General features: G+C 38.3%; 1 protein-coding gene across 5 annotated transcripts; it reads right to left on the bottom strand.

The window, feature by feature from the left end:
• Positions 1 to 21,877: 21,877 nt before the first annotated feature.
• On the bottom strand, positions 21,878 to 59,721 carry CEP120 (centrosomal protein 120). Of its 5 annotated transcripts, none has more exons than XM_040090623.1 (21): positions 59,544 to 59,721; positions 58,197 to 58,353; positions 57,140 to 57,254; positions 56,107 to 56,248; positions 53,845 to 53,993; positions 52,556 to 52,753; positions 50,195 to 50,422; positions 49,733 to 49,901; positions 48,585 to 48,698; positions 47,795 to 47,972; positions 45,806 to 45,955; positions 44,786 to 44,968; positions 42,440 to 42,536; positions 42,199 to 42,351; positions 41,455 to 41,544; positions 40,954 to 41,046; positions 39,647 to 39,808; positions 36,009 to 36,131; positions 34,707 to 34,805; positions 24,768 to 24,913; positions 21,878 to 24,096 (listed from the first exon to the last, which is right to left on the bottom strand). In XM_040090623.1, the coding sequence occupies exons 1-21, from the start codon at positions 59,593 to 59,595 to the stop codon at positions 23,856 to 23,858; spliced, it is 3,039 nt and encodes a 1,012-aa protein (XP_039946557.1). In that variant the 5' UTR covers positions 59,596 to 59,721; the 3' UTR covers positions 21,878 to 23,855. The 5 variants fall into 5 exon arrangements, with proteins under 5 accessions (XP_039946557.1, XP_039946556.1, XP_039946555.1 ...); XM_040090622.1 differs by having other exon boundaries at positions 45,806 to 45,931; positions 49,733 to 49,940; positions 59,544 to 59,717; XM_040090621.1 differs by having other exon boundaries at positions 21,879 to 24,096; positions 49,733 to 49,940.
• Between the last annotated feature and the right edge of the window lie 12,368 nt (positions 59,722 to 72,089).

The following is a 72,089-nucleotide window of genomic DNA, read 5'->3' as shown; positions in this document are numbered from 1 at the left end:
ACTGATTTCATTGTAAATCAGTACAAACAGATTCAAAAACTGCTGTACTTGGATCAAGGGTGTATCTAACTCATAGTCAACCCAACAGTTTAATTTTCAAAAGTTGGCTTTTAACAGTGGAGGCATGAGATCAAGCCAAGATACACTGCCAATAAAAGGTTGGAGCTCAAAGCCAGTGTTGAATTACAGAGCCCAGAAGGTTTACGGAAGTGTTTAGTGAAAATTGTTTGCAAATGGGTTTAGAAAAATTTTCTCCCTCTGGCTGGCTGCTTCAGGATCTGGCCCTGTCAGACTTACTGAAGAGTTCTCCTCCCATCAGCCTGGCAGGGATACATAGGATTTGCATGTGAGCAGGCAGGATGCTTAGTGCCTAAACCCATGTCCTCAAATTAAACTTGAGAATGTTTCTGGGAGATATGGTTAAGTCAAAGCAAGTGTTCTCCAGCCAAAGGGACCGCCGGGCCCTATCCAAGTATAGCTAGATTAAATAGAAAGCCCCCTGATAAACAAAAATTAGGCTGCATGATCTAATGGTCCCTTCTGAACTGAAATATTCCACCAAAACCGGAGTATTTAGGACTTTTCCTCCCATTTATCAGATCCATTGTTAATTGGAATAGTTTTACAAGGCATAGGAATAAACTATGAACACAGAATTTTGCCCTGTGCAAAGCAGATTCATATGTGATTTCACAGCTTTGTTCTTGTACCTTATATCCATGAAAAAAAAAAAAAAAAATCACGGGGGCTGAAGGAATTGTGGTAATCAGTGGACAGGTGTGGCGTGGACAAGTGTGGCTGTGTCCTTCCACGCCTGGCAGGCGCTGACCACTGGCTGGCTCAGATCTGCACAGCGGCCAAAGCGTTTTGGTCGGGGTTGCAAGCAGGCGAGCAACTTCTTCCTGTGGGACTCGGCTCCCCACCGGTGGCTGGCCCAAATTGCGTCGTGACCGCGGCGGTGGACAAAAGGTGACTCTCTACTAGGCAGGATTAATGATGGTTTATTACAGTCAGAGTGGCGGGAGCTCTGCCACTCTTCCAAGTGCCCAGAGAGAGCCCCTTCGAATTTCCCTCCCCGAACTTATAAACGGGGGAGGATTCAGGGGTGGCAACAGCAGGTCAGCAAATCAGGGAATTCGGGGGATCACAGGGGGTGTCCACTTGTAAATATAGAACCACTCACAAGGGGGGAAAAGGGGATTTCCCAGGCACCACCCTATCACTCGACACCTCTCCTGGGAATTTCCTGAGCCCAGGGAGGGGTCCCGAAGTGACAGACAGGATGCTCCAGAGCCGGGGGGAGAGGGGATTGACAAGGATAGGTGGGGGGTGGGATGATTGACATAAAACAACTTGCTATGCAGCAAACTCATAGGGGAGGAACCGTTACAGAAAATGTGGGCACAGTGGAATGAACCATAACATAAAACTTCTTATAAAACTTACAAAATTACTTAAGAACTTGATAAAACTATTCTTGCACCACCACAGACCGGAAATTTATACTTTTAAACAGCTTTGTTGTCCCTGTACCCACTGCAGTCATTGCATACATCAAGACTTACTCAGAAATGCTTTTGACAGTACCTCTGCTCCAGAAGAGCCATGGAATGAGGTTGCAGTTGTTAAATATAGAGTCCCAGGTCTTTTTAGGGCATATGAGAATGCAGATACACAGGAAGAAAAGCATCTCCTAGGGGTCACAGGGAAACATATTTTCATCTCACTGAAATGCACTGCTTTCTATTCCTTTGCTCAGTAGTTCAGAAAGGTGCCTTTTTAGTAAAATTAAATACATTTGGCTTGTGAAAGCATCTACGGATTCATGATTGCTGCCCTCAGGTTTCTAGTGAGTTTTTTGTTCTGTTTTGTGATTGTTCTGTTGGTTATTTTGATGATGTGGGTTTTTTTTTTCACTTGGGATTTTGTTTTTGAGATTTCTTGCTCTCTTTATACTTACTGAGCTCATATACTTATTTTATACTTGGAGAAATACACAAAAAAACCCCCAACTCCTGCTCCTGCCCTCTAATGAAAGCCCCAAGTTCGGAGCTGTGTCTAACATTCATAAGAGCCCATTCACTCTGCTGTGAAGATAGAGACCTTATTAACCATGGATGAGGTACCTTCTGCCAAGAGTCCTTAGGAAATCTCTCAGAAGTGCTGACATAGCTCAGATCAAGGGTTGTCCATGAGAATTTCTTAAAATAACTCTGGGTACTCTCTGAAACATTCAGCTGATTGAGGAGGAGTTATTGCTTACTGTTTATTTCTCTGTATTTGTTCTGCTACGACTGTTAAGCTCCCATTTGTTTCTCAACATGAATTCCCTAGGATCCAAATTAGTACAGTAGGATGTTGCTGTACTTTTAATGCAATAGGATTTCTAGCTTTCTCCTATTAAAGCATGGCTGGTCCCAGACATGCAAAATTCATTCTTACTTGTATCTTTAGAAAAGTATAAGGAGATGTGTTTCAAGCAGTCTGCCAGTATGAGTTGTAAGGGTCTGATCTGATCTGATTCTTTCCTCATTTTTTCCTGAAATTCTCCACTTGGCAAATCAGCAAGGAGTATCTAAGTTACACATATTTGTACTTCTTAAACCTGGCAAAGTTCTACCGAGGCTGGTGGCACTGAGCAATCAGCCTGGGATCTGTCATCAGCCCAGTCTGCATTACTTTGAGGGATGGGAATCACTGAACATCTTGTTTCACTCTTAGCCAAGTGTGCAAAACAGGTTCTGTAAATTTTGTGGTTTTCACCCAAGGTGTCATCAAAGTATTTTGGGCTTTTCACACTGATCACAATCTAGAGGGTCTTCCTAGGAACTCAAGCAAGAATTTGGAGGGGAGAGGTGAGCACTGGAGCTGCAGACTTCTGCTGCAGTCCAAGAAAAGCCGTACAACCACTAAATCTCACTGTTATGTCACAAAAACTTTACCCTCTTAGACCCTGGATTGGATGAAAAATATGTCAGGGAGGAATTGTGCACTACTGGGACCAAGCAACAGTAGTAGGCTTTGAAAAACAAACCTCACCTGGAGCCACACTGCTTAAATACATCCTGGTGATCACTGTGTGGTAGCACAGATCTTGACACATCCTTCACCTTGCCTGTGTGACACTCAAATCACCTTGGCAGCAGGCTGAGCCTTTGCACTGAGGTTTTATGAAGATACAAAGAACTAAAAATTATTCACCTCCCTCTCCAGGAAACCAATCCTAACTGAAAAGGAAAAACCCAAGTCAAGAACACGCTTCCAAGTGAGTAATCAACGCTGAGCTGTGCTGGGCAATCTCTCAAGCTGAAACTTTTTAGTCTAACAAAGAATAAATGAGACTGTCCCAGCAACACTCCATCTGTTTAAAGCCAGCTGTGCACTGAAGTATTTTCCTAAATAACAGACCTTAAGAAGGCTGATAATGGTTGAAAGACCCACAGACTGATAACAAGCATGTTCTGCTAACACAGTATGCTGGCTTGAAGGCAAAACCAGTGAGAGACTCCAAGTTAGAAAAAACAATTTAATAAGAGAGAAAAAAAAGTAAGATAAAATAAAATAAAACACATGCAATAGTACAAAAGATCACTGACAGAGTCAGAATACAACCTGACACCGTGGTGGGAGCAGTCCAGATGAAGTCGTCTTGTTGAAGCAATGTTCCCACAGAAAGGTCTGGTAGCTCTTGTCCTCTGGAAATCCAGTGGGTAAGGCTGCCTGTGCTGTCCCAAATCCCAGATTATATCCAGGTGGGAATGCTTGGCTGCTCCCCCTGGACGGAGCACCTCACAATGGGCTGATAGCATTTTATCAGTTTTGCAATGGGTCCTTGATTGCCCATTAAACAGAGATAGCTCCTGGAGGGAGTTATCTATGAGTCATGCAGCAGGGCATTGATGGGCCTTTAACAGAAGATAGTCTGGAGGGAGGGGACATGGGAAACACTGCCCAACTTAGTTTCAACAGCTCATGGAGATGGTGATAGAATACATACTTTGGGCACATCTTACATTGTAATCTAGGACATCATCCACCCCTTATTCTATGACAAACTACCCAAATTAATACATACCCAAATTATACATTCTTACAGCTAGATAAATAAATATACACATGCTTATACATACACAAATACAGAATGGAATCTTACACCCCATTCTCACTTAAAATTAGGTCTCCCTGTGGTACACAACGGGTTTCCCCATCTTTCTGCATTACCCACCAAGTGGAACCAGGTCCTTGAGCAAAAACAATCCCATGGATGGGTCTGCCTTTGCCTGAGGTGGGATTAATCCAAACAGTTTTTCCTAAAATGCCTTTCATGTGTACCACAGGGACTTTATCTCCATCCACTGTGTGCAAGGGTTCAGACTGGGCAGGACCAGCTCGATTGATTGAACCTCGAGTGTTGACCATCCAGGTGGCCTTTGCTAAGTTCACTTCCCAATTTTTGAAAGTCACCCAACCAAGTGCCTTCAGGGTAGTCTTAGGTAACTCATTGCACCGTTCAACTTTCCCGGCAGCCGGTGCATGATAAGGGATGTGATATATCCATTCAATGCCATGTTCTCTAGCCCAGGTGTTTATAAGGCTGTTCTTGAAATGGGTCCCATTGTCTGACTTGACTCTCTCAGGGGTGCCATGTCTCCACAGGACCTGCTTTTCAAGGCCTAAGATAGTATTCCGAGCAGAAGCATGAGGCACAGGGTAGGTCTCCAACTGTTCAGTGGTGGCTTCCGCCATGGTCAGCACATAGCGCTTGCCTTGGCGGGTTTGGGGAAGGGTGATGTAGTCAATCTGCCAGGCTTCCCCGTACCTGTACTTCAACCATTGTCCACTGTACCACAGAGGCTTTACCCGCTTGGCCTGTTTGATTGCAGCACAGGTCTCACAGTTGTGGATGACCTGTGAGATGTTGTCCATAGTAAGGTCCACCCCTCGGTCACGGGCCCATCGGTATGTTGCATCTCTCCCCTGATGACCAGATGCATCATGGGCCCAACGGGCTCGGAATACTTCTCCCTTGTGCTGCCAGTCTAGATCCACCTGTGATACTTTCACTTTGGCAGCTTTGTCCACCTGCTCATTGTTGTGATGCTTTTCATTAGCCTGACTCTTGGACACATGTGTGTCCACGTGTCGAACCTTCACGGTCAGCTTCTCTACTCGGGCGGCGATGTCTTGCCAAATCTCAGCAGCCCAGATGGGTTTCCCTCTGCGCTGCCAGTTGGCCTTTTTCCAGCAGTTCAGCCATCCCCACAGAGCATTAGCTACCATCCACGAGTCGGTGTAGAGATAGAGTCTTGGCCACTTCTCTCGTTCGGCAATATCTAAAGCCAGCTGGATGGCTTTAAGTTCTGCAACCTGACTTGATCCACCTTGTCCCTCAGTAGCTTGTGCAACTCGTCGTGTGGGGCTCCATACTGCAGCCTTCCATTTCCGGTTAGCGCCTACAATTCGGCAGGAACCATCAGTGAAAAGGGCATATTGTCTTTCAGTCTCCGGTAGCTCATTATACAGTGGGGCTTCATCGGCACGTGTCACTTGTTCCTCCTCTTCTTCAGAAGGTTATCCAAAAGTCTCACCTTCAGGCCAGTTAGTTATAATTTCTAGAATCCCAGGGCGATTCGGGTTTCCAATACGGGCGCGCTGTGTGATGAGGGCAATCCATTTGCTCCATGTGGTGTCAGTGGCGTGATGCATGGAAGGAACCTTTCCCTTGAACATCCATCCCAGCACTGGTAGTCGAGGTGCCAAAAGCAGCTGCGTTTCAGTGCCAATTACTTCCAAGGCAGCTCGAACTCCTTCATAGGCGGCCAAGATTTCCTTCTCTGTTGGAGTGTAGTTGGCTTCGGACCCTCTGTATCTTCGGCTCCAGAATCCCAGTGGTTGGCCCCGAGTCTCCCCAGGCACCTTCTGCCAAAGGCTCCAGGACAGGCCATTGTTCCCGGCTGCTGAGTAGAGCACGTTCTTCACCTCTGGTCCCATCCTGAGTGGGCCAAGGGCTACCGCATGAGCGATCTCCTGCTTGATCTGGGCAAAGGCTTGTTGCTGCTCAGGGCCCCAGTGGAAATCATTCTTCTTGTGGGTGACCAGATAGAAAGGGCTCACAATCTGGCTGTACTCGGGAATGTGCATTCTCCAAAAGCCTATGGCACCTAGGAAGGCTTGTGTCTCCTTGTTGGTAGGTGGACATGTTGCGGTGATCTTGTTGATTACCTCTGTGGGGATCTGGCGACATTCATCTTGCCACTTTACTCGCAGGAACTGGATTTCTTGAGATGGTCCCTTAACCTTACTTTGCTTAATGGTAAAACCAGCTTTCAGCAGAATCTGGATGATCTTCCCTCCTTTCTCGAAGACTTCCCCTGCTGTATTCCCCCATACAATGATGTCATCAATGTACTGTAGATGTTCAGGAGCCTCATCCTTTTCCAGTGCAGTCTGGATCAGTCCATGGTAGATGGTGGGGCTGTGTTTCCACCCCCGGGGCAGTTGGTTCCAGGTGTACTGTACGCCCTTCCAGGTGAAGGCAAACTGGGCCCTGCACTCTGCTGCCAAAGGAATGGAGAAGAAGGTGTTGGCAATATCAGTGGTCGCATACCACTTTGCTGCCTTGGACTCCAGCTCGTACTGAAGCTCCAACATGTCTGGCACAGCAGCACTTAGTGGTGGGGTGACTTCATTCAGAGCATGGTAATCCATCATCAGTCTCCATTCTCCACTGGACTTACACACTGGCCATATAGGGCTGCTGAAAGGTGAACGAGCCTTGCTGACCACCCCTTGGCTCTCCAGTTTCCGAATCATCTCATGGATAGGAATCACAGAGTCTCTGTCAGTGTGGTATTGCCAACGGTGTACTGTTCTTGTGGCGATTGGTACCTGTTGTTCTTCAACTCTCAGCAGTCCCACAGCACAGGAGTCATCTGAGAGACCAGGCAAGGTATTCAGTTGTCTGATGTCTTCTGTCTCTACAGCAGCTATCCCAAAAGCCCAGCGATATCCTTTTGGGTCTTTGAAATACCCATTTCTGAGACAGTCTATGCCGAGGATGCATGGGGCCTCTGGGCCAGTCACGATGGGGTGTTTTTGCCACCCATTCCCGGTTAAACTCACTTCGGCCTCCAATACAGTCAGCTGCTGGGACCCTCCTGTCACCCCAGAAACAGAAATGGATTCTATTCCTACATACTTTCATGGCATCAGGGTACATTGGGCACCAGTGTCAACCAAAGCCGTATATTTTTGTGGGTCAGATGTGCCAGGCCATCGGATCCACACAGTCCAATAGATCTGATTGTCCCTTTCCTCTACCTGGCTAGAGGCAGGGCCCCCCTATTCCTGGTCATGGCACACATTGCTCTCTTCCTGTAAATATGTTCCTGAGGTCCCTTCAAGAGGATCAGTTCCTGTACCATCTGGAGTTCTGTGCCTGAGAGACTGGAGCAGCATTGACTCTAGATGAGCTCTTTGTGGTAGGTGTCTCTCTCTTCAGTTCACGTACCCGAGCTGCTAAGGAGGAGGTGGGTTTTCCATCCCACTTCCTCATGTCTTCTCCATGCTCCCAAAGAAAAGACCAGAGGTTACCCCGTGGAGTGTATTCTCTCTCCCTGGCTGGTGGGTACATGCTCCTAATGGCAGAGACTCTTGTTGGCTCTGGCGAGATGTGGTAAATTTCTTCCTTAAGTTCCTTTTTCAGTTTCTGATGGCCCTCTTCAATCAAACTCCAGACTTGCTCAGCCAGCCTTGTTTCCACGGATGAGACATGGGTACGAAATGGGGCAGTGACAGTGTCCTCGTAAATTCTTAGTTTATTGACCAAGACGCCCACCTTGTCCTCACCTTCCCTCCATTGCAGCATTGCCAGGTAATGGGAGTACATCTCTGGTCCAAGCCATGCGAATCTCAACCACATCTGCGATGTGCACTGGACATCATCTGGGCTTTTAGGAAATCTCTCGCCTTCTGAGAAAATGATCTCCAGCACAGCCAATTCCCTCAGGCATCGGGTACCTTGTTCCATTGTGCTCCATTTTCCTTGGTGCACCTGGAGGTCTTCTTTACAAAGGTATCTGTCCCTCACACTTGTTAGCAGTCGCCGCCAGAGGCTGAGAGTTTGTTGGATTCTCCCGATCCCCTGGTCAATGACCACATCCCGAGACAGCGATCCCAGTTGCCTGGCCTCACTTCCATCCAGAATGGTGTCATTGGCTGCGGCGTCCCAGATGCGGAGCAGCCAGGTCAGGATGGACTCGTTTGTCCGGCAGGTGAATTCCCTCCGCAGGTCACGCAGTTCACCCAGGGATAGAGAGCGGGTGATGATCTCTGGCTCCATCTCTTCTGCTGGGTGCGAAGGTCCTGCCACATCCTCATCAGTCACTATGCGGACTGATTTGCTCTTTGATTTCTTCTTCTGAACAGGGGCAACTGCCACTGGTTTAAGTTGTTCTGCTTCAGTGACGGTTTGTGTGGAGATACTGATGGCACCTTTGGTTTCTTTCTCCTCTGTGACAGCTTGTGTAGACACTGACACTGTTGCTTTGGTTTTGGTTCCTTTCTCCTCTGTGATGGTCTGAGTAGATGCAGAAACTGTTGCTTTGTTTTTGGTTCCTTTCTCCTCTGTGACAGTCTGAGTAGATGCAATTCCTGTTTTCTCTGTGACAGTTTGTGTAGACACGGATGCCGTTGTTTTGCATTTGTTTCTTTTTCCCTCTTCCTCAAGGAGACGCTGCACCACCCCATGTAGTGTTTGATTTCTAAGCATGGTGCAGGCCGTGCAGAGAAGACAAAGCAGAACTAACAACAATATTATGCTGCCCTTGGCACCTAGAGAGAACTCAATACTTTTGAATACTGCTGCGCCATACCTAAAAGACTGGAAAAAATCATTCTTTACCCCTCCCCACAGGGGCTGGGTGCGATTGTTGAAAGCCCAGATGTAGCATTCTGGACCAGGACAAGAAAACAAAATAGAGTATATATTCCAAATGATGCTCATTGCCTCAGAGGTTATCAAATAATAAACATAATAGACCAATAAAGAAATTTTGGTACCATACCCTGGTCTACACATGGGCATTAAGACCGGCAGATACTGTCCCATGTGTGGGAAAATGTAGAGAGCTAGGTATAAGATATATGAAAGCATGTTGAGCATCATAGCGGACAGCTGTTTATTTGTTTTGTTTTGTTTTGTTTTTCCTCACTATAAAATTGTATTTCTGACTTCTCTCAGTACCTCATGTGGCACCAAAAAATCTGTGCTGGCTTGAAGGCAAAACCAGTGAGAGACTCCAAGTTAGAAAAAACAATTTAATAAGAGAGAAAAAAAAGTAAGATAAAATAAAATAAAACAAAACACATGCAATAGTACAAAAGATCACTGACAGAGTCAGAATACAACCTGACACCGTGGTGGGAGCAGTCCAGATGAAGTCGTCTTGTTGAAGTAGTGTTCCCACAGAAAGGTCTGGTAGCTCTTGTCCTCTGGGAATCCAATGGGTAAAGCTGCCTGTGCTGTCCCAAATCCCAGATTATATCCAGGTGGGAATGCTTGGCTCCTCCCCCTGGGTGGAGCATCTTACAATGGACTGATACCATTTTATCAGTCTTGCAATGGGTCCTTGATTGCCCATTAAACAGAGATAGCTCCTGGAGGGAGTTATCTGTGAGTCATGCAGCAGGGCATTGACGGGCCATTAACAGAAGATGGTCTGGAGGGAGGGGACATGGGAAACACTGCCCAACTTAGTTTCAACAGCTCATGGAGATGGTGATAGAATACATACTTTGGGCACATCTTACATTGTAACCTAGGACACACAGTGTTTCTTCCCTCCTTGAATAAAGGAATGTTTGTCATTATATGAAAATTATGTTTAAACTTCAGTGATGAGCTGAGCAGCTGCCTGTTGTTTTACACTGGAAAACACATTGCAGGCTTACCTGCAGTACTGTCCTCTGTAATTGATTCTTTCCTAAAGGTATTTCCCACTACTCCACCTCCTTCCTTTGCTCTGATTAACAATCGTAGCATGATGTCATCAGGCCTGGACAAGTATTGATGGGCCACAGTATCATGAGGCTAATAAAGTGCGTCACCCAGTATTTTTTGGTGACACAGAAAAACTCCCTTATGAAGGGCACAGAAGACAGAATATAAGTGTTTTTTTAATAACAGCAGAGTACTGGGGACTGAGCAGCACTAGGCACAAACATGTTTTTTAATAGAGCTCTCTGGGGCAGCACTGCCCAATCATGTGATGGGGGGAGGTAGGGGCGAGGGTAATAGGGACCCCACTTTGATGCAGCCAAGGCAGAGGGGATGAGTTCTGGCAGGGTTTTGTGGGAAAGCAAAACCCCCAAGTAGCCTCCCTGAATGCTGCCCCCACACCTGAGCAGAGCCCTCTGAGGACAGAAGACCTCTATGATGTCATGTGCACTACCTCCACTTGATGTTCCTGTTTTCTTTCTTGTGTTGTTGTGTTTTCTTTTTATCCACATTGCCCTATTAATATAAGAACATCATTAGAGCACAGTATTAAACATTTGTCGTGCAAAACCATTCCTTTAAAAAGGATGGGTGGAAGCATACCTCAGCGATTTTGTTTCTCCTCTTATTTACAATTATTCCTTAAGCATCTGTCAAACATTAAACAATAAGAGTAAAAAGGGTAAATTATTTACTTCTCTACCATGTCATGACATAGGAGTCAAGCCCAACAAAGCCACATGAGATGAGCACAACTTTGCCAGTTCAAGGCCAAAGTCAAGACTTGTTATTGTCTCTCCCCTCACCTGCTCACCGCTCTGGACTCTCAGCTGCACTGGGGCTGGTGGATGTTTGTTCCCACCATGGGGAAGGATGATGAGACAACCCTCCCTAGGACTGGATGAGTACCTGGCATCTCTACAGACACCCTGTTTGCTCCAGCCTCCCTGGGGCACTGTGCTTGCCAGTGGAGTACTCATGGAATCCTGAGGGAAACTGGGCTGAGCCACTCTCCCCATGCTCCCAGTTCAGGAGGAGCCTCACAGACACATTTTGCAGGTAACCCCCAGATTCAATCTCCTCTCTCTTCATTTGCCAGTGAAATGGTGGCCTCTTATTTTTAAAAAAGGGTAGATTCTGAAAATTGCCATTGTTGAGTGTAAGGCAGAGGAAGGTTAGCGAATCCAGGGCTTGCCCTGGCCATTCTTTTAATGGAAGAAAAGAGAAAGAAAAAAGTCCAGCAAGTGGTGCAGCAACAAAGAAAATCCCTTTTTGATCTATCAAGCCTTTTCTCCAACCTCTGTGAATGCCTCACCTCCTGCACAGTCTCTGAATATAAACTTTGCCCAGCACACTCAGGGTAATCTTTTCACATCATAAAACTTATAATCCTCTTAAAGTGGTTTCGCAGGGTTTGAGGTATGATGCACTTATCAAATAACTGAAACAAATAAATCAGCTTATTTAGGCTGTGGTCAGAGTGTGTGGAGCTCTGTGTGCACAGGGAGGAAGTCAGTGCCATGCCGGCATTTGTATACATTAGAAACAAAGCTGTCTGTGACAAGCTGTCCTCTGCACAACTAAATATTTAGTTGCATATCATAAGTAACTTCTTAAGTGATTAAAGAGAGAGGGTGCTCTCCGTCCGTGCTGGCGCGGGGCAGGCAGCCGGCAGGCTGGGGAGCGGAGCCCTCGGTGCTGCAGCGTGGCTCTGGGAAGGGAGGGTGGCCGGGCACGCCAGGTTCGCCATGTGGGGACAATCCTGGCTCCGGTCAGGGGTGCATGGCCTCAGACACGCTCTTCTGTCACCCTTCTCTACCCCGAAACTGGCTCTAAACAGGCTCCAAGTGGGTTTCTTGCATATTTGTACAGAGTTCAAGTTTTCAAATATTTGTTGCTAGCTTTTATTTGTGTTAGGGCAAGGTTTATTTTTAACATGACTCTATTTATGGATTCCCGTGCTTGCATATTTCTCCCCCATGCAAAATTAAATTAACAAAACAATTTCATGTTGAAGTATAGAATAGATGTGTCCTGTTTGATATAAAGACATTGTGGAAAATACATTAGTAAATTCAAAACCTGTTCGTTTGTACCATTTAACTTCAAACAACAAGTTAGAAAAGCCACCCTAAACTTGGTCCCAGTATGTTTTCTTACATGTACAAAAAATGCTTTCTTCAGATGGCTCAAGCACCATCACAGCAGCTCTCACTTAAAATGTTGTGGTTGTTGGGTACAGACACATGGTTAAGAGAATGTCTTGAATTTGATGTTTCACCTAGGGAAAAAGAGAAGGAAGTCAGCCTGCCATAGGGACAAGAGCTGAGTTTTTCTATGTGGGAGTCCCTTCTCTTCCAGCTGCTTCCTGCCCCTTCTCTGCTTCTCATCTCCAGAAGATATTTCAGCTTTTACTTACTCTGAAGAGGAAAACTCCAGACGCAATTTAAACAGTTTTTAGGATTTTGATGCCTTTTCTTTTTCAGCATGTGCCATGTGAAAGCAAAAGGCAGACAAGATCAGGCCATTATCCCATGCGGATGAAGTTTGGAGGGGTCTGATGTTGGCAATGTATCCCTTAGGATGTGGGAGTGCCTGATGTGCCTGACACATTATCTTGTCTCCAAACTCCCCCTTGCCTTCCCATCCCTCACTCAGATGCCTTGGCCACAAAGGATGCTCCAGCTCTGCCAGGGCCATCCTGGGCACTTAGGCATTGTGCAAGAGTTGTTTTAGTGTTTGGGAACAACTCTCATGGGGAGAGCAGTGGTGCAGCCCTCCCTATTTCTTGTAGAGTTGTTTGTTTACATTCAGATGCTGGAAGTACAAAACAGTTTTAGCTACCAAAAAACCCCAAACAAAAACAAAAACACAAAACCAAACAAACAAACAACCCCCCAAAACAAAAAATCCACAAACAACAACAACAACAAATCACCAAACAAACAGCAAAAAAACCCAAACCCCAAACAAACAAACAAACAAAACCAACCAAAAAAACCCAAAACAAAACCAAAAAGAAACCAACAACCAAAAAACCCCCAAACAAAAAAAAAGAAAAAAACTACAAGCGTTTGCTCTACTGTTGATGGCAAGGAAGAATTTTTAAGACCTTGCTTTCACAAAAAACTTCTCAGAGATTTTGTTACTGGCATCTGGGAGATCAGCGCAAGAAAGACAATAGCACCATCATCCTTTTTTCAAGTACATATTGGGTTAATAAGAAAATTAAAACTCAAGTAAATATTCACCAGAAAGTAATTTTAGTCTGTCATGAAAATAATCTACATTAATAAGTTATCTAAAGTAAAGTGAGCCATATTAGCCTCCAGCAGCTCTGAAACCATTATGAATTATTGAATAAGTAATCTTTTTTTTTTACAGTTATTGACATAAAAAATATATTTGCTTGAAAACATCCAGAGCTGCATAGGCATAGAAGTATTTATGAGCATATGCTCTTTACAGCACTGTTTTACAGGGTGTTGTCAACGGTGGAGGGGAAGCAGGATGAATAAGGTTTCACCTCTGATGTTCTTGTCAGGAGATACAATGCTCCAGTCAGCTCCATCACTGCAGGCACTCTTCATCACGGACCACAAAATAAATAAAAATATTTAGGTGAAAATGTTGTGACTTGATTTACTTTTTTTTTTTTTTTTTTTTTTAAATGGTTAATTCTCTAGTGACTAACAAATAGACCTGTAGTCCTGCAATACTGCTAGAGTAACACAGAGCAGATTAATTAACATTAATTTAGTAGCAGAGAGCTTAAATGAACATTAATTTGGTAACAGAGAGCAGGCTTAAATTGCCACCAGATCATCTTGGAGGAAATGAAAAATTTATAGGGCTTCAGGCCCAAATGCTAAACTGTCAGAATGCTAGGAGATTGGTCAGGCAGAGTTGAAAATCTTTGCATACAGCACCTAGGGAGAGGGACAGTGCCTGCAGTCGCATCAGAAGCTGCCACTGCCATAAACAATTTGCCAAGTGTTAGACCTACTGTGCCACAGAACACAGAATCTTCTCCGCTGAGGAAGATCTACTGAAATGACACTGAAATGAGATGCAAAGTAAAAGGTGCTGTGTTGGGAATTGCAGTGTGCCAGAGAGTGCCCACACACCATGGGAAGTGCACCAGTCCTGCCAGGGATGTCATGGTTAAACCCTGTCCTCATGGCTGCTTGAACACTCCCTGGGCTGAACACCAGCATCTTCTGGGACATCACAGGCCCTCCTCTGGAATACTCCAGGGTGCAAAGCACTTGCGGGAAAAATCTCCTTCTGCAATAAAAGCTGGATTATATTTTTTGCCTGTCTCCTTTAGGCAGTAAATGTATCATCAATGGCTCTTAAATTTCCCAAAGTAAGAAAATTAACAATTACTAGCCATGAAATCACAGAAGTGCCTGCTCCTCTGAGAAAAAACGAAACAAAACCACACACACAAAAAACAAAAAAACCCCACCCAACAAAGCCCACCAAAAAAAACACTAAAAAAACCACAAAAAAACCAACCAACCAACCAACCAACCAACCAACCAACCAACCAACCACAACAACAACAACAACCACAACAACAACAGCAACAAAAAGAAAAGTCCATAACAACTCAGAAGCACATTTTAAAGAGTGCTTGTCCCTGGAATGCAAGGCCAGACAAAGATTTAGCCTCATTTTTTAAATTTAAGTCTGGTGGAACATCATGTCAACCTCAGACACTCACAACAAATCAGTCTTTATTCAAATGTGAAAATTTAGGCATAAATTGCTGGCTGCTTAGCTCTCAAAACAATGTCACATTACAAGAAATGTGATGTTTTGAAGAGAAACAGGAAAAAGTTTATCAAAGTTTTTGTTATTATTGCATTATCCTCTCGCTTGATCTACTAGCTATAGATACTCGGTGTCTGCTTAAGTGCTTTCCATTCTTCCCATAAGCAAATTCTAGTTGAAGACTATATATCATTTCACTCTTGATCACTGCTAGTCTCAGTACCTCATTACAGCAGACCACTTTTTGAAACTGAGCTATAGCCTAGATAAATGATTGTATAAAGTTTTAAATAAACATACAACATTTATGTTATGTTGTTTCTCAGGGATGATTTATAGTCATTTTCTTCATCCAGTCCTGAGCTCTGGACATAAAAGACACTGAGCTCTCTGCTGTTTATCCAAGCTAAATCCTCTGTTTGTTCTGCATAAGCGTTCTTGATTCTATAATATATTGCAGGCTTTAGCTTCAGGTTTATTCCCTCTGGGATGGTGGAATTAGATACATTAACTGACAAAGATAAGGTAGGGACATTGTAGCTTAATACCCGTTAAAATAGATACTGTGATAATAAAAATAGAGATAGAAAAGGGAGTCAAGGTTGTGATATTTTAAAAATATGTATTGATAAGATTTACATGAATAAATGCAAGATTTGAGAAATCTCTATAAGGAAACCCCCAAATGATGGCTGGATTTGGCTTAGTTGGGATTTTTTTTCATAAGAAGAGAACTGAAAATGGAAGATATCGTGAATCAGATTACATGTTGCCTCCTGTGTCTCCAAAGAGAATTTTGTTTCTTACTAAAATGGCTCTGTGTAGTCTGGCTGCTGACACATACTTCTCTGTGCTATAGAAGAAAATCAAGAAAGCGCCATGAGATAAAGCAAGTTTCTCTACCTTAAAAAAAAGAAACACAAACCAACAAACTCACAACAAATCTGTGTGGATTTTTTTTCCTTCTTTTATCAGCATATTTAAACACACACACACACACACATATATATATACACATGTGTGTGTGTGTATATATATATATATATATATATACACACACCTTTGACTAAGCCATTTCCTTCATACTGCTATTCTTCATTGCAGTCTTTGTTCCTCTGTTAAAAAAAGCAGACACCACTAAATGCCTGCTTTCTCCTCTTGTGAGCATAGAACAAAATTTGAGCTAAACTCACTAAAAGTTGCTTTGTATTTTATCTCACTATTAATTCTTACATTTTTGTATTAAAAAAAAAAAAGTTAGCATTTAAGGACATAATGCCTACAAGAGTGGGAAGATTTTAAGAATTACAGTCTTTATTGTGACATACTCTAAATCATCTCTTAGTTCAGTATAAAAATTAGCTAAGGTTTTAAAGGCCCTAGATGGACTTTTATTTTTTTCTAAATCAGGATTAACTGGAGTATAAGTAACAGACTAGGTGCTTTCACTGCCAAAAACTATCTAAATAAAGTTTGAATCTGGCAGTACAAGCAGCAGCCCTGCCTGCACTCATAGAACTTGTTATTTTGTGGTACACAAGTTAGCATGCTGTCCGTGCTCTGAAAAAATTGAATTCCACAAAGCATGAAATGCCTTTTTATCTGAAACTTGAGTGGAAAAATAAGCAGCAATCAAATGAAACACACGGGAAGGCTTTTCTCTCTTTGTTGTTTATTCTACAAGCATTTATTTTAGCAAAGTTATTCTACTTTTAGAGTGGTGAGATACTTTCAGGAATAATGGTGCAGATGATGTGAAGAACTTACTCAATGAGTGTAAAAAGAAGGGCAAAAAAGAAAACTCATGAAAACCCTCCAATCTTTGTAAAAGATTGTGTGAATAAGCATAAAAATTATCTTTAAAAAGCAAACAAACTTATTTTATGTAGATACTGCTCTTCAAAAATAATTATTTGATCAAGGTTGCTTGATCAAATACAGTAATAATGTAGCACATCATTTCTCTGCATGTTTAATTATGGAACTTTTCCATTATTCACTGTAAAGAAACAGTTAATTTGTTTCTTAGTGAAATCTATTCTCATCATCATGTGTACATTTGATAACAGGAAAAGGAGAGAAAAAATGGGGCTGTGTGTGAAAGTCCACTCTGGCAAAGAAATGGGAATTTCTTGCCATACTGGGTATGGTTAGGGTTTTGTGAGTGGCAGTAAAAGTATCTTTTCCATGTGATGGAAAGTGTAATGATGCAAAGCCACCTCCTCTTCTCACTGTGGCCTAATCTGTGGGCCGGCAGCTCCTGAGTTTTTGTACTGAGCTCCAGATCAGGAGAGAGAGTTTGTGACCATTGCACAGGCTCAGTGATGTTTGGCATGTGGGCAGTGGCTGGTTGGTTTCACAGCATTTGAGTTACTCAGATAAGAGTTGGCCACCCCCCACCTTCAAGATTAATTTCCAGAAGTATTTGTCACATTTGTTAGGATAATAGGTATTTGATTTTATTTGTATTTCAATACCAATAAGTCATGAAATGATTTTCCTATAAAAGTTTTCACTAAAATCCTTGCAATTACTTATTTACTCAATAGATGGGATATGGCAAGAAATGCTTGACCTTTTCTTTTTCAAATAGCTTTAACAACCAAGCATTAACTAGCTATTCATCAAAGCATCAGTATAATGAGGAATCACCTTCAGCTCACCAAGAGAGAAACAAAAGTAGTACTACCCCACAGCAGGAAAAAAATCTTTTTTTGAGCAACCCAAAACTTCAGATATTTTGTCCTTTTTCCTGCCCTCATCAAATCATTTTGTTTAATAAATGTCTTAACAAAAAGATTAGCCTAGCCTTGCATGGAAGGCTGCAGCCTTATGTTCCCTTAACTTCCCTAGAAATTAGAGTTATACAGAAGGATTGAAGTAATTTTTGCTTTTTTCTAAAGGTTTCAGGTGAATTGGTAATTAGCAAGAAGAATGAAAGGATGCACTGATTTCTCTGCTATAAAAGAGCAAAGTAAATAGCTCGTACTCATTCGCTGAAGAAGCATCTCAGTAGAAGCCAGTATCTACCCCTTTAAAGGCATTAAGACAAATGCAAAGAACACAAATAGCTGGAGTTTAAAGCAGTTTGTGAACCACTTACACAGAAAAGCTTTTCCCACATTATTCTCATTTTGCTGATAGGGAGTGAAAGCCTAGAGCCCTGTTTAAGATCACTCAACACCCCTATAACTAAGATGGGCAGAGAGACCACAGACTTGGCGTCCAACCCTCCGGCTACCAGTGGGATCACCTTCAGGAGCAGCTCAGGAGAGATTTTGCTATGTTGCACAAAGTACTGCAACACTAGCTCATGGTTAGGATGGCAAAGAATTGTTAGCCCATTACACAGTGTTTGAGAGACAATGGCTTTTGAGACACCCTCCAGCTAAGTCTACCTATTTCTAATTAGGCAGTTATACGCCGTTTGCATTGATGATAAGTAAATTAAATAGGATCAGTAGCATGAAAATCTGTATCCTCAGGTAGAACTTTAGGACCATTTTAATGATTTGCTCTATATATGCAGCAAGATGATAGTCAGGGAGCCAAGAAAAAAAAAAAAAGCCCTGTGTTCTGCAAGGAGTATTAGGGTATTAGGGTGGGACATCAGGTAAAACTCTCTTTAGAGATATACAATCATGTTGCTGAGGTGTGCAACTTTTTCCACAAATAGTGGTGCCCTCTTATAGAGATGTACCTACCAATTCCCTAGGGTAACTGGTGTGTCCTTGCTTCGAATAGTCTGTGCTTGGGGTTTTCATTTTCCTTTTACTTTGGGTTATTAGCCCCATTTATTCAGTACAATTTTTTATTATCAGAGAGTCAGCACAAACCAGTAAATTAGAGTATTTGAATCATTGCATCTGCATCTGAGAAAGTGGCAGTAAAGAACATCATTGCTGTGGAAACATCAAAAATGTTATCTAGACCAAACATGCCCAATACCTTGCCTGAAGGGCTCCTGGAGCAGCAGGTAGGCTCTGTCATTGGCATTCATGAGAGCATATCCACAGTGCCAGCTCTAACAAACTCCTGTGTTATTCATTTGGATGAGAAGCATCACATCCACTTCGTATCTGACATGAATAGGATGCAACTTTGGCTGTATACATGCTTAATTACAAAGCAAACAGCATCTCATTGTGCCCTCCGGCCCTGATCTGGATGACCAAATGTAATATAGTATTAATCTCGTTGTAAAAAATAGTCTTTTCAGGCAAATATACTGATGGTCTGGTGTCTGTACAATGAACATCTCTTAACATGAGATCAATAAAATTATTTTCCGTAACTCCAGATCAAAAAAAACAAACAACAAAAACCCCACCCTCACTTATGCTATCAAGCAAATACACAAATGCTGCAGATTTACCATTACCTCTTCAGCTTAAAGAAAAAAATTGTCAGCTTGATTGCCTGCTCTCAAACTCTGGTGATTTGATTTTGCTGCTCTATTGACATTTACCTTTGTAAACAAAAATTTATGATATTCACCATACATAACAATTTTCAAATTTTATCAGTTTTCTTCATAGTACCTTTAAAGCTATGAGCAATGTACAGTAACTGCTGAAAGAGTATTAGGCTGTGGCTCGTTCTCCTAGGCTCCATCCGCCCCAGTAAACCCACTCTAAATTTTGATGGCATATGATTTTGTCAATGCAGTTATGTCTCAGTAACTGCATTAAAACATTTTGCGCAAACACTCTGACACTACACTTCCATAACTACCTACTTGCTATGCATGTTGTTAGAACAAAACTTTTTTTAGTAATACATAAATCGTTTAAAATGCGGCCAAGTTAGCACAAAATTTTCACTTGGAATAAAGAAGACTGGACTACAAACCAAGGGACATCACTTTTCTAGCAGCATTATTAATGGGAACAATTTTAGTCTTCAGTGATGGGGAAAGACAGGCTGTAGCATTTTTTCAAGTTCAGAACAGAAAATAACCATACTTGCAAGAATTCAATTATTCTGCGTTAAAGCTGCCATGGGATTACTGTACATTTATACATTAGAAAGTCAGTAAATTATTTTTTTATAAATTAGTCTCTCAAAGATGATTTTTTTTTCCTCTCTGTTCTGAATGCCAAACTCCTGACTGCTTCTGCACTACAGGGACTTCATATCTGGATAGCCGACATCTGTAAAAACATTTCTAATGAAAACACTACTAATACAACCCCCTGGAGAAACAAATGAAATGAGATCTAAGTATGCAGCCGCCTTTCTACAGCTCTGTCTTTAACAATAGCGATGCTAGTGCTTCCCATACAAGGCTTGACACAGGTCATGATCATTTAGGCACAGTAGTAGCAAAATAAATAATTGTGTAAATATGTAATAACTGGTATAAATACTCCAGTAGCACTTAGAAGATATGATAAAGGACTTCTGTTTTTAGCTGTGCATTAAGGTTTATCTCAGTGGATGGAAGGGAGAAGCATTTAAACTGCAATGAGAGAGAACTGCAGATTGAATACTTGAAAGCTCAGTGGTAGATATAACAACGCCTCTTCTCTGCAACAGCAATTTAGAAAGTGTATAAGTGCTAAAAGTGTTGGATAACTGCTCAAATATTATAAAAACAGTGGTTAGAGATCCACTTAAAAAATTATAAAGATCAGTAATGTAACTATATACTTAATCAATTCAGATTCAAAGCAAAACGACACTATCTTATTTCTGAAATAATTGATCCTATTTTTTAATAGATATATGTATAAGCATTCCACTGCTTTAATATGTAAATAAGAATTCAGACAAATTTTCTGTTAGTCTAAAAACTATCAGGGGAAAAAGGTCTATTTCTTCATAAAATTTCTCAAATCTTAGGAAATCATCCATACCATTCAAACACTACATTCAGGTTTCCTGCCCTTAGTACATTTAAACATGTACTAAGTAATTTGAGGCAATAGGAAGTCCTCACCACTAGAAAAAAAAATTGCCACATAAAGACACAGGGAGGAATCCTCTGCCTGAATTTCATAATGAACAAAACATAGTGAAGAAAAAATTTAGTGTTTCTAAATGCCCTAATTTCAAATTGGACTAGTGCTTTTGCTAAACTAGACTGTACAACTACAGGCTATAAGCAAAGTTTCTTTACTCAAAGTGAACTGCAAGTCCTGGGCCCAAAATCAAAGGCAGATGAAGCTGAAGATGGAAATGGTTTGACATGGAACTGACAGCTCTGTCACCTGCGTTCACAGAAATGTATCAGCAAGAGTACTTGTTTTGAAATAATTCCATCAGCTTTCCTACTGAAATCTGGGTGCAATAAAATCAATAGCACTTTGCCAGAATTCCAGGAGGGTCTAGCAGTTGTTCCTCTTCCCACCATATTTTTCCTGGCCTATAGAACCAGGCCTGAACCTGTAAACACAGGTCTCACTTCCAGCAGACTTTTTATGCTGTGTAAATTAAAACGGGCTTCTTATCCCATGCATCTGTTCAAAATGGCATTTCTTGTGCAATGAAGAGAGATTGAGATAAAAATTTTGAGATGTTTTTGATTAAAAAATGTTATTTGGTCTTTCCACTGAATGACAAAGCTCTAAAATGGCTTTGAGATAATAAAAAGGCAAATGGAATCCAACACAAAAATTTTCTTTGAAAGACAGAAATATTGAGCTCATGTCTGCTATATATATCTACTACAAACATATTTTGCTTCTGGAATACTTCAGACTGAAGCAGAGGCAAATTGTGCTGGAAAAATTAAATTGAAACATACATCTTAGATTATCATTAATTTCCTCATTCTGAAACAATGAACACTAAGAGTAATGATTATAAAAAATAAATCTTCTATGTAAGTTACTTTAATAATCACAAAATGTATGCTTTGCACCCTGTAAGCTGTAATCTTTCAAATAGCTACATGGAACCAAATAGCTTAAATTATGAAGTTTATAGATTTTTTTAAAAACACAAACATTCTATGCTTCATCTTACCCAGTACTTTGATTTGCTAGAAAGAAAACTCAAGTTTCTTTATAAAATATATAGCAACATGATTGTAATTTTTTACATGCCACAGAAGAGACTCAATTAAAAAATTAATAGAAAAAATAAAAAAGTGAAATTAACTTTGTTTAACAAGTTTATTCTTTTATAGATTCAAGCACTAAAGACTGTCATATGACTGGAAATAGTACACAAAATTATTTGCTCAATTACATACTTAAAAAATAAATGCAAAGTCCTTAATATTTATTTGAAAATCAAATTTTACTTCATGAAATGATATACCTGAAAAGTTATAAAATACTAGTCCAAAAACCAACCAGTTATGAAAATTTAGTCAACACCGTCTTTGCTATATTTAAGTCTCAGGCACCCTCCAGTGTCTAGAGAAGAAACTACACAAGTGAGCAAGCATTTGAAGAAAAAATGCCATGAACAAGTTTTCCTGTCAAGATAGAAGCTCCCTGCATAATTTACAATAATTGCATGTAACCCTGTATCAGTGATATGACACAGTGTGATGTAAAAAGTATTGAAAAATTGCATTTCCTGGATTTCTATGGGATTTCAGAGGGTGATATTTTGTGGAGAGGGATCTTTAAGCACACTACATAGAAAAATACATTTACAAATGCATTTCTTACAAGTATGGCATTGACAAGTATTCAAGTATTTCTCAGGGAATATGATCTCAATGTTTATACAGCTTATTTATAACTTTTCTAAGAAGTCTAAATGAACAGTTTGTTAGCAGAACCTATACTCATGGTAAGGAGAACAAACAATGCATGGAGAGGTAAAACCAGATATAAATACCTCTCCTCCCATTTTATAATTAATGCCACTCAAAACAGGAAGGTCGCATTTTTACAACCCTCTCTATGAAAGTTCACTGATTTTATGCAAAAAACCCAAACCACTATTTTTTCCATTGGTACCTTTGTTCATTTTAAAAGCAATAAATCCCATGATGACTTTTGTACTTGGCATTCAAATGTCAATTTGAAGACAGGACAGACAAGAATGCCTTTTGAACAGACAGTGTTGTAAGTTAATGTTATTAGGTGAATCCACACAAATCTAACAGAAATGGAATGAAAGCTGGAAACCAAAACTTTTTCAGCTATGATTATGCACGAACTAACACTAACTGTGGATTTCTCCCTTGCATGCTGTTTGTACTTCCACAATCAAACGCAACTTTACATACAACTTAAGCGGTAATGAGATAACAGGTTTTGAAATACATGTTAAGTAACTTGGAAGTGGTTTACATCTGGTTAAAGAAAACATCTTGACTTAGAAAAGCTCTTGTTTTATGTTTGTGTTCAGAATTATGGCTTTAAGTATCTTTCCTCATTAGCGATTGATATAAGAATGCATGTATACTTCTGAAGAAGTTCTTCACTGTCCTGGGTATACCCTTACCAGGACACGTGCAAAACTGCTAGGGCAACCCTAGCAATCAGGTTAGTTAATAACTGATTCGGCTTCAGTTTCATAACGTTTGATTTTTTTTTCCCCCTCACACTCCAAATCTTGTCTCTAATTTACTAAATAACTTAGTTATGTTAGCTGCAGTCAGAAGCAAAAATTTATTACTTGTCATTTAGTGAAAAACAAACATTGGGTGAGTGCTTCAGTTCAGAATTAAGAATTTTGTAAGAGAAAAAAGCTGATGTCATTTTGCCCTGGTATAGCTGAAGAGATATTTTTAAAAATTGAATGAAATCATAACAATATTGACTAAAAGCCTCTTAGAATCAACATTAAAAATATTACAAATAAACCTCATCAGGGTGAAGCAAAAAGAGGTAGGAAACATTTTGGAAGAGTGTACAGAAGATAAATATATTTACACACACGCAATTTATATATATACATATGAGTATAGAAACATTAAAAACCAGTCATTGCCCCCATAAAACTTAAAACTGTGCTTAACTTGACATATTCCAAATATTTACATTGACTTCAAAGAGAGCTGACCATAATGTGCAAAACAAAGCATGATGTTACATATTTCACAAAGTACTGTAGGCTCATAAAAGTCACTCTATTCAGAATTTAGCTCTTTCTAAAAACTTTTTTCATGCTTTTAAATAGTAATGTTCCTTTTTGCAATAGCTTCTCTGATTTGACGATCAAGTTCACTTACAATATAGTCTTCATGATTATAGACTCCTGTTCTCAACAGGGTATCCCTCTCTTCTATCAGACGAGAGAGGTAATCATCCGTATTCTCATTTAGTTTTCTACAATAAAGACTATCCACTCCACCAGCAGAATTATCTCTAACATCCTGTGGTTTCTTTTTCTCTTCTTCATGTTGTTTTAGTCTGATATTGACAAAATAGAAAGAGTTAGAGAATATTAATCCCCACTCTGATTATCTTTGTTTAAGTCTTTAGTTTGTCTACTGAACTACTAAATAAAATAAAGCAATCTGTAAAAGGTAAAAAAATTATTCTGTCTCTGGGGAAGACAACAACAACAAAAAATACTAATATAATACTTAAATATTAACAAAACCTTTTTTATGTGCATATGTATCTATGATACTCCCTAACAAGGCTTCTGCTTGGTCATGTAAACTGTACTCAAATTAAAAGGGTTCAACATACAGAACACTGGTGCAGACAGCTTTTGGAGGATAGCATTAGATAAATCTTAAATTTTAATGTATTCAAAATAAGAATAAAATGTGCCTCATTCTTTTCTCAACATAGCAGCTATGCTTATAACAGAAGGTTTAAAATAGAAAAAAAAGCTTGGTGCTGTACATCTATGACCTTAACAAAAAATAAATCAGGTGGTGTTAAACATGAATTTTTCTATACTGCTGTACTGTTGCATTTTACAAATGTGCAATCTTTACCTAAGGGACACTAAACTGTGTTTTTTCTGACAGCCAATTATAATCTTGATTTAATTGAATATTCTCCTGTTTTGAGACTGACAGGAAGGAAAGTGGGCAGCTGAGGAAGAGTCTTACAAATACTTTTTATACCTGTTAAGTTCATTTTTGATATGGTCCAGCTCTTGTCGGTCTGTTTTCCCCAGCTCTTTCTCTTCTGCTGCCAAATAGCGCAACCTCATGTGCTCGAGCTCTTGTTGCTGCTTTTTAAGGTGAGCCATTGCATTTTCTTGTTCTCGCTGTGTGGGAAAGGGTGAAGACATAGCTCAGTTGACTATGTGATTACATGTAAAAGTGCTAATTATAGCAACAGAACAGAACTTTAGGAATGAAGTCATGACAATTACATCTCCAGGAGTATTAGAAATGTAGGAGTTAACAGAATGTCTTAGCCACTGATATCTACAATGCAGTAAGACCAGTGACTGTCACCATCACAGTAAACCTCTCCAGGCTGGATCAACTGCAGCCCAATTACAGATGTATTCCAATTAACAAAATAGCAAAATTATTAACAAACCCTCTCACTAACTCTGGCTTTAAGTTGGTAGACATAAAACTTACCCTTCTGGAACTGCTCAAGCAGTGGTATATGAAATAAATTTTTCTGAGAAAATAAAAGGTAAATAGCTGCAGGAAAAGTTATATCATCAACCCCATAGTGCCTAGTACCAAAGCTTCAAGAACTGCTTTTTGAAATTACAATTTGTAGTTAAAAAATAAGTCTTGGAAACAAAATTCTGGCAAGGTGTTCTTTTGCTTTTGCAGCACTATGTAAAATTTTAGATAACTTACTTTGTGAATTTAGTGAAATCAGTCTATCCATTCCAAAAGTTGCTTGGCTCTAATTTTTTAAACCTATACAGATACTAAAAAAACTAAGGTTTGAATCCGCTACTACTCCATGACATTAAAGTGATATAATACACATGGTCCTCTCTCCACTTGTTTTCCCCCCAGTTATTTTCCATATGACGTAGTGCACTATCTGAATACAGTCAGTCTTACACAGAATAAGACAGAAGACCTCAGGTAGTTAAAAAATAAGACAGGAGATTACTCAAACATCCTGGATCTAGGCATATCACGAAGTGCAAGTTCATCTTTGCAATTCTGACACTGCTTTCAACTGGAGTGTTTGGTTATTAATACAATCAGTATTATATTTATTATGCGGGTTAAAAAAAAGGTAATTTTTTGTTTGATATGTGTGGGCATACTATATATACAAAATCAACCTCATAATATTTGAAAGACTTTAATCAGGTTGTTTCCTGAATTCCAGCTGCCAGCATTTTAAGCACTCCCTGTTGATGATCAATAATGGGCAAGAAAATTTGAATTTCAGAAGGAATTGGTACTGAAAAAAAGACCTTAACTGTTAATGTGAACAGACAACGCAATAGAGAAGTACTCAACAAGAAGTCAACCCTAAAGACTCTAAAAACTTTGTTTTCATACTAAATTCAATACACCAGACAGCCAAATTAAATGTTAGAACATCAGTGAGACAGGTTATAAATCTCAAAGGTTATAAATCTTGCTAAAGAGATACATACTAATAAAAAAACAGAAGCAGGAATCCTGCCAAAGAGACTACAGCTGATAGATGACTGAAGCATAGAAAAAGCACTTGGTGAAGATAAGGCCACAGTCCTTCCTTCCCCATCAAGAATTAATTACAGAAGGACATTCCGATGTGAGAGAAACCCTTTTTTTATGTGGGAAAGAGTTGAAGAATACTATAATAAAACCTATACTGTTTCAGTCTGAGAATAATCTAAAAAAACATACAGCAAATATTAAAACAAGTTACTACAGACTGCTGATGTTTAGAATTTTCAAGAGTTATAACAAAAAGTTGTGACATTGACTGGAGGTTTGTCTTAATCCATCACTAAAACTGGTGTTGACACCACAGGAATAACTTTTTTTTTTTTTTTTTTTTAATTACTCTTTCTTTAAACAGAGGCCTTAGAAATACCCAGGAAGTACCAGCAGAACTTAACTTTCATAGTGGCCAAACTGGTTGAAACCATAACTAAACCCAAACCCAACACAGTGTATGGGTACACCAGGAAGAATAAATCTAGCTTTCTTAGAAAAGTCACTCTTCCCACCAGTCTTAAAAAACCCAAACAAACACCACACTAAAGAAACCTCCTACCAAACACACAACTAAGCAGTCACAGGGAAAAGTACTCTCAGCTGATTCAGGATTTAGAACACCACAGAAAGGATAGCAATTGATCATCTCCACAAGAGCAAGAAGTTAACAGTGGAATTCCACTAGAATTTACTCTTCAACATATTCATAGAAGAGGAAATCACTATGAAAGTTTGCTGCTGATACAGTGTAATTCAGTGGGGGAAAAGGCAGATGTGTAAAGAGTAGGAAGTTATGGAGACAAAAATGAAAAGGAAACAGTTTGAAAAGGAAACAGATAATAAAGAATACATTCACATATGTCCATTAAAGACAATAGCCTGAATGCAACTGCCGGCTCACGATATACTTAATTGACTGACTGAGAGCTGCTGGAGGCTATTCAAAGATATCCAACTTGTGTTTATAGATCTTGTGCATCTACTGCTGATCTCTGTATTGACTAGACTGATATTTCACATCAGTTCACTAGCTGGGTCTTTCCAACCCAATGAAAAACATGGCTGAAACTCAAAACTACATAATATTCCAACTAGTGAAATGATTCACGTTATTAAAATATGTTGTTAAGCAATATACTTGAGCATGCACAACAAGCTTCTTGATCACAGAAAGTTTTGAATGAAGATAGACACTTATGCTTAATTAAAAAATACTACATATAAAGCAGTACTGTTGAAGTATTTGAAAGAAGAGGCAGAGAGTGGGTTTTTTCAGGTTTTTCTTCCCTAAAGATCCAGCTAATATCACAATGGTATTCTCTAGTTCCAAAATACGTAGATAGGCAACAGTACACAGATATACGCAGTACGCAAAGCCATATTTCAAGTACAAAACAGGCTACAAAGAAGAATGGAATAAACAAGCTATGAGAAAGAATGGAAATATCATAACTATTATGGTACTTGGAATAATGTTCAGTTGTTTATTTTGCTAAATGCAGATAGTAAGAAAAAACCCAGAGCGTGATCTTGTCTTAAGCAGCTTGCTACAAAACTACTTCAACTTTAGTTAACAGAACAAGTACACAGATTGACAGTCAATCTGATTACCCCAGTTACAAATAATCTAAAAGTATGAGGACAAGCTAATACTTACTTCTTTTGAGACCATCAATCACTGTTCTCAGTGCCCCCATTCAATTTCCTAAACTAAATCCTTTACAAAGAAAATTAAAATGCTGCTGTTTCAGGAAAAAAAAATGTTGTGACTAACACCTTAATTCAAACATGAGACCTAAAATTTTGAGTGTGTTAAATCTCCTTTGTGAAGTCCTATTTAGTCTAAGGTGAGGAGCTTGTGACCTGCATATGTAGAACAAATCCATAAATTTCTGGTTATCTGGTTTTACAGGTAAGGAATCCAGTAATTCAGTCTGGTTATTAGCTACTTCTCCTGATTAGATAAGTGTAAGAGACTTAACACTGATATCACTGAGTAGATGCAGTACACTCTGCATGTCCAAGTTGTGGGTTTAAAATAATTTGTCTAGTACATCCTAGCTTTCCTGTTGACATTATCTAACAGTGGTAAGAGTCTTGAAGGACTCACAATAAATTATATAAGAATGTCATTTACAAGAAACTGACTCATCTGTAAGAAAACTATCTTGGAGGATGAGACTGACATTTTCCTCTTAATGTGATGACAAAAATTTAACTCTTTTACACCTGAGAGGACTTTTAATTGCCATTATCTCTCTTATCAGCCTTTCAACTTATGCTGATTTGTAAAATGTTTAGTTTCAGTCCAATAAATTTTTTTGCAAATCATGAGATAAGGATTAATTTTAGGAAACTCCTTGTTCTGCAATTCAGTTTATTCGTGCTCTCATTGTCTCATTTTAAACAAGGGGTACTGTCATGGGAAGGTGAAGTATTAATCTAAGTCTGTCATATTTGTGTATCTCAATAATTCTATGAGAAAATTAATTTTGAAGGTACATTGTGCAAAAATTGACCAAAAACTAAATACTGCAAAACTAACGCAAAACAAAGTAGCACTTGTTACTAGGACAGCAATACTTCCACATAAACAGAAATCATCACATAGCTGTGACTACTGAGTAGAAGCCTTCTAATCCAATCCTTCATTTGTGAAGTATATTACTCAGGTCTATGAGGGAAAATTTTGAAAGTGTTCTTCCACCCGCAGATGAAAGGCATAACTGCATGCTGGCCAGAAGCAGCGTGTGGGACCACAGACTTTATGACCCACTGATGTGTCACTATTTGAGGCAGGGAAGTTCAATGATCCATACATTTCTGCTGTCCAGCAACATGCTCACAATGGCAATCTGAGAGCAAAAAAAGGCATTTTAGACTAGCTCAAAGGAGAGGTATATGTTAGAAGAAGTACATATATTTAAGGTTAATAGAACAGTGTATAAAGCTCAGTCAGAACAGAAAGAGGATATACTAGTCCCAATGCTTTCATATTGATCAGATTTTATTTAACAGATTGGTCCTTTATGCCCTCACCAAACAAGTTCATTTCAGGACTGTAACTTTTAAAGAATATCTTTAATAATGTTTAATTAAACCAAGAAAAAGACAGAGGATAATGAATAAGCCAAGGAGAGATGAAGGAAAAGCAAGGCTTTTCTGCGGACTCCTTTGTTCAGTTCCTGTTCCTTTTGGTGTTTTTCTCTGAGAAAAATTCTATCAAAAAAACCCAATAAACACAAAACAAACCAAAACCAGTGTCACTAGTGAGCATGCTCTTTGCTAGGGATTATAGTCCCAGATTTGTAGGGACACAAGTTTAAATATACTGAGTGCTAAATTCTTGTTTTCCCAATACAAGAGAGAAACACCTTTATCAGTACATTTTGTCTCCAAGATAATGTTGAGTAGGAATTCCTTTCAGATAAATTTGGTTTGATATTTAATTTGATTACTAATACAATTGTGATGTAAACATGGCAAATACTTGGCACTTTCTTATTTGGAGTGTCGAGGGAAAAGTCCAGATTAATTTAAGTCACCAAAAGTCAAGAATTTTAGAGGCATGCTATGCTATGGCCCTTAACAGCAACTTTTAAACACAACAATATTAAATTAAAAAAATAAAAATCAACATTTGCTGAAGCAAGGTTTTCCTACCATTCAATTCATGACAGTCCAGCTTGGAAAACAGACACTAAAACAAGTGAGAAGGGATTCTTTCATGATGGATCCTGTGTGTAATTTACATAACACACTTCATATTCTGTGATTTTCAAATGTCTTTCTCAACATTAGTCTTTGACTTCTTTAAAAAGTCTGTCATAACAATTTGTAGGGTGCATAACAGAAAACTTGTTCTATCTATAGCATTCTTAGCAGAGCAAGAGAAACCCATTTCCTAATAATCCATCAATACAAGAAGATGGCAAAGGATTTACAACAGTTTGATAAGAAGGGAGGCATGCTCACTTTAAATTAATTTATAGACAATTTTGTTATGATGATGGACCATAAAAAGACTATATTTTGTTATGATGAGAGAGAAGGAAGGATTTCTTATTCACTTCAGTGACGAAACTGGTGTCACTTCATCAGACACTTAGGTATTAAAATCACTTTTCCAAGACAATGTAACAATCCACTGAGCAATGAGCACTTTTCTTTTTTAAATAGAGAAGGAGCAGATCTCTGCTGTATAGTAGGTCTTGAAATGTAGCAGAATTTATTGTGAGATGTTTAAAAGTAAAAAACCAGTATCAATAAAACACTTCTGCACATTGACTTTACACATAAAATTAAGTCCCACACTTCTAAATCCCCTTGTAACACCTTCATTTTATTCTGTGTATACTGAAAAATTAAGCTACAATTGAATACTTAGTATTCTTCAGTGCGCACAAGTTTAAACATACATACTGCATACTGAAAATTCTCAGTCAAGACTTTCTGGCTAACTTTCCAAACTTTACTCCTATAATATATCCTAAAATAAGAAATGTTTCAGATTTATTCCCAACTGCTTATTCTAGGCAGTCAGACTTCTTTAAATTTCAATAAGAATTACTAGAATTTTTGTTTCTAAACATTTTGCGTTTTTAAATTTCATCTAAGGGAACACTCCAGAATCATCAGCTGCTGGATTAAAGGCAACATTGTGAATAGAATATAAAACCCACCAGAAACTCAGAACACTTGGAAATACATTGTAACTGCACCGTCACCCAATCATCAGCCACTATCCCACAGAAAGGCAGCAATAGCTGAATCAAGAATATCATATGCAAGAATATCAAGAATTAAATCTGCAATATGTATTAGTTGGTCCAGGTACCTTCTCCTGCGCTACTTTCTCACCGCTGCTAATCCTGCTATTCCTTGCTCCTTTTCCTTCAACCCCACACCTGCCTCCTTCAATAAAATTCATCACCAATATTCCTTTCACTTATTAATTTCATATTTTGCCATTTTCCTTCACAAACAAAATAAATCCATACCAAATAAGTCTGTGTTCTAGTTATCAGATAATTTACTTCAAAGTTTTACTATTTTTCTTTACTAGTTTTCATCTCTAATATGCTTGAGAAATGGAATACTGTTTTAGAAGCTTGTACGGTGGAAATCTTAATCACATTTTGAAACCTATGATGATACAGAAATATCAGTGTTTAATAAAAATTAAGCAGTAATAAAAACCCATCAAAATTTGAATTATAATCAGATCATTAAAAAAATCCCTGTATGCCACCAGGTGCTTTAGTTAAGAGGCTCTTCAATCAAGGAAGCACAATCTTTATTTTACCATAGCTGCCTATAAATCCAAAAGGGAGATGTAAACATACATACACTAGACTAAACAATGGCTAAATAGCAGCCACTATTCACTCTCCCACTCATACATACCATGCAAGTCTGTGGGAAAAACTTACCATTGAAGCTAAGGAACTCAAGTAAAGTTTTCTGAAAATAACCCAGACCTGACAAGTCACTAGGAGGGCCTGGATGGTCTCAAGACACAGTTTTTAACCAGGATTTAGACTTTCAACTGTGGGGGGTTTTGTGTGTGCGTGTGCCTTTCTATTTTTTTAAACAAAGATTTACATACTATCCTTGGCTAAATTATTTAAAAATTAATCAAATTAATTACTGAGTGGATAAGCAAGATACTGGACAAGATGGAATGAACTGTCAGCCAGCCAATGTGGTCTATGCTCTTTTAAACAAATACCTCAGTGCTGGTTCTAAAAGGTCAGTAGGACACAAAACACATTAGAAAACTTATAAAAATACTTCTTCCAGAACACTAGATGCACATACATTTTGAGATCTAACAGAAATGAGCAACTTCTGAAAATTACATTTCTACCAGTTTTGATTTCCGTTTTGATACGATGTTTCTTACACCCAGACAGGCACTAAATTTGATATATAGCTTCTGTGTAAGCATGAATGCAATTTCATGTAAATAGTTTGGATTCCTCCTAGAAACAATGCTCATATAAATTTAAAAAAAAGGTAAATCTTATTTGTGTAGTATTAAGATCACCCAATCAGCAACATTGAAAGAGTTTTTGAAATCTCCAGAAATCATAAGTTTTACCTGAATACACAGATATGTAGCTAATTTGATGACATTTTTGTCACCCTGAAAGCTGAATACAGCTATAACAAATGAAGAATTAATACAGATTTTACTGAGTAACAGAGAAAAAGTAAGCTAGGTGAAGTCTATTGTCACTCAGTTTTACAAACTGTTTAAATTCAAGTAACTGTATTTTCTAAGTACAGGTAAATATGACGTGTGTGTGCCTTTGTGTATTTCAGTAAAACTGGCATTGTGTTTAGCATTCAAAATCCTACCCATGGAGAAGCTTAGATCATATTCTATTTACAGTCCCGTACTTTAAGTTATATGCTCTGTCTCATATACTGCAAAATATAAAACTATCCCAGATGTGTGCTAAGAACTAGTTCCAAACTAAAAGAAAACTTTTTAATTAAGGAAACATTGACTTCTATGGTTGCAAATCAGAAGAGTATTTTACTAAATGCTTAGCCTGTAGATTATGCTTCTTTAATTCACAAATTGACTGCACCAGGTCACCTTTAAGTAATGGAAATCTCTGTTTAAACATTTTTTTGGCAATGGGCGCAAAGCATTAGATCTCATTTCCAAGACTTACCAGCTGGGTTCTGTCATTAACATTTATTAACAATCTAAGATACGGCTTTCAGCGTCTAATCCTCACTACACAAATGTTTTGTATAGTTCTCTAGAGAGCTTTGGTGTGACAAATTACTGGCACAGATTACAGTCCTGTGGCTATTCACCAGAGGCAATGCAAAATTAACATGGTACTAATCCAATTCAAACAAGAAATTGGTCAGACCACGCACAATTGCACAAATCATCTGAACTAAAGCAAATCTAGAACTCCTTAAGCAACAGTTTCCAAATTTATATTTAAAACACAGTAATTTTTTAAAATCAGATTTGCTTCAGCTTTTATTTGGCTCTTTAGAGTCACTTAAAACCTTTATCAACAGACTAAGTATAGATGAAGTACAGGAGTATAAAAACCACAAGAAATTACTTTTAAAGGGTTTGTTCTGTTGTAGAAGTTTTAGGTAGCATAATTCATAGTTGGCACACGCCAACTTATTTCATGGTTCAGACTTTCATCAGGAGGTTCAGCTGAAACCATCAACATATATTAATGAGTTCAGATCATCAGGTCAATGGTGATGAAATTTGTAACAAGAACTGACAGTGACATAAATTAGTGTTAGTGTGGCAAGTGACAATCTTTGATTTTATTCTACAGAAATTTTAAAATGTGACAAGAAAAAATAGGCTGATATTTCATGACTGCTGAAGAAATCTTAATCAGAGGGATAAGATTTATATTCTTCCTCCTATCGCCTTCTCAGGCATGGATGTTTCACAAATTGGAAATGACTCCTTTTATCACTTGGCAAAAAGGTACAATTTGAAGACTGCAAATGAAGGTTAGTTTTAACTTACTTATTATGATTACGCTGTGCATTGACTCTTTTCAAACAGAAATACAGATTAAAGAAGCCTCGTAAATTAGAAGAGCACGGGCTTAACTTCTTACTCTCCAAAATAAATATTGTATTAGTAGAAATGAAGTAGGTACCATAATCTGTAAGAAAACCCAGAAGTGTTCCTCAAGGTAGAAGTAGGTGTGAATACAGGCAATAAAAACTCTTAACTTGAAGCTTTGTGTTCATGTCAAAGTTTGTTCATGAATCAGTTGGAATTAATGATTTACTAATTTGTTTGTCAGGGCCAATAGAAATGTTAGCCATTCTTAAGCCCATCATTTAGCTAATGTTTACTGGAATTCATGAAAGACAGATGATGACAAAACACAAGTAATACAGATTCAACAAGGATGAAGCTGCCACTACTGCAAGTTTAAACAGAGTAATTTCAAATCAGAAGTATATAACTGTATCTATATAGATGCCACAGACACACAAGAGCTCTGTTAAAACCTAGCAGTAAAATCTCAGCTTTACCCTACATTTATTACGCAATTAAAATACAAAATGGGTATTAGTACTGTAACTGACCGAGATGGTTGGGATTGTAGCAAAATGTTTTCCTGGAAGTGCTGACGCAGAATTATTTGGAATTAAATGAAACTTTTTTTTTTTTTAATCACATCTGCTTTTAACTATTTCAATCTTCTTTGCAGGTCTGAGCCTTGGCCTTTCCTGAGTTCAAACTCAAGCCAGTTTTGCTGTTCTCACTTTTGTTAAAAGCATAGTTGAGAGCTTTACTTTGCAAAAACAAACACTAAAAACAGGAAAACAGTAGTTAACAGTAATCCTAGTAGCTTCCAACATGACAATAACTTAGTTGTCTCATATGACCAAAGTAAACCCACCTACCTGTTTTAACCTTGCAAGTTCTTTCAAAGCCCTTGTCCATTGCTGTTTGTAGTGGAGTTTTGACTTGGTAGCTGATTCTAACTTTCTTTCAAGTTCAACCTAAAAGCAATTAAAATCATATCAGCTGAAGCAATAACAGCAGTAACGATCACTGAAAGATGTATATATACAAAGGGTCTGGTTTAAGAAAAGTGTTTATGTAGCGTAATATACAACATCATCTAAAGCTGTTATACAATATAACATAAATATTATGGCACAAGAACATTTTCTTGTTTAAAATATAACCTTATTTTTATTGGATGACCGTCTATACAAAAAGAAATAGATTAGTTTTTAGCACTAAATCTGCTGATGTAACCTTTAAATTTAAGATTCCCAAATCAGCCATCCCCTCATGCCTTTTTTATTCAAAATAAGGTTATAAGCATTAATTTAACAAAAAATGCCAAAGGATAAATCTCTCTTTAAAAGGTACATAGTTTTTTTGTAGTTTGCTGATGGAAGATATGTCCTACATTCTTTTCTCTGAAATACTCATCTGCTCAAACCATTCTTTCAAATCTCTGTTTCTAATGTGAAGCTTTGATGTTACTAACTAAATCTTTAAAAGTTTTTACCACTAAAAAAATTAATTTTATTATCTGTCCAAAAAGATTTTTTTTTATTAAAAGACAAATGAAAATATTTACGAAGTATACAAAACAATAAAAATTGAATATTTTTAATTAACATCTCTGAGGAAGTTTTTTCTAAAATCTTAAAAAAATATTTTCATTAAATTTGTGAAGATCTTAAAGCACTGATTCATTTAATTCATCTAACAAAAATAGGAAATCTAAAAATATATGTTAGAGCTTAGAAAATCTGTAGAAACACAACTGCATTATTAGAAGTTATTAAAGCATACAGTAACATACAGATTCACCATAATTCTGAGCATTAAATGCTCCTATATGTGGTTTTAATTAAATTCTCTAGTGTGGGAATATATGGCTTTTAAGAAAACCAACTTATGACAGCGATTCCATTTTACTGATAAGTAACACAATCTCTTTGCAGAAATACTTAATTACGAAAATGAAAATAATGGAAAATCAGTTTAAATTAATCCTCAAGAAAATAATCATCTTTCTTTAGTTTTTTAGGTGGAATGTTCAGAGACCCCACCATAAATCATGATTTATATATATAGGTTAGGGTTTTGTCCTGTTTTAGCCTCTAATACTTCTATACTACATCCCCTTTTTCAGTAAACACAGCATTGTGACAGTTTTTAAGTACTAGAAAAATCGAATATACCTTTTCTAAAGTGAGAAGATTTATTTCTGATTGTAGCTGGATTTCTGGTTTGCTACTTTGCTGTTCTTTGTATTGCTGGAACTCCTTCTCCAAAGTCTTATGCTTATTTTCAGCTTCATAAAGCTACATTAAAGAAACCAAGATGCAAGTTAACAGAAAAGCCCATTCACAGACAAAATTATTAGATTACAGAATTTAAGTTACTTCTTACTCCCTGGAACAAACATTTTACTGTTAATTATCTGATATAAAACATGTACTGGAAGTTACAATTAATAATTAATGATTGCTTGATGATGTCACACAGCAATGTTTTAATAGGAAGAGTTTTAAAGAGGATCTTTGCTCTGTACTGGGAAGAAAAAACCAAGTCTGTCCTCATAAACGTAAGATCAAGATTTACACGTATTTCTGTTTACACCTCTAAAAAAATCTTGCTAAAGAAATACATAAAGGATAATACTAAGATTTACACACCTTTTAAAGGAAGCCAGTATTATTTGCTGTATGAAGTTTTATTACTTACTCAATTTCACAGCATAACTTTTTCAGGAACTTCTGCAAAAGGAAACGACTAATACTTTGTACAACCAAATGATATAGAAGAAAGGCTGAAGTAGAAAGGCTTTAGTGACTAATGATTTAATGCTGAGGACCTCTGCCCTCACAGTGTACTTCCACAGTTTCAAGACAATTTTTAATAAGAGAGTGTTTTGCTTTTTACACACAATGGATAATTTTAAAAATAATGCAAATACACAATTAATTGCTACAGAGAAAGTGAGGAAGTCATATGTTTAACAGCATTTTTTACAATATATTAAGAACACCTAGATATATGTTTTCTTCTTCCGGTAAATACTATTCAACTATAAATACCTCAATACACCTGATGGAACTGAAGGATTCCATATCGGAATATGATCCCACATGGTGATCTTATACTTATGTCCAACTAGGCAAAGCGAGTATTTTCATGAATTGTATCCAACAGCTTAAATAATTGGTGAAAATGCTTTAGAGAACTCATTTCTGTTTCAAAACCAACAGTTTCTACTAGTACAACAATATTTTAATTATTTGGATCTTCTAATTAGGTCACCTCTATTTTTCTCACAAATTTCTGCTTTTTGCATTTATAATTGTTACATAATAGATGAAAGCAAAGATGTTTCCTAGGGAGCCATACAAAAACAGAGTTCACTGCCATTGTTTTTCTCACAGAACTACAATAACCCATTGACCTTGAACAAAAGATATTGCTTTTTAACACCTTTCATTTTTACCTATTTATTTTTTAAGCAGACATACAGACATGATTCCAAAGACAATAACTAAGTTCTTTTGCTATTGGAAATATCAGCTCTCCCTAAAACTTCTACAGCAGTGTTTAAATTCTTGTCTGGTTCTGGAAAAACTTTCAAAAACCGAATTTCACAGGAGACCTCAGAACTGTGGATATGAGGAACCTAAAAATCCCACAAATAAAGTGAAACCTCCTTATTCAGAAAGTAAGGGTGATGTTCTTCAAGCTGGATGCCTCAAGGATCTTCTCTTGTACATAGTGGGGTTTACTGCAAAACAAGTTGAATTCTGGAGTTCTTTAAATGTTCAAGTGTGAAAATTGTGTATTGTCAAATCCCTTTAAAAGGTATGGAATAAGATCACTTATTCCAGAACATTCTGTGTGAAGAAACCAAAAACAGCAACACAAAAAATGCCACACAGAAAAAACCCACATCCAAGAAGGGCTTTAAAAAAGGACTCATCTGGTGGCAACAGAAACCTTTTGCTTGTGCACATTACATAGAGCAGGGTCCTAGAGTGAAGCTCCAAAGTAAGCAAACAAAATCCCACCCCCAACAAAGCAAAAGAAAAAAGCCCGTCTCATAAACAGTATGTGGCAACAATCACCACATACTGAAGCATAGCAGGAACGGCACAGAGGAAGACATTCAGGATGCTCTGGGAAAAAATTACCTTCATACAAACCAGAGAAAATATAGTGGCGCTTGTGTTTGGAAGAGAGACAGTATGTATGACAGCCACCTACGCAATCAGGAATGGGATGTTGCACAGGCACTAAAGTATTCTTCATAATTATTTAAAAATGTTCTTAAAATGAACAGAAATAAATTTTTAAATATAAAAGACATAATTAAATTTTAGAATTAACTGCCATAGGATGTTGCAATACTAAATAGTTTTTAAAAGTAATAACATGAGATCATGAAGAAAACTTTAATTGACAGCTAGACACTGACTCTGGAGAAGACAACATATAACCCTTGTTGGTATATACAATTTTGGATATAGCAAAATTGGATTTTTTTCATAGTCTCACTTCTTAATTTCTTATCCTCTAAATCCAGCCATTGCTGCACCATAATACAGAGCTAAATGATCTTTGGTCTGACAGCTGTATGTCGGTCCTGAATAGGAAAAATAAAGTGATTGTGATGTTCTATTTAGAAAAGGTCTGTTGAAGCTAAAAATGGGCAGTGGAAGCTGAAATAATCAATAAGAAATTAAATCAGAATACTAGCTGGTAGCATTTTGCCACTTTAGCAACAAGAACTACTGCCTGTCTTGTCTGGACTTGTAGCTGCCAACAACATAAAATGCGAAAGTGATCCACTTATCACCTTGAGGAGGAACATTCTGCAGTTTGAAACTGTTTATCTTGATTCAGTGACCGCTCAAATAGAACAACCAAAATTAGTATCTTCGAGGTTAGCAATATTTTTGTACTAGCTAAATTTTTAAAAAGTTCACTGTACTGTGGTTAACATATGCTAACAAGAAAAGAAGTATGTTAATACCAGTGTTTAACACAGAACTAAAAAACTCAAGAAAATCAATCACAACTCTTCCTAAGTACAAAAATACGGCTTTGGCTGACACAGTTTTTGAAAAAGTGACAGCTAATACGGGATCAATATCGCTATCACACATCTGAAAGGAAAAACACAAAAGCAAGTAATTAATCTACATAAACAAAGTACTTTTCAGAACACTTAGCTTTTAGTAAGATTTAATCTAGTTAATAACAAACTAAGTGTCTAATGCTGCAACAGCTAAAAAAAAAAAAGTACTAACTTTTACAGTTTAACAGGCTGGAAAAATACCTAGACTATTCCTGTTAGTTAGTTGTTGTTAGCCAAAGTTAGCTTACAGGACAACAGAACATGATCTAAATTTTCTGTTTAAAAAGTACTACTCTCAGAATAGAAGGCTGCAATGACAAGAGATTTTCCCTCTCTGTCCCCATAAGGATAACAGAAATACTCTTTTGCAATAGAAAAATAAAACTAACTCTACAGTCAAACTACTTAGATGTTAATTGCCAACAATTTTAGGTTACTCAAATGTACACTGCTCTTCAGGTTGTTCATGTAATGTATGCTTTTAAATGAAACTTGATTTTCAATGTTGAAAAAATAATTACAAGCAGCGCACTGCAAACTGGCCATACAACTGAGCAAGACTGACACGGATGGTTCTCAGCACAGAGCTCCTCAATTTAAATAAAATGTTTGTCTACAAAGTTGCCAGAATACAATTGTCTCCAAGCCACTGCTTAACTTAGCATACTTAGAAAAATGCTCACTTTTATTAGAAAACATGACAGGACTTACCTGCTGATGTAAGCGAAGCTTGTCTCCTTCCAGTTGTTTAATTTTTGACCGTTCTAGCTCTAGCTGGTGTGCACATTCTTCCCTGGCACGACGCAGAGAATCCTGAAGCACTTGCAGATTTCTTTCATGCTCTGCTTGTAGCTCCTTCTTTACTCTTTGAAGCTTAAAAAGAGAGACACATTTGTATTAATCCACAGGAGTGCGAGCTTCACTTGACAAGTCTCTTAAAACTGTTACTGCTATTTATGACAGAAAAATTGTTATTAATTTCTGAAATTAAACAATATAATTCCCACTGTCCAAATAATCACTATATATGTTCTTATTTCAGTTTAGCTAACAATCTGTCAATTAGTATATATATATTTTTAGAGAAATATACATGAGATTCAAAATAACTACTTCTACTCAGACTGAAATGCACTTGGCCAAACCTGAGCACCAGATTTTTTTGCACAGATTCTGAAGTCAAAACATTATTTATAGCACAAACTGCATCTTGAGGTAGAGGTTAGCCTGGGTACTGAAGACGACAGGCTCAGCCAGCCAATTCCTGTGTTGGGAGTTCTCAATTTTCTTGGAAGCACAGAAGGGATTAGTAGGCTAGAAAAATTAATCTGAGTAACAAGGAGGAAAGAGAAAGTTTGTTGGATGGCTAAAACACCACAGTATTCTACCTAAGTAATTTTGAGTTTGTTCTGAAATACAAGAATAGGGAGGTTTTGCCTTTTCATATGATCAACACCCCTGAAGTCACACCCCACTTCCTCAGATTGGGGGTGTTCAGTACAGTGGTAGTTACTGATTTCTCCTGCATCCTCTTTGACCCTGTCACTATTAAAAAAAAAAAATTAAAAAAAATTAACAGAAGTAGGAACACAGAAAATGTTGGATAACAAAACCTGAAGTTTCTCCCAGATCTCTTTGTCACCCTTCCTATTGCAACAATTAGTCTAGCAATTACTTTTTGAAGAGATGCACTCTTGTGTATGTGCACAATACTCACCTGACAGTGTTAAACTTGAAATATGCTAATGTTACATCAATGTCTGCACAGACAATAATTCTGTCAGGAATAGAAGGGTTACAGTTCTGTAATTCTAGCAACCCATTTAAAAGCTTTCTGAATCTCTATTTTAGTAAAGAAGTTGTAACAAAACTTGGCCTAATTACTAGTGTTCCTCTACACATCATTATGATTGTGGCTATTTGCTATCTTCTATACAGAACACAGTTGTCACTAGGTGAAAACTCAAACCTATAGAAGTAGCCAATGCAATTACACTGTTTAATGAGACAGTTTTTACCTCTGATTCAGCACTAAAAAGTTGTCGCTCTCGCTTATCCAGATCTCTCAGGGTTTTCTGAAGTTGTTCTTCCAAAACGTTATATTCTGCTACCTAAACAAAGGATGGAAACGAAAGTATAAAATATTGATAGTTTTTATTTAGAAATTTCCATATGAAACAAATCTCCAGCTCTTATTTAAGAACTTGCAATGGAGAATCCTTCTAACTCAGCATAGTCTAATGGGTTGCCCTGCACAGTCAGGTTGTAGAAGGGCTTTTCAACCAGGCAAGTAAAACGCACTGAGTGTTTCCACATACAGCAAGCTAACCTAAGAAAATTTTTAACAAATATTCTGTGATTAAAGGCTACTTTTCATTCTTTCGCACATTTGTGGACTATATGCATATATATCAGTAGGTGCAAAGCTAATCACAGACCCTTTGCTACATGTTACCAAGTACCTTGTAAAATTCTAAACAATTTAGACTTTCTGCAAGTATAAGGAGTAATTTCCTTACCTTTTTCTTCACTAATGCCTCTCTCTCTCGATCTCTTTTCTTCCATTCCTCTGCAAATGCTTGCATATGTACCATTTCCTTCTTTTTAAGCTTTTAGAGGAAAACAAACAAACAAAAAAAACCCCAACCCAAACCAGACCAAAATTGTTGGAAGCGCACCTTTAGAGCAGTAGCAGACTTAAGTATTGAAGAGAACAAGTTTTGCATGCTGACTTGCATAGCTCAAGGTACGGTTCTGATGGTGAAAGATTTCTTACACGGAAGTACAAAATGCAAAGTAAACACACGTTTGAGAAAAAATATCCAAACAAAGAGGTACTAGATTTTCACTACCTTTTAAAAAGAAGCATGTAAACAAAAACACCTAGAGTGACTTCAAGATAGATAACAGATAGTTTTTGAGTTGCAACTAAAGGAATACAAAATAAATATTTAACATCAATAGCTCAAATCTTGATTCTATTGTACTTTACAAAGAGTAATGGGAAATCATGAAGCTAGCATTCTGTAGTTCAAACCTAGCACCTTCCTTACTCACTTTAGAATTAACCTTCTTCCTTAAGAACACAGAATTTGTGGATAAAATAGTTTACATCTGAAGGTTTAATATTCTGTATAAGTAAAACTTAGCTCTTACTTGAAATGGTAAAATAAAATACAATTAATGATATTCTCTGTACCAGTTCTGCTAAACCTTCTCTGGTAGTGACATAATTTAGCTAATAAAAAAGAAAGAGTAAAAACCTGATTTTCAAAAATGTCCTTTTGCATTTCCTTCCACATTTCTAACTCCAGTGCTGCTTTGTATTCCAGAGTTTCTCGAGGTTCTGGATGGTCTTCTGGGGCACAGCAAGGCTGAGTATGAGGGACATGCTGTTGTTGACCAGCACCTACATCCTGATATAAAAAGAGTGGATTTTTCATTGGAACTTCAACTTCTCAAAGACATGTTCAAAGAAAAAAGAAAATATTTATATAAAATTACTTGAGAAGAATCTGACACCATAACTTCTTGCACTTTGACAAGTCCGTAGTCTTCCAAGGTGATGGCATACGAAAGCTCTGCTATTCTGTTGCCTGACCTATAAATGGCATTAGAATGTTATTTTAATTAAAACTGCCTAAAGATACAGAAAGAGAATGTAATACAACACACAAAACAGCAAAGCTGAAGTTGTTCTGTGCAAGCTCAGAATCTCTAAAGAGTTGCCTGTGTGAGAGCTCAAACATGCTCTCCTGTGTACATTGTTAAGTTAGGGCCTAGTTTATGAATCTACGGCAAGCTTTCAGACTTAAACAGATAACTTGTCATTGGAAACCTATTTAACTAACAGATTACTATAATCAATACATCCCTGCAATGAGGGAATAATCCAAAATTGTACCTACAGTCTTAAATCTTTCTAATGATATAACTGTTCATATACAGGCATTGTTGCTGACTTCAGCTTAAGATATTAAATTTCCTTAGCCTTCCTTGTTCAGATTTTGACCTTCTAGTTATCCACACTATAAGTAATTTAGCATATAATTTGTGGCAAAATATCCTCGAATTACTAAAAACCACATTTCTGGAAATTGGCAACTTTAAATCACTTAGAGGTTAAAATATCTACCTGCCCTTGTACAGTGAAATAAGGCCTCGATAATAGATAATTTAATAAATTAATTTGAAAGTAATTGTGGTTTCCGCTTTAGAGCGGCTTGTTTCCAACTGCCTCATCTCTAACCAAAGTCAAAATATAGCAAAGAAAGCCAGTCTTTTGCACAAAAAGGCTTTAAGAGAAGGAACATGCAGAAGTCATGTAACTGTAACTGGAAATTATCAAAAGTCCGTACATGAAAGTACAATGCAGTGTAGGTCAAAACCTCTCATTTCAGTGATAACCACTCAGTAAGGCAAATTACATAATCACTTGTCACCTGGAAGCTGCAGAACACATCAAGCAACAAGATGCTGAAAGAATTAACCACAGGTGTAGTTTTCACAGAAATTAATTTTCAGCAAATATCAATAGACAACACTAAAATGCTTTTTACAAAGGTGCAGCCTTCTACAGTTAGTTATTTGCAAAGGGAAAAAAACCAATAAATGCTTGTACTTCACTTAAGATAAAATAAATTGCTCCATTAAATTCTTAAAACTTTCCATCAGCCACTGACTAATGAACTATTAAGGAACCTCAGAAATCTGAGTAATCTATTCAACAAGTCTGCTGAACATACCAGTGTAAAAAGAAGGTTACACCAACAAGAGCAAGGATAAGAAGGGGTCAGCACAGACAAAACACAGGCGTGATTACATTTTGAGACTGCCATCTAGTGGTTATGTTTTGTGCAAAACCAGGTTTCATTTAACAAACAGTAAAAGTATTAACCTTAATGTATTGTGAGACCTTAAAGCAACTCTTCAGAGAATCAGGCCATGCTGGCTGTCCCACAGAAATTTAAACAAAGCCAGAGGTCAATTTTTATTAAGTTGGGAGGAGGAAGGTTACCAGTCACTAACATGAAATTTCCTGTGAGTTAAATATGACATGCTTTTTTAAAAATCTGTTCCATTAGCAGTTTAAAACTGACCTCAGTCTTAAAAGCAATTATACTTCTTTTTAAGGGCATAATCAAGTACCATGATAACACAGAAAAGATTGAGGGTCAAGACACTGATTGCGAACACTAATCATCTTCAGCAAGAACACAGGACAGAAGTAACTACAAATTAAAAAATATATAAACACACACACACATATACATATATATACACACATATATGTATATGTACATATATATATAACCTCCCCATCACTGCTCTGTGTAAATGAACATTTGTCTCCTTCTGATGTACACAAGCCAAAACCCCTGCTACTATACTGAAACAGGAGATGTCTCCATTCTCTGGGTGTATCTGTTCTTCCAACTTTCACTGAAGTCAGTTGTATCTAAAAGCATACTATGAACAATGTTAACTGTTTTCTGGAATATTAGCACTTCCTACAGTTGAGTAACTTACTTAAAGAAGTGCCTCAGCAACATTTTTTTCAATTATTTATTTCTTAATCTGTCTGTGAAGTTTAATTTACCCAGGATCATGGTTATATAAATATTTATTACAATGACTTTGGCAGTAGTGTGGACATTGCCCAATACAAACTGGCAGTTTAGCTCTTCATCTCTTGGATCCCTATTTCCCTTGTGCATAGTGCAGTACTCTGCAGCCTGTTTACCTATTCAAAAAGCTAAGTAGGAAGAGCTTGCTGTTTTTCAGAGAAATACTAAACTAACAACTCTAGAAAACTTGCTACAGAGTTAAGTATTTTTTAAATAGTTTTACCCTTGTGCTGCTGTGAAACTGACTGTTCCATTACAAGTCTGACGCCAGCATTGTTCACCATTCCCACCCAAGAAGCGGGTTTTTTCTGAAGCCAAAACATTTGAAAGCTGAAGCCTTGCCACTCCTAGAAGTAAGTCTTTGGCTGTTTTATCCTTGTGCCATAATTCAACCAGCAGAGGCAATCTGAAACAAAGAAGTGATCTGATTGTCAGGCATCAAAATGAAAGAGGAAGCATTCTTATTCAGAAGAACTTCATGTTCTAAAGGTAACTTTTTAAACCAGTGATGGTTACAAATGTCAAACAATGAGTTGGTTTCCTTTCACTTACAGGAATGTGACTTACAAACTTCGTATCTTAGTCACTTGGTTCAGTCAGATTATCATTCCTTTCTTCAGTTATTAGGGACTAATAATGTTACCGTGAAAGTGACAGAATAATGCTAACACAACTTGATCACCTTCATTAATAAATATGTACAAATTAACTTTATCCATTGTCACTCAAAATTCATCTCCTTCCACTCCTACTTTCAAAACACTGCCATTTTGATGGTTCTTTTTTACATCTTAATCATTTATCGAAAGCTGGTGGAATACCAGGAGAACTGTTTTACGGCTCTCAACACTGCGAGCTGCTTTCCAGGTACCTGCTGTATTTTCAAAGATATCATATAGGCACTGAATATTAAAAAGAAAAAAAATCACATATTTCAAGAAGTACTTTGTCAAAAACAGCTTTACTTATAAAAAGCTTTATCAAGCTTTACTTTTAAAATTTACGGCAATTGCACTTATCTCTGTAAGCAACAATACCTAAGTATGCAAGAGATTAAATCAAGAACTGTAGAATTCCTGACCTTAAATGTAATTAATAGAGAATCTAGAAAAGAAAGCTATTAAGTATTTATTGGCATTAGCCCTTGAATTATTTACTAAATTCTAGAACTGATAATCTTAAAGTAACTGCAATTACAACATCTAGAAAAGCATAATTAAGATTAAAAACTGCAAATTACTACCTGAAGAATGTATCTTGAAGCTGATGAGGTATAGTTGCGAAGTCGAACGCACAATATGACTTTGGGAGAAAGACCTCCATGTTCTTTCTAACTTCTACAGGTGGACTTGTCATAATAGGTGCTGCACTGCCAAAAAAGGGATACGAGTACCTAATAAAAAACAACAAAAAAAATTCTATAAATAGATAACTGTTCTTGTACCTTCTGCAACGGGAAAACCGTTTTAGACATAATTTACTAAAGCCTGACTTATATTAAAGTTTAAGAAATTTATACTAGTACATACAAGAATAGAACTTAGTTCTCAAGTATTCATGTTTTCATTTACTTCAGGAATAATCCAGCCTCTTTATATTCACTGTTGTTTTGACAAAAAAACATGTATGTTCACAACCAGATGAATTCATATTTTACTAGGACTCTGCAATTATTATATAAACTGAGAGGACAAATAGAAGAATAAATTTATATTCACATGTAGATTGTTACTTGAGAACATCTGTAACTATACCTACAGTTCAAACTAGACTAACATGCAATAACTGATAACTAAATATACATATACACAGTGTTAGAACCATTAGAAAAATTCATTAGCTTTTTATTTCCACAGTTAATATGACTAAAAGGCAAGTCAAATAATTTTGCCAATTTATTTATTTTATGAAATTACTCTCCTGGCACATTTCAGTTTATGATAAACTGTAACAAAGGGAAGGTCATGAACCTCTTAAACTCCATTTTGTTCAAACTGATGATGCTAGCTGTCAGCTAAGTTCCTAATAAAATAAAAGCTGCATCAAATGATGCCTCTATATATAAAATTGCATTCTTCACCTTTTGTGGAGAGCTGTTGAAAGAGCTCATTTAGACTGGAATAAATCCTGCAATTTTTCTTAACACTTATGTATCTGAATGTTTCACCTCTTCAGTTTCCTACCATGTTCATCACTGCATACAAAAACTCAAGTGCATGAAACAAACCTATGTGTTGTTACTGTTCTGAAACAAACTAGTTATGGAAGTGTTACATAAAAGATTTTATGTGGCAAAATTCCATTGTGTGTTGCTTTCCACATACTATTTAGTAATGTAGCCTATATGGAAAGACATTAATAATGCACTTTATATTAGCCGTATTTTAAAATATTCCACCCTTACATCCCATCCATACCTTTCCAGCCTAGTTCAGACAAAATCTAGACCTCTAGAACCAGAACCACAACTAGACTTCCCAGTGACCTGTTAAAAAGGTATGAACCAAGCTCTGCCAGAAAAGAGGAAGAGCAAATGCAGATGCACCTCCCCAGACAGAAATCCTCAATGGTTTTGGACTGAATCACCATTTAAAGATATATTTTATCACAAACACAAAAAGCACCATGATGGAAATGAGAAGACAAATTGTAAAAACTATTATTAATCGCTGACTTCAAAACCACCATCAATAATTAATTTAACAAATGTAGAATTTATATTTTAAAACCATCAAAATCATCACTTTATCTACAAGTCTCTCAGAAATGCATTTAACTACACTGATTCTTCATTAAAACTACAATATGCTTCCTCTGGATTCATATACAGACCAGTGATCTGCCTCTCACTGAAACACTATAAAGAGTTTTTGGTGGAATATGGAAAATTACAAAAACAAAATTAAAAAAAAAAAATCACTTCATTGATCAGCTGGAAATGTAGGCAGAAAGTAACATGAAAACATTCTCCTCTTCCTTTAAAGACTGATGTTCCTTGTTGTCCAAGCTCAGACATTCAAATAAGATTTAATACCAATTACAGTAAAAGGTAAAGTTTTACACACTATCTTTAATGCTCGCTTTAGTGATAAGCCAGATGAACATTCTATAGTATTTTGCTACTGAAAATTAGCTGCATAAAAGGCATGAAGATGCAGAGAAGCATAATGCCAGCAATCATTCAAATTATGAAGGTTTTGTATTTACCAAGAATAACAAAAATTAATTGTACCTTAAAATGCAATTTATTGTAAAACCGACTTCCAGACCACGTATACTTCTTAAGTCTATTGAAAAGCAAAAGTGGTGAGAGGCTGCTGGAATGACAATTTTCTGTGCTGACACAGGCTCAGAAGAACTGGACACACCTACAGGGTTGGGCTGAGATATCGCTACTGGACCATTATTAGCTGAAAGCATAGAAGAGAATTTATGTGCATTTTTTTATAACTTGTTCTGCCCCAAATAACAAAATAGATCAAAAATTAGTGTCACATTTTAAATGCAAGTAGATAGTTGCTTCCCTAAGAGATTTCTATCCCTTGTAAAATAAATTAATACTGTGAAAAATAATTTGGGCTAACAAGCCCCTACAAAAAGATGGAATGAAAGTGTCAGATAAGAACTCAGCAGCCTTTTGTAAGTGCTACTTGTTCTGATACTTTCTTCATAATTATTTTAAACATTTCCACTTCTGCAATTTTTAAAGAAATACATCATTACTAGCATTGATTTTATTATTTCCTCCTTTTTCTAAGTGTTTTTTTTACATTAACACTAACATCACAAAAAAGAAAAATGCCATAATACTTCAACATCAGCTAGTTAACACAATGTATGAATGAAACAATTTTAAGTGATTCAGGTAAAATGTCAGTCAAATGGTACAAAGAAGTGGCAGAGTGAAATTTTAAGGTCATCACAAAACAAAAAGTACATACAGCTTACTGTTAAAATTAATTTAAGTTGGTACTGTAGACAAATTTCATTTATTGTACTATATTCAGTAAATTTTGCCTTACTGGGATTTTGCAGATCTAATGGAGGTGACTTTGCTCTGCTCTTCGATTTCAAAGATGGAAGCTCTTCAAAACTTGTTTGTTTGTTAACCTCTTGAGGGCAGCCAGCTACCAGCCCTGACAGACAAATGTGAAATGACAAGTTTTACATCGTAGCAAAACAAAGTAATAAAATCAACTATCACTATTAATAAAAAAGCACAATCCTGGATTTCCTAATCAGAGATCCAAACCAGCTGCTAGGATCACAATACTTTCTTTTTACATTCCATATAAAGGACTTAATCCTTGCTTAAATAAGATCAGTTAGAAGAAAATTTGGCTGAATTAGCAGACAAATCCTGAGAGCCCATTTCTAGGACACAGAATTTCCTCTATCGAAAGAGCTGGGTGTCTTTAGGATATATCTCAAAAGACCAGCAATACACATGTCATTAGAAAAATAATAATTTCGATTTATTAATAAACTATCTCTTAAGAAGACTCATGTTCAGTAATGTTTAGCTAAACAACTTTTTTTTGATATTTATTCTGTTATTATGGTATTGCTCATCTCTGTTCTTTTTCCTTTTTCCACTACCCAATTTTCAAATCAGAAACAAGTCTTCCTAGGGTTTGGGCTACCAAGGCCAAACAAAAGGATCATGTAAAACCAAACAAAATAACCCAGTTGCTTGGTTTTGTCCAGGAACTGGACAAACAACTGTCTTCATAAATTATTATCCACATGGTAAATTCTGTGGAAAACTTAAAAATTCCACATTACCCCGCTTTTCTATTGAATAAATTAATATTAGACCATTTCATCTCATTGAGCGAGACAGTTTCTTCATACACATTGCACTAAACATTCGCATTCACAGCTTCAGGAAATTCCAAAAACTTCTGTTATGATTTTTCAAGCTGATGACCATTCACATCACTTGTAATCTACACACCCTCAAATCCCTAATCTGGCTCTTCCAAGTGTACTTAACAATGATTATATTCAAATCACAACATTTATTCCCCATTCTGTTGTTTTATGCAACTATTCTGACTTGCCTGAAGTTTATCACCAGAAATGAGTACTACTTCACAAAATAACAGAAAGTAGTACATGATCCAAGACCACATTTGGCAACTGAGCAAAAAAATCATATACCACATACCTCTTTTCCTTGGTTTTGTGCCTTTTTCAAACTTAAGACTTTCCACTTCACTTTCTGTTGCTTCATCATCTTTTGAAGAACATTGGTCAGCTTGAGATGGGACATTTTGGGATATCTGCTGCTGGCTCTCTGTTTTTCCACTAACAAGTGAAAGAACTTTCTGCTGTGGCTGTTTGGGTTCAGATGCAGCATGTAAGGGAATCAAAGGCTGAATGAAATAAAAGTTTTCTTATTGATCATGGTTTGCATTGAAAAATTATGTCTGACATTTCATAATATGAGATTATTTTTCAGACATAGAAAAATGCCAACAAAAGGATTATAAAGCAATTAATTCTTTCAGGGTGTTTGTTTTTTTTTTCCCCACAAAAAACATCAAATATGATTTAGAAATCCCAGTGATTCTTTTAATGTGAAATTGTGCAACAGTGTCTAAACCAACAATGAATGGGTAAGACATACCTGGGTAGTCATGCTCTCCCTTTGTAGAATTACAGATACTCCAACAGTAGGAGCCAGATCCAAAGGCAGTTGTGGCAGTTTCTGTTTAGCTCTATTCGGCGGAACAAGAACAAATGGTCCTTCTATAGCCACAGGGTGTTGGTCAATCTCTACATTTCCTTTCTTCAGTAGCCCAGACAGGGGAACTTCAGTGCTTCCAAGAGAGTGGTCCCCACAGCAAAGATGGATCTGCACACACACAAAGGCATTAGAAAGCAAGTGGTATGTGTGATTTGCACTGGAACCATCTGTGCACCCTCCACTAAAGGGAGCATGAACACAACAAGTTATCATCCCTAATCTAGTCCCTGCACACTGAGAATAAGAACAGCTGTGAAACATCAGTTTTGAGCAGGTGAGATTTGCTCACTGACAGGGCAGCAGCAAGTTACTGCACAGCCCTTCTGAGGACCTGTAATATCATTCATTCTGTAGGATAGACTCAGTACTCTGTGGCTTCTAAACACAGCACAGATTATTGCCTCTAATGTATAGGCATATAAAATGCATGATGCAAAGTAACGAAAAGGGTTACTTAAAGGCTTTGGGCATATATTTAGACACCACATAAGTATCAAGGATTTTTGGAATTAATTAACTGTGGTTTCAATACCTGGTAAATATAATTATTTGAAAACTTGACTCAACTGTTTATTCCTTACACAACTTAATATTTATACATATGAGTGAAAGATGGATCTTACAAAAACCAACACACAGTAAGGCAATCTATTTTCCTCAAAGTTACTCTTTAAAACTAAAATACTGACTGGCTTTTTCCCAAATAAGAGTCACTTCAGTTTTGATTCAGCAGATCAGAATGCTGTGTCTTCATCCTTAATATTTTTTTCACTTAAGGAAAACTGTCATGCTGAAAAGTGTGAGCTGCCAGCATACATACCTAGGTGTATAGACATATGTACATACATACAAATACAGCCATGCAATACATATATACACACACTCTAGTGTGGTCACTAGCACCTTTTACAACCAAAGTTTTCATTTTTGGAAATACATGTTAAAATCAAGAATCAGAACACAGCGCTCTGATCCTATATCCTAAGATTTAAGATGCTGAGTGAGAAGTCAAAGAAAGAAAATTGTAAATCAAAATCTTAAACATTTTGAATACAATAACTTTTGTTCAAAAAGTTTTTTTTTCACATGATGCGAACATGCATAATTCTCCATATATGTACATATGTAGCATACATACTATATTAAATACTTTAAGACTGTAAAATAAGAATAAATTCCAAACACACCAGTGCACGTGTTGCTCCAAAAACACTTAAAGTTGAGGAGGGGGGGGGAAAAAAAAAACAAAAAACAAACAAACAAAAAAAACCAAAAAACCCACCACAAACAAACAAACACCCCAAAACAATACCACACCAATCTGAAACAATGTTTAGATTTTCTTAAAGCACCCTGCATAAAAACCCTAGAGAGGTCTATATAAACTCAAAAAAAAATCCCTTTAAAAAGTTAAAAGGTCCAGGTTACTTTGTATAACTAATACTGACTTATCCACCAGCTACATTATCAGAAATCCTACACCACCCACACTCAAAGCAGACTCTTGTTTTGTCATTAGTTTGAGCCACGCACAGACTGCCATAAACACTTTAAGTACTACCTGATATTCAGAATCATAGATTCATTTAGTTTGAAAGACGCTCTTAAGACTCCTGAGTCCAGCTGTTAACTTAACACTGCCAAACCACCACTAAACCATGTCCCCCATTTAAAGACAAGGCTAAAGACAAGAAATATCCCATAACAGCCCAACAATGTCTGTAGTGTATTTAGAAACAACATTTGGCTACAGAGCAGGGAAAAAAAGACAGACCTCCCTTATCATTAACAAAGAGTGCTGAGGACAGTGATTTTAGAACTTAGGCAAGAGTGACCGGAGCAGCTGACATGAGATGAGCATAGGTAGCACAAAGCAGGACCCTCGGTTGCAGATGGTCTGATTGCAGCACAGGCTCAAAAGCTCAGAGCTCTTGAAACTGCCACATTAGCTCTTTGGGAATATCATAGATCATATTTCAGCAACATCTTTTATCACGTCACGTAAACCAGTTTGCTGTAACAACAACTAGTTAAAGAGACAGCACTCCACCTGAGCTAGAAAACTTGCTGCTATGGTTTCTCCCACATCAGCAAGAGAATAAACTTATATTTGAGCCAAAATACTATGATACAGTCTTAGCTTTGGAAACAGAAATGCTTCATAGATACAGCCTGAGACACACTCTGTTTCTTTCATTTTAATTATTTATTTTCATTCACATTTGAAACGAAACATCTTACCTGTAATTTTGACTGTGCACAAAGATAAACTTGAAGAACATCTACTGTACTACGTATTCGAACTGAAGCTCTTTCTGGCTCTAAGTTTGGATTAATTAAATCAGTGAAAGGTTCATTTGTGACATCATTACCCAGTAATGAGTAGTAAAAAAAAAACTCAGGTTGTCGATCAGGGAGCTTCATAGTACTAGGAACTAACTGCAAGAGAAGCAAAAGAGAGTAATGCATCTCTCTCCTTGATGCAGAGTTACAGTAATCCTGAAGCACCAGTTTGGAAATTAGAGATTTAAGTGACCAGCTGACCTAAATCCTAGCTTGCACTCCACATATAACTTACTATATTAACATTCAAATTAAAAATGTTTTATTTTTTGAAGTAAAAAAGAGCAAGTTTTAACTTACAAGCATGGCAATAACTTGCAAAATATCCTGAATTACCTTTAAGACTCCTCAACACCAAGGGCTGTAACTGACATATAATTAATAACATCAAGTACTGCACAAATACTCAAAAATATTCTGTGCTTCATAAAATATGTCCAATATAAATAATGCAGATTAGATACTGTTATATAATGTATGTGATTGAATAAAAGACCAGAAGAACAGCTACTTCATCCTCTAGGAAACTGCAACTGCAAGTTCAACACCTAAAGAGGCACAAGCCACCCCAGAATGATCACAGTAAGTTTTATTTCTCGAGATCCTGTAATTCTGACATGGAATAGTAGTTTCCCTAAGAAAAGAAAGACTACAAGACTGAAGAGAGTTCATCATATGCCATGAGTTCTACACTTATTAAAACCATTCTGTCACTACAGCATAAACACAGCAGCTGAGGTCTAAAGCTGAAATAACTATTAGCACGGCACATTATCCAAGCTAATATTGTCCTCCCTCAGGCAATATACAAACTCTGTCTTACATACTTGAAAAGTATTTCACCTTGTTTGAACTCCAGTGCATGGGCACCATACTGAAGACTGGTATTATCCACACACTAACTTTTTACATTATATTGCAGTAGAGAAGTATGCATTTCATAAAAATACATAATTTAAAGTAATTTACAGCTTCAGCACTTCAAAATAATTATATTTTATCTGCAGTCTGACATGTTAAGGACTTCATAATGTTTTAAAAGTAATATAAATTCACTATGGGACAAGGTTATTTCTCAAAATAAACTTAGAAAACAAAACAAAACTAATTAGAAATGAGGAATGAGAGGGTGAAAATACTAATGCGGGATAATACTTCTAAAAACTGCACATAGCAAGGAAACAGACCTGTTCCAACTGTGTGGCAAATGCAATGGTTACAGACATGACAAAGTGATCTTTGCAATACTCTGCTGGTCCAATTTGATGATAGCCCTCTTCTTCATTCAAGACTGGCACAATATTTTTAGGGTCTAGTCCAGGAAAAAGGGTGAGTACTAAGAGAGAAAAAATAAACCAAGTAATAAGTGGTCTTTATAATCGCTGCAGCAATCTGATATATAATTGCAATTTTATTTTTAAGCATTACACATGGAAATTACATGTGGAAAGAAAAATTACAAGTAAAGATCTTGATGACTGGTACCAAAGTTTTGCAAAACAAAAAAGTCCCTAGGTATGCTTTGGAACAGCTACAAAAAATTCTGAAACGAACTTCTATTCACAACTGTTACGTTGAACACCATGCTGAACAAAATTCTAGTTGTTTATTTTGTGTTACAACAAGAAACATTACAGTGACTGGAAGTTTATTTCACCTGGCTAGAGTGCTGTTAAAATCATGCTGTTTCTTTACCTTGCTCATTAAAGGAAATGCAGGACAGTAACTGCATATCTCAATCTATTGGAACAAGTATGGTGTGCCATTCCACAGATCTTTAGAGTTTCATTTAAAGATTTTTCATCTGAAGTCTTCAGTGCATAAAACACTCTATTCTGATTTGCTAGTTTCTATTCTATAGTGCCAGTAATTCAACACATTCAGCCCTCAGGTTTCACCAAATAGAATTAACAACATAGCATTTTGTGAACAAAAAAGCTCCGTTTCAAATATTGGACACTTTAGACAACTTAAGTCAGTAAAGGAAAAAAAAGGGTATAGGAATACTAAATGGAAAAGTACCTGACTAGGCTAGAACTGGGTAATCCAGCTTTGTCATACCCAGTGACTGGAACATGAACTTTACAACTGTGAAAACCCAGAAGTTTGTTTTTTCCCATTACATAAATATGATGCTGACTAATTTTGACATGATGAAAGAAAAGGTAAAGCCGACAAACTTGTTTATAGCAATTATTCCACAGAAAACAAGAAATGGGAAACAGTGGTCAGAAAGGTCTTTTATTTTTTGTGAGTGTCATGAGGGATAGGAGAACTTGCAGGCACAAAGACCACATGGGAAGTGCAGACTAAGGAATCATTTACAGCAGTTCTTTGCCTCCTTTACAGATTTTACAATATGGAAAGCCCCCAGTGTTTTGTTTTAAACCTGAAAGAAGGAGTAAGCTATCTTACACTGAAGCTTAAATCCTGTCTTAACCAATTTGAAATGTAGCCAAATCAGTGAATTCTGGGCCAGAAGCTTGTAAAACACTTCCTGCCACTGACCACTCTGCTTTTACAAAATCACAGCCACAGATCATCAGCAGATAGAAGATGGATTTAGAGTTAGGAAAAGGTACCTTCAGGGCAAGAACACAAAGTATTGTAAGATACGCAGGAGAAAATCCACTAGTTGTACCAAAAGGCTCAATTTTCAAAAGTTAAGTAGATAGGCATTTGGGCCTATCTATTTGAGAGATCAGGGCAAGATGGAAATATGGTTTTGTTTTGGGGCTCTTTAAATAAAGTTTCTAAGATCTTGTGTTTTTTGGTTTTTTTTTTTAAAACAACTACTGACTTGCATTAAAAAAAAAAAAAAATCACAGATGAAAAAGAGACTTTAAGGCACAGCACATAAAGGCATCTACTAGTGTTAACATTTGAGTTCCAATAAATTTTTGGCACATTTCACTAACTTCTTTTGAGAAAAATGAACAAGACACACAATCCAGAATTGGAATGAGTCCCAACAGTAAGTAGATGTTACTGGAAGCAAACTTAACAATAGTACATAATATAAGTACCTAAAGATTAGAAGAAGCCAGCCTACCCAACAAATGAGACATTTTTCTACTTTACAGTTCCAAACCCAAGGTACTGAAACTTTACTTTCCATTAAGAAGCTCCTTTCCTATTTCTTTTATAACTTTCAAAAGCCCAAAAGCACAAATTAAATACCCAACGGAGTTAACTATGAGCTCGATTGTCATTTTAAATACCAGCTGCTTCACAACTTGTCCCCCTAAAAATCACACAATTACCACAGTGAAGAATCCTGGAAAAACTTACTACCACAAGGTACATTAATCAGCTGTAAAGGATTTGCACTGGAATTGCTGTGGAATAAAAATTCTCTTGAGATGTAAAGCAACACATTTACAACAAGTGACATGCCATCTGGCACAGGAAGATTTTTAATTCAAAGTGAGTGATGTCATGTTACTTACCTTTCCCTTCTCTAGGGGGTGCCTCCTTTGCTTTAAAATCATCAACCTGTGCTCTTGAATCCGTCTCCAATGCAACACCAATTTGTATTTCAGGCTTAAACTTAGGGTACTTATTACTAAGCAAAGGATACCATTTAGGGGCCTACAAAGTAAAAAACAAAAATAAGACCCGAGAGCATTTAAAGACCACAGAAAAAAAATAGTATACTACCATGACAGAAAACTTAGTCTTAATCTAGCATGTCTATTTCATCATCTACAGAAATACACTTTGTTTCTTATTGCTAAAACTTTGGTCTATTTACTACACTATTGTACTAAAATATTCTATAGCATGGTTACTGGATGACTAGCTGAACACACTGTTTTTCTTCCACTGACTTGTGCAGTGAAAAAGTTAGAGAAATATACCATAAACCTTTATTTAGAAAACCTTCAAGTCCTCAACTGCACAGTAAGTCATATGCATTGAAAATTCTCTAGAACAGTGATGTCAAAAAAGGATACCAGGCTCCTTGCATGACCCATTATCAAAATTATGTCTTCATCAAGATTGATACAAGTGTGTTGGCTAATTAAATATATATAAACAATTATATTGTGCTTACTCTACGCTAGGGGCTAGAAATTATCACCTAACATGTCTTCTTCCACAGAGACCCACTGAAAAAAAACCAACTTAAAACTTGATTTGATGATGGAGACTCAATTCAACTGCTCCATATCTACTGCTTAGATAAAATTTTCCGGTTGCTTATATAATGAGATTGTGTAGATTAATTGGTTGCTAGTGATCCGATCATCCAATTCAGAAATAAGCAAGATTAGTACCAAGAGCATTTTTTTCATTTGCACATGTTCTCAGAGTCAAGATATCTCTCCTCTTAAGAAAAGCAACAAAATTCCCAGACATGATCAGCTGTACTCCAAAATTAGACTCAAAAGTTCAGCCTGTGCTTTAATTCAAGTTATATTATCTGTAATAGTATTGTTGTCAAAATAAATTTTTAAGTCCTTATACTACATAACATACCTGTTTCTTTTCCTGTGCAGCCCTTAAATCCAGTACAATATAGCCTATATTCTCTTTAGCTGAAGATACAGGATCAAGCGCAAAACACTGTAGTTTGATAGGTGTACGTTGCAGCCTGAAAAAGTAACTCAGTTGAAATTTTAAATATAAAATGTATCTCTGCAATTAGTTCTCAAAGATAGTTTGTAGGTTTCCAGCAAGCCAATGATACAAAACTTGTTACATAATTAATTTCTTTAGGTCAGAAACTGAATTTTTATTGGACATATAAAGTCATCATTAAGTGAGAGAATGAACAAGTGGTTTAACTATTTAGAAGAGTGCATTGGAGCCTCAGAGTCTCAAGCAGTATTAGAAAGACATTAGCAACAAATAAATACCTCATCCACATAAAAGAAATAAGCACAGTGCCTCACAAAAAAAACCCCTGAATTTGAGTAAGATGCCTTGTAAGGGCATCTTAAAAACAGGCCTTGTGGAGACGATTTTTGCATAAAGCACCGGATTACTTCGAAGCACAGATAAGATGTCTAGCACATGGCAAATGCAGGCATCTTTTTCTGTCAGATAAAAATGATACAGCCGTTTTAACTTCTTTGATAATATGATCATAATACTACAAGACTTGTAAAATCAAATAACATTTATGGAAACATTCAATTTCTCACCTTATCGCCTCGACATTTTCAAAAACTATTTACACAGGCTTTTCAGATTTGAAGTTAAGTTAATTTTGTGTCACAGTATACATCATAAGGAAACTTGACTGCAATGTTTGAATTATAGCATTATTAATTTGCTCTAAGAGCCTGTTGGGTGTTTCTTAGTAGTATAAAAATATAACCTTTAGAATTTTTATACATCACTTGTCTTGCCGTATATTACCTTTTTTTGACATCAGTACATTTTTTCTTTTACTTTTCTTTTATTACTATAATGTTGTGAAAGCTTCTAAAAAATTTTCAGATGACAGTAACACAAAAACTGTATTTCACTAACTGTAAAGACAAGGAAATTAAATTTTATCTGCAAATTAGACTTCACTTTTTAATATTACCGGTGCTGATGAAGTGCTTTTCTATCAAGTTCCCAGGCCAATTCTGTAGCAAATTCTGGCTGATCAGTATGCTCCACGGGGTCAGTAGCCAACTGTTCACCATCTAACTTAGCTTCAACTACAAGCACATGCTTGGGTCGTTTTGGGAAACAGCGCCCTGTAAAAGAGTGGCATTGCATGCACCATCACTAAAAGAGATGCAAGAGCTCAGATTTATGCCATAAATCAGCTCCATGAAATTAATTTCCTATATCACCTTCCCTGCTCCATTCTTTTTAAAAAGTGCTTTAAAAAGCATTATGCAGAAATACGAAAGAAAGCAACATGAAACAGACTATTTGTGAAGAAACAGGAAATTGAGTAACAAAGAAGCAAGCAATTAAAATTATTTGAGAAATCTATGACTGGCAATAGGTAAGGGAGCAGGCATGAGAAAGGGAGTGAATGCTTTACTTCAAGTGAAGATGTTATGACTGTCTGACAGCAAAATAGAAAAATACGATTTTATAAAAGTAATGAAAGGTGTTTTCCCTGCCACTTGCAGGAGAAAAAAAAAAAAAAAAAAAAAATTTTGAGGGGAAAAAACCCCCCAGATTAGGAGAGTGCCTAATACTGTATAGGATTGGTCCTGGGTTCAGGATCATCCAATATTCCGATTTGAAATGACAAAAAGATGTAAAATTTTACTCATATCACAGTGCGGGGAGATGATATTACAGGCACATCAGACGACAGGATTTTATTAGTAAGCTCCTCTGGCAAACTACATAAATGGACACAGCGACAATAGGATTTCCTTGACAAAGAGAAAGCATACAGCCAAAACAACCCCCAAACCCCACTGTTCTCCAAAACAGCCCAAAACAGAAAAAGGCATCCCAACAAACAACTCAAACACATACACTCTAACTAGGCCACGGAAACTAAAACCATTAGAAATGCAAGATGAACAACCAGATATACGTTTGAGTCGACACTACTAAAAAACGCTTACAGCAGATTGCTACGAAAGGATAGAGACACCAGAATCTGCTTAAAAAACAAAGCAAAACAAAAAACCCCAAACAAACAAACCCAACAAAGCCGAAATCCTCAGCGAAAGACTTTTCTTATTCATTTAAAACAATACATAGCATAAATACCTCTAAAACCTAACGGAGGGTAGCCAACCCTGGCCTCAATATACGTACGTCCAAAGCTTCATTAATAAAATCGGTTTACACAGTGCTGTTCAGCCACCAGAGAAAACACCTCGGAGGCAGCGACCAGCCCTCATCTTCCTCTCGAGACAGAGGGGATCCGCAGCAGCCCGGAGGGCACGACCCTCAGGCCGCCCCTCCCAGTTACCTTCCAGCACGGAGACGACGATCAGCAGCCGATCGGCGGCTCTGGAGACCATCTCCCTGCTCCGCCTGGGCGCTACCGGGGCCGGGAAGCGCGGCCGCTCCCGAAGAGGAGCAGAGGAAACCGCGAACCCTCAGGCCGCTCCGCTCCGCTCCGCCCGCGCTGCCGCCACTCGCCGCCCTTTTACCGCCGCGGAGGCTTTAAACACCAACCGCCGCCGCTTCCGTCCGGCAACACCGCCCCGCCGCTTCCGCCGCCGGCCCCGGCCCGGCCCCGCCTCTCCTCGGCCCCGGCACCGCCCCGACACCGCCCCGGCACCGCCCCGGCACCGCCCCGGCACCGCCCCGGCACCGCCCCGCTCTCGCACTCCGTTCTCCCCGTGACCCAGGGCAGTGCCGTGGTGCGGAATGTCGGACACGGGCGGGGAACTGTAGTCGAAAGCCTCACAAATAAAAGAATAAAAATGTTTTTCACAAGCACTCTGCATTGCCAGTAGAGGGATGCCAGCTGCTTCAAAACTTGCCTTCTATTAAAGACAGGAATTTTATTTACCTTTTTTTTTTTTTTTTTTTTTTTTCATCCTATTGTGATGAGCGTCAGAGCAGAATTCGAATCCAGTCGCAGTGAAATGTAGCTTTGTCCTCCTTAGCTAATTTTTTAGAGTACTGTCTTCCATACAAACTAATTCTCAGTTAAGCAAAAATAACACGAAATAGTGTGTCTCTGTACTTGGCAATCCAAAGTTAAACACATACGTCTTGACTGCAAGGCACACCCCACCCCCACATCCCCCATTTTTAAGCTTAAAGTATTTTTTTTAGTAGGTAGCCAAGCAAAATTTTTGTGTCGACATAAAATCCTTAAGTTTTAGTAACACATGTATTCTGCAATGTTGCTGAGTCACAACTAGTGAATACCAGGAGAGGGAGAACCTGTTTTCCTTTTGCAAGAATTTTATTCTGGTTCTGAAACGCTTCCCAAAAGGACATTTTCTTATATCTGAGTTGAATCTGCCCAAGTTCAATTGTGGCTGCTCCTTTTTATTGTGTCATTTTCAGGTGTACAACACAGTAAGTGGCACGGTGACTCTCTACAGCCTGAGTTCTTAAATTTCTATCACTGTCATCTTCTGCAAGCCAGGTTGCAGGAACTTTTTGTAGATACTTATTACACAAAATCTGGAGGCAGACCTCTGAAAAATGAGTGATTTGAACTAGCGAGAGAACATGATCCCAGACAAAAATAAAAATAAATAGTTCTACCTGTACAGCTTTTTTATTTGAAAATTGAATTCTCTTGGTGTGATTCATGAAAACAGTATTCTTGCGAACCACTCTTGATCACTTCTTCTTTTGACTGTTCATGGATTTCTTTTTGCTTATTTAGCAAGGTGGACTGGTTCAGCACAGGGTCAAACAAATGCCAGAGCTAGCACAGAAGATTGAGAGCATGTGACCAAAACCTCTGGTTTATGGGTGTTTATATTTGCACATGGCAAAGAATGTGGAATCTCTCCTTTTGGTAACAGCAAGCCTTTAAATCAGATCACCTGCCTTAGGGAACTTTATCCTTTGACATTCTCTCCTGGCTCTAACCTGACTTTTATCTTAATGTTACAGGTATTAACTGTGCCAAGAGCCTCATCACTACAAACTCTTTTCAGTAAATACTTTTTTAAAACAAAATAAAAGGAGACAGAAAGAGAGAAAATAGACAGCACAAAGACAATAGGACCATGATAAGATAGTCTTATCATCTGCTTACTTTGCAGTACACCAAGTCTTTATCTATTCATCCTAGAACCACCAAAGATTGTTTTCTTATTATGCTATCGTAGTCTTGCTAAATTGTATCTCATCTTGTGCGTTTGCCTGCCGAGCTGTCAGATGCAGGATATGTCCTATGCAAGAACACTGGCAGTGAGCACACCTGTGGAAGGTGTACCCACCAATAAGGAACCGTGACAGAATTGTGGGAGGAAATGAGTAGATTAAGCAGTATAAGAGAGTCTGAGTGAGAGACAGACTACCTGAAAAACCCCCTACCTTCCCAGGAACAAGTCTGTCAGGCAGACAGGGTGTACGATGCAGGGGATTCCCTATCCTGTCTTTAATCTGTAGAAGAACATAACTTAAGAGGTAGTGGGGAAATGGTGACAAGTTCCTGCCTTTCACAGCAAAGCATCCCCCCCATTACTACCCCCACCCTCCCAGGTGCCCTGGCATAGGCTCTGAAAGTGCAGCTTGAAGAATTGTTCAACTAGGTCAGAGGCATCACTGAGGTTAAATCAGCCTACTCCCTGTGTCAAGACTGCTTCCATACAGAACAACAACAACAAAAAAAGTCGTGTCATTGTCATAGGAGACTTTCTTCTGAGAGGAACAAAAACCCCAATATGCACACTAGATCTGCTTGTTAAAGAAAGTCTGCTGTCACCCAAAGCCGGTGTTAAAGACATTAGGAGGAACTGTTCTACTTTGGTACAGCCCTCAGATTATTAACTATTAATACTTTTTCAAGCAGGCAGTGCTGAAATTGCAATAAGAAGTCCTGCTACAATCAAAAAGGGAATTCAGCACCTTAAGTCTAACTGGTCAAGGGATCAGGAGCACATGTAAAATTCACCTTTATTCTTCCAGTTGCAGGGAATGGTGAAGGAAGAAACAGGAAGCTGATCAAAAAAATAACAGATCAGTATCTGAACCTGAGATTGATCAGACTGGTCCCTGGCAGAATTTTGTGGGTTTTGATCACCATGGTGCTCCCAGGCTTATTTCTAATGAGCCTGTTTTTATCCCCTTTCCTCTTCAAATCTAGTTTATAACTCCTTTAATGAGGCCTGTTAACTCCTGAGTGAAGATCCTTTTCTCCCTTTAAGACAGGTGTACCCCATTTGTCAGCAGCAGGCCTGATGATCAAAAATATTCAAAGGTGGTGTGCAAGCAGACACTAGCAGATTTAAATTGCCCCTGTACTAATTTGTGCAGCAGGAATTGTGCAGGGGTTTTGAAGCGTTAGAAACCATGGAAGCACCTGAGAACAGTCACACAGGAATGAGGTTTTCTTCCCCTAAAAAGGTGGCAGGATTGATAGCCCAGGTAAAATGCATCTACACCAACGGAAAACATCATGAAGCCCCAGAATCACAGCATAAGCAATCATGGAAAAATGGCGGGATAACTTGTGCTTCTGGAATGCTGCAACAAGTGACTATTCAGGATCAGCAGAGAAAGAGATCTCTCTTTAGGAAGTGGAGGGGTTGGGAGGTGTTTTGACTACCATCTAGAGCTTGACAATAGCAATGGAAGAGTAAAACAAGCTTTCTTAAAATTTGTTTTGTCCTTTTCTAAATGCATTTATTGACTCCAAACTAAGGAAAACTCCAAACGGTAGGAACAACCTAATAACTCTCACACTTCAATACATATACTAGACTTAGAAAGGCATCTAAACAAAACAGTGCAAAGACAATGCTGGTATTAAAAATATTTTATATATTTTTGCTATTCATGACACTTCTTTATAATAATTTGTTTTTATCTATCTGAAATTATATCGACTTAAAAACCCGTAACAAACAAATTTAAAAAAAAAAAAAAAAAAAAAAAAAAAAAATCCACCAAGAACAAATCATAAAATGGCCTGTTTCAACTAAAGACAGTTTCTGTTACATTATATTAATGTATTTTCCCATTTTTTATCTTTTAATACACCTTCAACAAATTAATGTTATAATGCTTCTCTTTTAGCAACAGAATTAGAACTGTAGAACTTAAAGTATTCTTTTGACAATTGTACAAAAATTTCTGCGAGTATGATAGAAACTGTCCAGTATCTTTTGCTTCATTACTGTCTTCACTTATCCCACCTGTCTAAGGGATAAGAAATAATTGGTTCAGGCAAATATCTATTATAATTTAGCTCATGAAATCAAATCAAGAAGTTTGACTTAAATTTTTTTCCTATAGACAACTAATTATTGAATTAATAATTTTGAGAGCAATTACTAAATGCTTTAATCAACAATTTTTATGTTTATCTCTATTTAGAACCTATTAAGTTTTAACAGTTCTTAATTATTAAATTATCTTTCTTGGCATGATTTTTTTTTTTTTTTCAAATACATCTTCATTTCCTATGGACATGACATGTCAATTTTTTCTCCATGTCTTTTCTTATACCTTATTTTACAAGGTTATTTATTCTGCCTTCTTTACTTCATTCTCTTAAGTAAAAATTTTAAAATGTGTTTCCATTGATATTGAAATATTTTTACTTGCTGCATTTATAATTGGCTTAGGATCATTTATTTATTTCTTGTTTAACCTGTCTTGGGACTCCTTTTACACTTGAGGATCGGAGAGAGAATAATAAATAGCTGTACCCCTTTGAATCAGGGATTTAAATTGCATGTAAGTGGAATATGTGTTCTAGAAATAGTCTTCTTATGGTTGTTTGGTTACACTTTGGAATACTTTGGAAGTATGCTTAAGTTTTCTATTGTTACTTATCATAAAACAGCCTCAGTAAGAGCATACGTTATATTAAGTTTGAATATGAGTGATGAATTTTAAATAGAAAAGAAAGCAACTGGAAGTCTCAGAGCAGGCATCAACAAAGTAGTTATGTAGTGCCTGCACCATGTGTAGAAATCAAACACTACATGGGGTAGTGCAGCGTCTCCTTGAGGAAGAGGGAAAAAGAAACAAATGCAAAACAACGGCATCCGTGCCTACACAAACTGTCACAGAGAAAACAGGGATTGCATCTACTCAGACTGTCACAGAGGAGAAAGGAACCAAAAACAAAGCAACAGTTTCTGCATCTACTCAGACCATCACAGAGGAGAAAGGAACCAAAAACAAAGCAACAGTGTCAGTGTCTACACAAGCTGTCACAGAGGAGAAAGAAACCAAAGGTGCCATCAGCATCTCCACACAAACTGTCACTGAAGCAGAACAACCTAAACCAGTGGCAGTTGCCCCTGTTCAGAAGAAGAAATCAAAGAGCAAATCAGTCCGCATAGTGACTGATGAGGATGTGGCAGGACCTTCGCACCCAGCAGAAGAGACAGAGCCAGAGATCATCACCCGCTCCCTATCCCTGGGTGAACTGCGTGACCTGCGGAGGGAATTCACCCGCCAGACAAACGAGTCCATCCTGACCTGGCTACTCCGCATCTGGGACGCCGCAGCCAATGACACCATTCTGGATGGAAGTGAGGCCAGGCAACTGGGATCGCTGTCTCGGGATGTGGTCATTGACCAGGGGATCAGGAGAACCCAACAAACTCTCAGCCTCTGGCAGTGACTGCTAACAAGTGTGAGGGACAGATACCTTTGTAAAGAAGACCTCCAGGTGCACCAAGGAAAATGGAGCACAATGGAACAAGGTATCCGATGCCTGAAGGAATTGGCTGTGCTGGAGATCATTTTCTCAGAAGGCGAGAGATTTCCTAAAAGCCCAGATGATGTCCAGTGCACATTGCAGATGTGGTTGAGATTCGCACGGCTTGGACCAGAGATGTACTCCCGTTACCTGGCAATGCTGCAATGGAGGGAAGGTGAGGACAAGGTGGGCGTCTTGGTCAATAAACTAAGAATTTAGCCCCATTTCGTACCCATGTCTCATCCGTGGAAACAAGGCTGGCTGAGCAAGTCTGGAGTTTGATTGAAGAGGGCCATCAGAAACTGAAAAAGGAACTTAAGGAAGAAATTTACCACATCTCGCCAGAACCAACAAGAGTCTCTGCCATTAGGAGCAGGTACCCACCAGCCAGGGAGAGAGGATACACTCCATGGGGTAACCTCTGGTCTTTTCTTTGGGAGCATGGAGAAGACATGAGGAAGTGGGATGGAAAACCCACCTCCTCCTTAGCAGCCTGGGTACGTGAACTGAAGAGAGAGACATCTACCACAAAGAGCTCATCTAGAGCCAACACTGCTCCAGTCTCTCAGGCACAGAACTCCAGATGGTACAGGAACTGATCCTCTTGAAGGGACCTCAGGAACATATTTACAGGAAGAAAGCAACGTGTACCATGACCAGGAATAGGGGGGCCCTGCCTCTAGCCAGGTAGAGGAAAGGGACAATCGGATCTATTGGACTGTGTGGATCCGATGGCCTGGCACATCTGACCCACAAAAATATACGGCTTTGGTTGACACTGGTGCCCAATGTACCCTGATGCCATGAAAGTATGTACGAACAGAATCCATTTCTATTTCTGGAGTGACAGGAGGGTCCCAGCAGCTGACTGTATTGGAGGCCGAAGTGAGTTTAACTGGGAATGGGTGGCCAAAACACCCCATCGTGACTGGCCCAGAGGCCCCATGCATCCTCGGCATAGACTATCTCAGAAATGGGTATTTCAAAGACCCAAAAGGATATCGCTGGGCTTTTGGGATAGCTGCTGTAGAGACAGAAGACATCAGACAACTGAATACCTTGCCTGGTCTCTCAGATGACTCCTGTGCTGCGGGACTACTGAGAGTTGAAGAACAACAGGTACCAATCGCCACAACAACAGTACACCATTGGCAATACCACACAGACAGAGACTCTGTGATTCCTATCCATGAGATGATTCATAAACTGGAGAGCCAAGGGGTGGTCAGCAAGGCTCATTCACCTTTCTACAGCCCTATATGGCCAGTGCGTAAGTCCAGTAGAGAATAGAGACTGACTGTGGATTACCGTGCTCTGAATGAAGTCACCCCACCACTAAGCGCTGCTGTGCCAGACATGTTGGAGCTTCAGTATGAGCTGGAGTCCAAGGCAGCAAAGTGGTATGCGACCATTGATATTGCCAACACCTTCTTCTCCATTCCTTTGGCAGCAGAGTGCAGGGCCCAGTTTGCCTTCACCTGGAAGGGCGTACAGTACACCTGGAACCAACTGCCCCAGGGGTGGAAGCACAGCCCCACCATCTGCCATGGACTGATCCAGACTGCACTGGAAAAGGATGAGGCTCCTGAACATCTACAGTACATTGATGACATCATTGTATGGGGGAATACAGCAGGAGAAGTCTTCGAGAAAGGAGGGAAGATCATCCAGATTCTGCTGAAAGCTGGTTTTGCCATTAAGCAAAGTAAGGTTAAGGGACCATCTCAAGAAATCCAGTTCCTGCGAGTAAAGTGGCAAGATGAATGTCGCCAGATCCCCACAGAGGTAATCAACAAGATCACCGCAACATGTCCACCTACCAACAAGGAGAAACAAGCTTTCCTAGATGCCATAGGCTTTTGGAGAATGCACATTCCCGAGTACAGCCAGATTATGAGCCCTCTCTACCTGGTCACCCACAAGAAGAATGATTTCCACTGGGGCCCTGAGCAGCAACAAGCCTTTGCCCAGATCAAGCAGGAGATCGCTCATGCAGTAGCCCTTGGCCCAGTCAGGACGGGACCAGATGTGAAGAATGTGCTCTACTCTGCAGCTGGGAACAATGGCAGAAGGTGCCTGGGGAGACTCAAGGCTGACCACTGGGATTCTGGAGCCGAAGATACAGAGGATCTGAAGCCAGCTACACTCCAACAGAGAAGGAAATCTTGGCCGCCTATGAAGGAGTTCAAGCTGCCTCGGATGTAATTGGCACTGAAACACAGCTGCTTTTGGCACCCCGACTACCAGTGCTGGGATGGATGTTCAAGGGAAAGGTTCCTTCCATGCATCACGCCACTGACACCACATGGAGCAAATGGATTGCCCTCATCACACAGCGCGCCCATATTGGAAACCCGAATCGCCCTGGGATTCTAGAAATTATAACTAACTGGCCTGAAGGTGAGACGTTTGGATAACCTTCTGAAGAAGAGGAGGAACAAGTGACACGTGTCGAGGAAGCCTCACCATATAATGAGCTTCACTGATGGTTCCTGCCGAATTGTAGGCGCTGACTGGAAATGGAAAGCTGCAGTGTGGAGCCCCACACGACGAGTTGCACAAGCTACCGAGGGACAAGGTGGATCAAGTCAGGTTGCAGAGCTTAAAGCCATTCAGCTGGCTTTAGATATTGCCGAACGAGAGAAGTGGCCAAGACTCTATCTCTACACCGACTCGTGGATGGTAGCTAATGCTCTGTGGGGATGGCTGAACCGCTGGAAAAAGGCCAACTGGCAGCGCAGAGGGAAACCCATCTGGGCTGCTGAGATTTGGCAAGACATCGCCGCCTGAGTAGAGAAGCTGACCGTGAAGGTTCGACACGTGGACACACATGTGTCCAAGAGTCAGGCTAATGAAGAGCATCACAACAATGAGCAGGTGGACAAAGCCGCCAAAGTGAAAGTATCACAGGTGGTTCTAGACTGGCAGCACAAGGGAGAAGTATTCCTAGCCCGTTGGGCTCATGATGCATCTGGTCATCAGGGGAGAGATGCAACATACCAATGGGCCCGTGACCGAGGGGTGGACCTTACTATGGACAACATCTCACAGGTCATCCACAGCTGTGAGACCTGCGCTGCAATCAAACAGGCCAAGCGGGTAAAGCCTCTGTGGTACAGTGGACAATGGTTGAAGTACAGGTACGGGGAAGCCTGGCAGATTGACTACATCACCCTTCCGGAAACCCGCCAAGGCAAGCGCTATGTGCTGACCATGGTGGAAGCCACCACTGGACAGTTGGAGACCTACCCTGTGCCTCATGCTGCTGCTCGGAATACTATCTTAGGCCTTGAAAAGCAGGTCCTGTGGAGACATGGCACCCCTGAGAGAATCGACTCAGACAATGGGACCCATTTCAAGAACAGCCTTATAAACACCTGGGCTAGAGAACATGGCATTGAATGGATATATCACATCCCTTATCATGCACCAGCTGCTGGGAAAGTTGAACGGTGCAATGAGTTACTTAAGACTACCCTGAAGGCACTTGGTTGGGTGACTTTCAAAAATTGGGAACTGAACTTAGCAAAGGCCACCTGGATGGTCAACACTCGAGGTTCAATCAATCGAGCTGGTCCTGCCCAGTCTGAACCCTTGCACACAGTGGATGGAGATAAAGTCCCTGTGGTACACACGAAAGGCATTTTAGGAAAAACTGTTTGGATTAATCCCACCTCAGGCAAAGGCAGACCCATCCGTGGGATTGTTTTTGCTCAAGGACCTGGTTCCACTTGGTGGGTAATGCAGAAAGATGGGGAAACCTGTTGTGTACCACAGGGAGACCTAATTTTAAGTGAGAATGGGGTGTAAGATTCCATTCTGTATTTGTGTATGTATAAGCATATGTATATTTATCTATCTAGCTGTAAGAATGTATAATTTGGGTATGTATTAATTTGGGTAGTTTGTCATAGAATAAGGGGTGGATGATGTCCTAGATTACAATGTAAGATGTGCCCTAAGTATGTGTTCTATCACCATTTAGATGAGCTGTTGAAACTAGGTTGGGCAGTGTTTCCCTTGCCCCCTCCCTCCAGACTATCTTCTGTTAATGGCCCATCAATGCCCTGCTGCATGACTCATAGATAACTCCCTCTGGGAGCTATCTCTGTTTAATGGGCAATCAAGGACCCATTGCAAAACTGATAAAATGGTATCAGCCCATTGTGAGATGCTCCGCCCAGGGGGAGGAGCCAAGCATTCCCACCTGGATATAATCTGGGGTTTGGGACAGCACAGGCAGCCTTACCCACTGGATTCCCAGAGGACAAGAGCTCCCAGACCTTTCTGCAGGAACACTGCTTCAACAAGACCACTTCATCTGGACTGCTACCACCATGGTGTCAGGTTGTATTCTGACTCTGTCAGTGATCTTTTGTACTATTGCATGTGTTTTATTTTACCTTGTTTTTTTTCTCTCTTATTAAATTGTTTTTTCTGACTTGGAGTCCCTTGCTGGTTTTGCCTTCAAGCCAGCACAATGTTCTTTAAATATGTTTGTCTTTTAATTGTAAAATTGTAAGTGAATAATATAGTAATATAAATTAAAATAACATCTAAAAGTATGTTCTCAAGTGACTGAAAACTTTACTTGTATTTCTAAAATGAATGATTACTAACCCATAGAAGCAGATCTCTTTCTAGATAATTATTTTATCTGCAGTTTTATATTTTTACCAATCTACTGAAAAGACAGGAATGATACTAGAAGTATCTTTTTAAAAGAAGGAATTGGAAGATGTATTTGTTTTTCCTACTTTTTTATATCAAAAAAATGTAATGAAAATTTCTTACTGGTGCTGTTTGTTGTCATGAAGAATATGCATTATAGAGTATGAGCACCAGGTATTTTTGCTTTATCTGTTTTAACACAGAGAAACAACCTGCACATAAAGAATGAAGCTCTTGAATAGAATAGTTTAGCTTTTTACTTGCAAGTTACCAGGGCTCCAATTAGGAATTTTTGGGTCTGAAGTGAGGGACACTATGCCTATTTGCACTGGTGGGTGGTGGACTCCACCACAGGCATTAGGCAAGGTCAGAATCATGGGCTGAAATGTGTTAGTGAGAAGAATGTTCTAACGATAAAAGATACACTGACAGATGTTGACTTATGAGATGATACTAAAACAGAAGAAGCTGTAACTTAAAAATATTTAATTTTATTGGATACCTACATATTTAAATCTGGTTTATTTGCAATGTGTTTTTACTGTATTGTATTCTGGGTATAATTGACATATTTTTGTGATTTCTTGACATTAACAAATGCCTGCCTTGGTTATATCTTAATTAGTGATTTTTTCAACATCATAAAAATTATAATCCTTACCCTGCCATGCCTGAAAAATGTGACCAGTCCTATTGAAGTCAACAGAAATTACATGAGTATAGGCCAGAAAATACAGGAACAAATTAATTACAAGTAAAAAAGCAGTGTTAGACAGCTTTATCCTGCTGCAAAGTAGGATAAAGTGCTGGTGTATTTTCCCCCAAGAGGGCTACAAATTTGAGGAGAGGGGGTGTGGTGGTGCAGAACTGTTTTATTAGGTTTTTATAAGAAGTTTATGTTATGGTTCATTTCACTGTATCCCCAATTCTGTATCCCTTTTGTGTTGTCTGTATAAGAAGGTGTTTTGTGTCAGTCCTCCCACTCCTCACTTCACTTGTAACATCCCCTCTGCCCCAACGCCCCCCCTCTCTGGGGCAGCCTGTCTATCACTTTGAGGAGCCCTCCCAGGTTGCGAAATCTCAGGGAGAGGGCTTCAGGTGATAGGTCCCCTGGGGGGAATTCCTTTAGCTCTGGATTTTAATGGTCCAAGGCTTGGGGGTGGGCACACCTTGTTACCTCCTGAATTCCCTGATTTGTTGTCTTGTTTTATTCTCCCTGGAACCCCTCCCCCACTTATAGGGGGTAGGAGGGAGGAAAAAACTCTCTCAGCCTCTCAGCCGCACAGCTCGGAGTTCTGAGCCTCTCTGCTCCTCAGCTCTTGAGCTAATAAACATCTTTTAACCTGCTAAGCTGAGAGCCAGCCTTTTCTCTTCTGCTGCTGTTGGCTGTCACGGCACTATTGGGTCCAGCTGCTAAGCCGAGAAGCTGAAATGAACTGGGACCTTCTGTGGCTGGGCTGACTCGAGCTAGCCGGAGGTCGGCTCCTGCCCGGTGCGGGACGGAACCAGACACAAGGGGGAAATGATTCCTTTGAATAGTAGTACTGTTTAGATGGAGGAGAAAAGAATGTTTTGGCTGAATATTAAAAATACACTGGGTAAGCAACACTAATTAATTTTGGCAACATTGTGTGTGAACACAAAAAGTAGTTCCTCTTGCCATAATTGCTTATCTGTTCTGTTTTTGGTGGGGTTTTTTTGTTTGTGTTTGTTTTTTTTTTTTTTTTAATTTGGTTTATTTGTTGGAGGGTTGTGCTCTTTTTTTGCTTGTAGATTTGTTTTGTCGCAATGATCTAAGTAACTAAGAAACTAATTCTCTCTTGGTTTTGAAAGACAGTTGTCTGCCAGAGAAAGTTAGAGCCTCCCTTGCAATGGAGAATGTAAACCCCCTTCCCTCCAAATTATTATAATTTTGCAATTAGGGCCTCTCAGGCAAAGATATGGGAAATAGGAGTAACAGTTCTTTACTAGGAATAATTTTTAAAAAACAGAATACAGATGCAGTAGTACAAAAAACCCATGCAAGGAAGCAAACAAAAATCCTGGAAAAACCCTGACAGAGTCAGGGATACAACCTGGCACCCTGGTGGTCAGGGTGTTGGAAGCAGTCCAAATAACTCCCCTTAGAGTATCAGATGTGGTTCTGTGGAGTAGAGTTGGTCCCATAGAAAATCCAGTGGTGACAAGATGGGTCCAGTCTTCTTCTAGGAAGCCAGTGGAAAAATAGGATCCCTTGTCTCCTTCAGTCTCAGTTTTTATGTAGCTAGGAACAGTTGGGTACCCCACCACTGTGTGGAGCATCTCCCAATGGGATGATGGAATGTGTCATGTCATTGGTGGGCCCTAATGGCCCAGTATCAGAAGATGTCCCCCTGGAGGATGGAGGGGTGGTGAAAGAGATAAGAAACACTGCCCACCTGGTTTTAATGGCTGGGCTATTATCAGAAGGCATCCACTCCCTGCCCCCTTGGAGTAAGAAGGATAAAACCT

The sequence above is a fragment of the Hirundo rustica genome, chromosome Z, assembly GCF_015227805.2.
Source record: "Hirundo rustica isolate bHirRus1 chromosome Z, bHirRus1.pri.v3, whole genome shotgun sequence".
Classification (NCBI taxonomy): domain Eukaryota; kingdom Metazoa; phylum Chordata; class Aves; order Passeriformes; family Hirundinidae; genus Hirundo; species Hirundo rustica.
Note: the sequence above shows the minus strand (reverse complement) of the source record. Positions and strands in the feature narration are given on the sequence as shown.

Bases quoted from the DNA above. Each gene is read 5' to 3' on its own strand.
- CEP120 (XM_040090621.1), bottom strand. From the start codon at position 59,595: ATGGTCTCCAGAGCCGCCGATCGGCTGCTGATCGTCGTCTCCGTGCTG. The intron at 53,994-56,106 runs GTAAGTAACATG...TTTCTCTCTTAG, and splicing joins ACCCCCTAGAGAAGGGAAAG to TACTCACCCTTTTTCCTGGA. The intron at 42,537-44,785 runs GTAAAACTATTT...TGCCATTTATAG, and splicing joins AGTTTCACAGCAGCACAAGG to GTCAGGCAACAGAATAGCAG.